General features: G+C 49.2%; 2 protein-coding genes across 2 annotated transcripts; both read right to left on the minus strand.

The window, feature by feature from the left end:
- Positions 1-3,912: 3,912 nt before the first annotated feature.
- Cda (cytidine deaminase) lies at positions 3,913-29,588 on the minus strand. The gene is made up of 4 exons (XM_052175713.1): positions 29,361-29,588; positions 15,334-15,445; positions 9,008-9,065; positions 3,913-4,770 (listed from the first exon to the last, which is right to left on the minus strand). The coding sequence occupies exons 1-4, from the start codon at positions 29,512-29,514 to the stop codon at positions 4,654-4,656; spliced, it is 441 nt and encodes a 146-aa protein (XP_052031673.1). The 5' UTR covers positions 29,515-29,588; the 3' UTR covers positions 3,913-4,653.
- A 26,983-nt stretch (positions 29,589-56,571) lies between these two features.
- On the minus strand, positions 56,572-58,950 carry Fam43b (family with sequence similarity 43 member B). The gene has a single exon (XM_052177853.1). It carries the CDS (start codon positions 58,504-58,506, stop codon positions 57,505-57,507), a length of 1,002 nt encoding a protein of 333 aa, XP_052033813.1. The 5' UTR covers positions 58,507-58,950; the 3' UTR covers positions 56,572-57,504.
- Between the last annotated feature and the right edge of the window lie 12,197 nt (positions 58,951-71,147).

Raw genomic sequence — 71,147 nt, forward strand, 5'->3', positions numbered from 1 at the left:
CTCTTGTGAAGAGACATCGTGGCAAAGCCAATGCTTATAAAGGACCAGTCTAATTGGGACTGGCTTACAGGTTCAGAGGTTTACTCTATTATTGACATAGCTGTATGCAAGTGGGCATGGTACTAGAGAAGCCAAGAGTTCTATATCTTGATCCACAGGCAGCAAGAAAAGGTCCTGTTACACTGGAAGTAACTTAAACATCGGAGACCTCAAAGCCCACCTGCACAGTGACACACTTCCTTAACAAGGCTGCATCTTCTAACAGTGCCATTCCCTATGGGATAAGTATCCAAACACATGAGTCTATGGGGCCAAACCTATTCAAGCCTACAGGGTGTAAGTCTACAGGGTGTTTATTGGTTAATGATTGATGTGGGAGGACCAGCCCTGGGCAGGTTGGTCTTGGGTTGTACAAGAAAGCAGGCTGAACAAACATTGGGGAACAAGCTGACCTCCATGGCCTCTGCTTCCTTTCCTGCCTCCAGGTTCCTGCTTGAGTACCTGCCCTGACTTCCTGACTTCCTTCAATGATGGATTGTGATGTTGTAATGTAAGATGAAATAACCCCCACCTTCCCTGAGCTGATTTTGGCCCTGGTGTTCTATCAGAGCAATGGACACCCTAACTAAGACACTGAGATTACAGGCATGCACCACCATAGGTAGTTTTAATATGGGGCTTTTAATATTGTATGAATTCATTTGGTCCCTTACACAGTTCCATTTATGGATGACGAGACCAAGTCTCAGAATAAAGAAATAATTTGCCTCAAACCACATGACCTGAAGGTTGACTAATTCCAAAGCACAAACTTTCTTTAAAACATTTTATTTTATTGGTGTTTGTGTGTGTCTATGTGTGTACAGCTGTGCTTGTGCTGCAGCGCACAGTGGAGGTCAAAGAACAACGTACACAGAATTGTATCTCTCCATATGGATGCTGGGGACCAAACTCAGGTTATCAGGCTTCTTGGCAAGTACTGTTATCCACTGAACCAGCTTGCCCGTTCCAAAGTACAGATTCACATTGTTTTTTTAAAGACAGGGTTTCTGTGTGGATCCCTAGCTGTGGTGGAACTTGCTCTGTAGTCCAGGCTGGCCTTGAACTCAGAGATCTGTGTGCCTCTGCCTACCAAGTGCTGGGATCAAAGGTGTGCACCACCATCACCTAGTTAATTATTCCCCCAACCCAAAGAATAGAAAATACAGACTTTTATTTTGTTTTTTGTTTTTTTGTTTGCTTGTTTGTTTTTCGAGACAGGGTTTCTCTGTGTAGCCCTGGCTGACCTGGAACTTACTCTGTAGACCAGGCTGGCCTCGAACTCAGAAGTCCACCTGCCTCTGCCTCCCAAGTGCTGGGATTAAAGGTGTGCGCCACCACCCCACCACCCAGTGAAAGTACAGACTTTTAAACATTATGCTAAATAATATTTTGTGGTTCCTTGTTTCACAGAGTTGGAACACCACTGAGTCGCAGCCACTCAGGGAGTGAGATGCGGAGGTGCTAGGCTAGGTTCCTTTCTTGCTGCTGGGGTGTGGGTCTTGTGGGACGCCCACCAACATACTGCTCAGGGAGGCAAAACACAGCTATTGGTCCCAGCCTATGCTTCTCTGGGTGAGAAATGGTGCATGCTGGGATGAAGGCTGTGGTTCTCAAACTTTTGTGCACCCAGATGCCGCTGGGAACCTTAAAGGGTTGAGAACTGGGCTCACATCCTCTTGTGTACCCAGATTTCACTGAGGAACATGAGGAGTTTGAAAGAGGGGGTGGTGAGATGACCCCAGGATGGGGGGAATCCAGCTTAGTTCAAGGTGAGTGCCAGGAGTACAGACAGAGACAACACTGCAGCCCTACATAGACACACAGACACACACACACACACACACACAGACATAGACACACAGACACACACAGACACACACACAGACACAGACACACAGACACACACACAGACATAGACACACAGACACACACACAGACACAGACACACAGACACAGACACACACAGACATACACACACACAGACACAGACACACACAGACACACACACACAGACACACACAGACACAGACACACACACAGACACAGACACACACAGACACACATACAGACACACACAGACACAGACACACACACACAGACATACACACACAGACACAGACACACACACACAGACATACACACACACACAGACACACACAGACACACACACACACACACAGCAGCCCTTGATGAAGAGGATAATACTTGCTTGTCCAAACTGTCTGTTCATAGTGGGGAGGCTTCTTGGCTAAACCCTCAGGGCACAGCTGGATACCTCATTAGCATGGAGAAACTCTGGGTTTCTGTGCTAAGTGATCAGTCGCCATGGTCCTCTTAGTGGGTGTTGTGATCATATGCTCCAGGATGGGAACCTGGTCAGGCGTAGATTTAAATGGCTACTGTTCTCAATTATGAGAATCGCTGGGGTTCCTGAATCTGCTGCGCCTTACCAGGCCTTCTGTCTGGTGGCACAGTTCCACTTGCCCCAGAATATAGAGCTTTTGTTGATTTAATAATTAAGAGTTAAAAACACAAAGATGTGGGGCTGGAGAGATGGCTCAGCAATTAAGAGCACTGACTCCTCTTCCAGAGGTCCTAAGTTCAATTCCCAGCAACCACACGGTGGCTCACGCCATCTGTAATGAGATCTGACGCCCCCTTCTGGTGTGTCTGAAGGCAGCTACAGTGTACTTACATACAATAATAAATAAATCTTTTTTAAAAAAACCCATAAAGATGCAAAACAAAAACGAACAACAACTCCCCCCCCCCCATCATTTGGATTCCCAGTAAGCAGTGTTTTAGCTGACGTTGACATTTTTGCTTAATTTCCTTCAAATTCCTCTTTTCAAACTTCTCCCCTCCCTTGGGACCATATCAACACAGGGCACAGGCCAGTTCCAGTCTCAATGTTTTTAACCACAGGCAGGATGGAAGTCTTCCTCTTACAGCTACTTTGGGATAGTTTCTCTTCCTCCCTCCATCCCTCCCTCCCTCCCTCCCTCCCTCCCTCCCTCCCTCCCTCCCTCCCTCCCTCCCTCTCTGTCTCCTTCCCTGTCTCCCTCCCTCCCTCTTCCTCTTCCCTACTGAACATTCCTCAAGAGCAGACTTTCTTCTGCCACCTGCTAGCTGTTTGACCTTGGTGATTTAAACTCTCTGTCTTTGACGTGTTTATCGATAAAGTGAAAGCAAAATCACTTACCGGTTGCCTAAGTGAGGCTGCAGCGAGCTTGCAGATGTCAAAACCCTCAGCATAGTGCACAGCTTCCAGGTCACTGTGGGGTCAAGGTACCTGGACCTTTCTGTGCTCCTTTAGTTGAGACAGGGTCTCCATATGTCACCTTGGCTGACTTGAAACTCCCAGCTGGCCTCGCACTCACAGAGATCTGCCTGCCTCTGCCTCCTGAGTGCTGGGATCAGAGGCGTGCGCCACCACGCCGGGTAGGATCTGGTTCTATGCTGAGCTCTGCCCGTGGCTGGAGAGCAAGCTTGTCTAAAAACAGAGGTGGCAGCCAGCTCCCAGGACCACCCAGCACCGAAAACCATCACCACAAGCGACAGCTAGCGGGTTCCTAAGGCAATCTTTTCTACCTCGCCCACACTTCCCGTTACACTGTGCAGTCAATCACAGCTATGGCAGAGGGTGGCGCCAGGACTCGGGTCTCTACTGAGCCCAAACCACTCTCTAGCAGTGATGTGTCAGTCAGCTTTCTGTCCTACTGTAACAAAGACCTGTGAGAGCCAACTCCAGAGGAGGAAGGATCTACTTGGGCTCTTGGTTTTGAAGGGTCTGGTCCGAGCCCCCCTTACCCCCCACCCCCCCACCTCCCACCCCCTGCTGACTTTGAGCCTCTGGCGGGCCAAGGGCACATGATTGTATGGGTGCGTGGTAAAGACCAGCTCACCTCATAGCCTGGAAGCCTCCATACCCTGCAGGGACACATTCCAGTGACCTAGCTTCCTCCCACTCTGTCCGTGCACCTTGTAAGCACAGCCCATGCCCCTCACTGTAGCAAATGGGCTTCTGTAATCAAACCCTGCCTACGGGCCTCCCGTCCAAGAACACATGGGCAAGGAGCCTCGGACTTCAGACGCCACTTAGAGAGGCACCCCGGGAAGCACCCACATCCTCCACCAGAAGACAGCAACTAATAGTGCCCCGTGAGACCCCAAGAGACCCGGTGAGACCCCCGCGAGACGAACCGCCCATGAGAGCTGCATCCACAAACCAAGAACAAAAATACGTTCTTCTGAATCAGGACGTCCCGTGGTGTTTATAATCTGTGAATCCACAGACAGAATCGTGGAAGGCTGGTAGGAAGGCAGACCAGGCCTGGAACACCAGGGCCTTCGGGAGAGGAAGAGGAGGAGTGCTCTGAGTCCCCAGGAGGCTGCGGGCTTTGGCCTAGGTGAGTGGCATCTTCCGTCACTCGAGGGGAGGCTGTGGTGTGTGAATCAAGGTCACCCTTGACCCTCCTCCATTTGGGACCCATGTGGCAAGTGTCCCCAAGGCTCAGCCAGGGACAGCATCATTATGAAGTCTCCCAAGAGCTTCCTTAGGTAGAGAGCCTGGCCTCTCGCACAATCAACGTGTATTCTCTTCTCCAGCTTTCAGTGAATCTTCTGCAGGTCTTCAGGTCCAAACGAGGACGGTAGCAGCTCCCGGACCGTCCTGACTACGAATGTGCCGTCCGGCTTGGTCATGTACACGGCCCAGTCGGTGCCAAACTAGAAAAGAGAGCAAAGTTGTGTGAGGAAGGCTCCGGGAGTGAGGGAGACGGAAGGCACGGATTCGAATCTGGCTCTACTGGTGTCTTCGTGCCTCAGTTTTCCTTACCTGTCAAATGGGAGTAACAATAATTGTACCTGGCTCACAGAGCCTGAGGGAGGACTCAGTGGAAAAGTACTGGCCAACAGCACAGGGCATGGTCTGTTGTCAGTGGGCCACGAGCATTCCCTTGGAGGATGCCCCCAGGAGCTTTGTAAAAGTTACCTTGTCTTTGTTTTCATGTATGTGTGTGTGTGCATGTGTGGAAGCACATGTGAGTAAACATGCATGTGGGAGCCCAAGGGTTGGGTCTCGAGTCACCTTCCGAGAGGTAGCGTCTCCATCAAACCCAGAGCTTGGCCATATGGCTGGTCCAGCCAGTTCAGTTTGCTCTGGGGATCCCCTGTCTCTGTCTTCCAAAGCCGGAATTACAGGCATCTGCCTAGACCACTTGGCATATGTAGTTTCTAAGGATCCAAACTCTGGTCCTCAAGGATTAAATATGCAAGAGTTTAACCACTGAACCATCTCCCTAGCACCTATTGAAATATCCGTGCCCTGGGCTCAGTGGTTAGGAGCACTCAGTACTCTTACAGAGGAGCCGAGTTTCGTTTTCAGCCTCTACACTGAGAAGCTCGTGATTTCCTGTAACTCCAGCGCCAAGAAGATCGATGCTCTGGCCTTGGGTGGGCAACAATGCACATCTTGGTACAGACATAATTAAAAAATTAAATCATTTTAAAATGTCTATGCCCCAGAGCTAAGGTTCCGTCTGCAACGGCAAATGATAACCAATACCTGCTGCCCCCTATAGGTCCCCATGTGTACCTACAAGAATGAATCCTGTCTACGTTGGCATTATAGCATTATCTCCCCCTGGAGGCGGTGGCTGTCATTACACCCCTTTCACTACTGAAGAAACAAGAGACCTCAGCTGTGGTGGCTTGAAAGAGATGGAATTCTTGGCCCCCGGTTGGTAAGCCCATTGGGGGAGGCCTGGAGAGTGTGGGCTGGCTGGGGGAGGGGCTGCTGGAAGCAGGCTCCGAGGTTTCAAAATCCATGGTTTCCAGGCACTCGCTGTTTTCTGCTCACTGTTCCAGATGTGAGCTTCCAGATGTGAGCTTCCAGATGTGAGCTTCCGGCCTCCAGCCCGGCCAGCACATCTCCCATCTGCTGTCCCTGCATTGTGGGCCCCAACCCTCTGGAACCACAAGCCCTAGGTCAACTTCGACTACTTTGGTCGTGGTGTCTCATCCCAGCCGTAGTAAGGCAACTGATCCATCGGCACAGATGAGCATGTCTCCACCAGAGCTTTCTCCCACACCCCATCTGGGTCCTCTGGGGATCGCTGTCTTCATCCACGATGTGTTTTAGTGATAGGAGCCCTCTCCTATTCACCAGCGAGGCAGGTAGGCGGGGAGTTTAGTTGGTGATGGAGATGAAGTCAACACACCCGGCTTCTTCTTCCCGGCAGGCACGTTGAGATTCACAGACCCTGACACCTAGTGGGTGCCCAGTTCACAGAGGTCGTGGCATCGTGACTGATGTGTGGGCTGCCAGCCGAGGCTGGCCCACGGCCTCCTGTTCTTCCATGTGTCTGTCGAAATCACTGAGCACCAGGCACTATCAATCTTTGGGATTTTTCAGAATTAAGGTTTCAAGGAGGACATTTTTATGCCTGCCAAGCTGTGCCTGAGGCTGAGGGGGGTGGTGAGCTTGGTGGAGGCGGGTTTAGATGCCAGGTCGCTGGTTCCCAGGCCTCATAGCTCACTGTTCACATTTATTATTTTTTTTTATGCTTCCTTCTCCCCTATAGCCTTTCTATTTGCTCTCTCTCCTTTGCCAGTGTCTAAACTTTTTGTAAAAGATAGCAGAAAGCAAGTGGATCAAGTTGGGGCCCTGGGAGCCAGAGCCTTGGCAGTAATGGTGGCTTCCTTAGGCTCCCTCACTACGCTGGCAATTGTGTGCCCCACCCCCACCCACGCCCCAACCCCAGTGCTGAGGTAAAATTCACTGTGTGAATTAAATGCCTCTGGGATGGCTTTTCCATCTTGTCTTGGGAGCTGGGGTCTGTGAACTGCAGGGCTGGGAAGCAGAAAACAAACAAGCCAAGCTACCCTGTCTAGAAACAGCGGTTCCAAAGCAAGAAAGCTCACAGATCAGGCAGTGTGAAGCTGCCTTGAGGCAAAACACTGCCCCCCACCCCCACTCCCTGACTTTCCCCGCACATGTGGCCCAGGGTTTGCATACAGGGCACCCAGGCAACGAGGGAGTCAGGAGTCAGCCTGGGCTGCGCAGTCTCCTTTGACACTTGTGGAGATAGGGATGATAGCGGCTGCTTCTCTCCTGGGCTGGTGTCGGGCTGGGGGAGCTGTCAGGTTCCGCGTATTCTCAGAGATAGCTACAGCTCGAGGGCCATACTCTGCTCTCCGGGGAGTGTGGCTTTCATTTCGGGAGACTACAGAGGGCACGAACGTCATTGGCATCCCCGTCCTGACATCCCCGAATGCCCATGTTAACATCAAAAGCTCCTACTGGGCTAGGCATGGTGGCAGGTAGGTAGATCTCTAAGTTCAAAGCCAGCCTGGTCTACAGAGTGAGTTCCAGGATAGTCAGGGCTACGCAGAGAAACCCTGTCTGGAAAAAACAAACACCCACTCTTGCAAAACAAAAACAAAACTAAAAAAGAAAACACCCTCCACTGGGCCAGAATGAGAACCCTCGGCCAGGGCTGGTACTTAGCTTAGTTTAGAGCCGAGCACACGCTGGGTCCTGGATTCCATCCTCAGCTCAGCAAAACCGACCAGCCAGCCCACCACCAAACACACCCACCCTTTCATTTTCACAGTTGACAAAATCAAAGCCTCGCATTGGCACACATTAGAAAGTTTGCCAGGGCCAGCAAGATGGCGCAGCAGGGGAGCGTGCTTGCTTACAAGGCTGATCCTCTGAAGTTAGATCCCTGAAGCCAACACGGTAGAAGGAGATAATGGACTCTCAAAAACTGTACTCTGACCTCCACACTTGCGCTGTGGTACCTGCTTACACGCACATGTGCGTGCACACTCACAACTAAAAATAATAAGTAACAACACTTGCTTTATTTTTCTTCACTTCCCCTTTATATTCTCTCTCTCTTTCTCTCTCCCTTTCCCTCTCTCTCTCTCTCTCTTTTTTCAGTTTTGTTATTTATGATTGTTTTGAGGTAGGATCTCCCTGTACAGTCCCAGCTGTTCTAGAACCTGCTATGGAGCCCAGGCTGGCCTCAAACTTGCAGGAAACCTCCCACCAACTCCGGAGTTCTGTGATTACAGGGGTATATGCCAGTGGGCCTGGCTTTTCTCGACTTTCTGAAAACAATAGTAAAATATGCATTACAAAAGACTAGTCATTTTCGTCATTTTCAAGGGCATAACTCAGTTCCTTTTATTCTGGAATAAACATGCTCCCTGTTCTCAGGCAGTATGGCCATGTGACCCAGCCCCAGCCTCTGCCTGTGGTCCTATATCTCTGCACCTCTAACCCGCTGCCCTTTGTCCTTCTGCCATTCACACAGCAAACATCTAGGCCAGCGTGAGGCTCGCTGGTCCTTCTATCTAGAACACTCTGTCTTGTTGCCTTTCGTGATTTATATTTCTACTAGAATGTCACCTCCAAAGAGAGCCACCTAGAGCAGAAGCTGGCGAAGGGCCAAACAGGACGTATTTCGGGTTTCCCAGGTCGTGTGGTCTTCCGGTAACTGCTCAGTTCTGCTATCACGAGGCAGGAGTGGTTAATGCCCACCCAGCAGGGACTGGGAGTAGCTGTGGCACTATCAAACTTATCGACAATCAAGAGACAAGCTGGGATTGGCCTGTGGGCTGGGGTTTATTGTTCTCAAGCCCTCTGCTGCCCCTCTGTCTCCTGAATTCTTTTCCTGTATTTTCCTGTATTCTCTCACAGCTGCTTGAAGCTCAGTGAGGGCAAGCCTGGCCTCGCTCGCTCGTCCCCAGAGCTGGCTCAGTGCCTGGCATCAACAACAGAATACTTGTGTATGTCAGAAGAGGGACTTGTTTCCAGTGACTCACTGAACCCAGGAAGGTCCTGGGAGTCAGCCAGCAGAGTATGGAGCCCAGACAGTAACGGTCCACAGCGGCAGTCTGGTGTGGCCCCTCAGAGACCTCAGGGATGCTTTCCAGGAAGGAGCCAGGCTCTTACCTCTCTCATGACTTGTCGGCAGGCTCCGCAGGGAGAGATGAACTCCTCTTGCAAGTCACTGGGGAGACAAAGATTCAACTGAGAGAAGTCTGCCACAAGGCTCTAGGCCGATGGCCGAAAACCACAAACTGAGTCCCAGTCCTGCGGCAAATCAGGTCACATTCCATCAGACAGTTCCTGATTCCCAGAATCATTGTGTCCCGGAGGCTGGGAAGGCGACTTGGCTTGGCGGCAGGCCACACTTCCGAAATCAAAGCCACGGTGGTAACGCTACCTCATCAGTGAGCTCATAAATGTTTAAGGGGCACTTAGCTTGTCTGTCACCCACGCTCCAGGAGACAGGGAGGAAGGAGAGCTTGTCTCTGGCCTTCATAGGATGGCTGGGCCCAGGAGGCATGACACAAAACTAGATGATTTATTATTTAAGTAAAATGCCCTAAGAATGTACAATAAAAGAATAATAAACCAGCTACAGGAGTGAGGCATTGTCTCACGCAGAAGGTGGCACCAGCTGGTCCCCACAAGAAGAATGGAGTCATGCATTCCCATTTAATGAAAAACTACTGGAGCAGGCATTTAACAAGTAGGTCATAGGTTTGGTGAGATAAATAACAGAATGGCTATCGTGAAGTTCGGCATGTTTTGTGTTTTAGACAAATAAATATGGGGGGCTGGAGGGAAGGAGAGATGGCTTTGTGGTTAAGAGCACTTTCTGCTCTTCCAGGAGAACTGAGTACCCCATACAGTGGCTTACAGACATCTGTGACTCTGGCTCTAGAAGAGCTGAAACCTTCTGCCCTCCTTGGACACACAGACACACACAGACACACACACACACACACACAAACACAGACACAGACACACAGACACACAGACACACACACAGACACACAGACACACACACAGACACAGACACACACACACACAGACACACAGACACACACACACACAGACACACAGACACACACACACAGACACAGACACACACACAGACAGACACACACACAGACACACACACAGAGACATAGACACACACACAGACACAGACACACACACAGACATAGACACACATACACACATGCATCACATATATAAAAGTGTTGGTAAAAAGGAAGAAAGGAAAGGGAATGGAAGAAAAAGGAAGACAGGTCCGGAAGGCTCTGGGACGGCAGAAAACCACGTATGTGTGTTAAAGAGAAGGGTGGCTTCTGGCCTCTGAGAGGAACAGAGCAAGCAGGACACACACTTCCAGCCAGGTCGCCTTCAAGAATTCAGGCGCCTTCGTGCACGTGTCTGGCTCACACAGAGGACAAAGGATGACGTCCAGAGAATGAAGATATGGCTGTAGGGGCCTCAGTTGCCACACCCCCTACCCTTCTGGACCCACACCTTGGGGACGGCTCTAAAAGAGCAAGGGATTTTGTCCAACTTCCTGCTTTGCTTACTGAGTAACTCTGAGTCATCTTAAGTCGCCCAGGAGTGTCCCTTTGTCTGTCACACGAGGTTCACACTGTCATCTACTTGGCAGGAGTTCAACAAACAAACACAGCACATCCCAAGGATGTATAAACTTTATTTTTTTGAGACAAGGTCTCACGTAGCCCAGGCTGGCCTCCAACTTGCCACGTAGCTGAGAATAACCTTGACCTCATGAGCCTCCTGAGTTCCTGTCTTGCAGGCCTGCACCGCCATGCCTGGTCTTGTGCAGTGCTGGGGATGGAGGCCAGAGCTTTATGTACGGTCGCGCTTGGGAGTCATTCTTTCAGCTGAGGTAAATCCCAGCCCCAGGGTTTACAAGCCTCAGAGTGCTGTACTGTTATTGCCTGGGCTGATTTTTACACACCTTCCATGGGTGACCTCTGACATATTTTAATACTTTATTGCACACTGTTTTATCATATGCCGTGTGCTCTATGCCGATTATAATTAATATTGCTATGCGTTAACAGCAGCTGTGATGCCGTATACTGTGTGCTTAGTTAGCATGCTGACCTCCCTGCAAAACATTCTGCAGAGGCTGGCTCATTTCAGATGACTGATGTTAACTGAGTACTTACTATATGCCTGGCACTAGGAACTGCCACGGGTGCTAGTGGTACCACAGAGAACAAGACACACAATTCACCATGGCCACATCATTATAGACTAAAGAGAGGAAGGGGCCAACTAACCAGCCAGTAATAGACCAAGTGGAAGCCGTTCATGATAGGACAGAGCGGACAGGGGTTGTTTCTGAGATTCCATGATAACTGACTTATATCTGAAGGTCCAATCAAAGGATGTTTCTGTTTTGCTTTCTCCCCGCCTTCAAGACAGACTTTCTCTGTGTAGCTGTGGTTTGCCTGGAACTCACTATGTAGACCAGGATGAAAGCATGTCCCATTGCTCCTGGCAAAGCAAAAAATGGTTTTGCTCCACAAAAAAAGTGGGGTTTTCCCTGAGAAGGCTTCCTGCTTCAGAAGAAACCCCATGGGAACGGGGGTCCCTCTCTGCAGTTTGTGGGTGACTGGTGTTACAAGCTTATCCTGTCTTATGTTTCCTTTCTTTCTACCTGTGTTGATCCAGGGCCTGCTCTAAGCCAGGCAGGCCCGGAAAAGGAGCATCAGAGACCTCCCAGAGTGCTGCTGTCTTCAGGGTTCTCACCAGCTGAGAGAGGAAATGCTGTAACAGAAGCAGGCTGTGGGCAGGACTCCCAAGTGTCACCCAGGGAACTTAGTCTCCCTTCCACAGCTGGGGAGAACCTATGTGATCTGTCCCTGTCATTTCTCTTCTTGGATATGGTGGCCTGAAGTCAGGAGTCATCAGGGGACCAATCCTGCATCCTACTTGGAAGCTGGATTCAGCCTCAGTTTCAACCATCCAAAGTTCTAAACTGTGCCAAATAGCTCACTTTACTCTGCAGTACCAAATGTTCAACCGAGACTCTGCAGAGGAGCCAGCCAATCAGCTCATTCAGTTCCCCCAACACCCCAGAAGACATGAAGGCTAGAAGTCCAGTGGGACCCCCAAGATCTCACCTGGCTCTGCCAACGCCCACAGCACCCCATCCTTTGTGATCCCAGAGAGGGGACTGGACTGCTCAGCCCTGACTTGTACCAATAAAAGCACTGGTTGGCATTGCTCCTGTAAATCCAAGCTCTCTGTGTAATAAGTCACCAGTGTGATAATGACCGCATTGCTAGCTGGGGATACGGTTATGGGCTAAAAATCCAGAATAGGCCAGTTGGGTGCTAGAAATTGCAGGTGTTTGTGTAAGGACGTTTGACAATTGCAACAAGACCCAATTGGTCGTGTTTAAAGGCAGGTGATGGGCAAGAGGAAGAGCCTTTCATTGGGTGAATGCTAATGGAGCTGGCAGGCTACGGCACCGATCTGCTGGCTCTGATCTCTCTTCCTGCAGAACATCATTACTTTCTTGGATTGGGTTTGAAATTGAGTTATTTCTCCCCATTTCTTCGTAAGTGCAATGTACATCCTGCTCAGTGCTCGTTTGCACAAAATGTTCCCAGCTCAGCCCAATTTATTCTCTGAAAACCTAAGGGAACCAGGACAGCCCTTGGTTCCAGAGAAAGCCTCGAGCCGCAGCCTCGATTTCCAAGGGCACACCTGGCTCAGGTCACTCCAACATGACCCTCAGGTACTCGGGACCCCTGGGGGCCACACTGGGGCAAAACACAGGGTCATGGAAAAGCCGCAAGCTCCCTCTCTGTTGCACAGATTATATCAGGCTTTCTGTAAGCCTTTGCCTCTCTACCAGGCTGCAACTCCATTCACAGGAAGAAATGATTTTCTAGGGTTTGTGGCCCTCACTGCCAAAGACTAATGCTTGGTTAGCCGGCTCTGCTGGCTGGGTTTGCTGTGTCCTGTGTCAATTTCTTTAATCAGTAATTTGCCAAGATTACTTCTCTCCTAGCCAATACAAATGGGGTATTCCAAATGCAACTCACCACAAAGCACAAAATTGTAGGGGTCTAAACTAATAAATAGGTCATTCACACAGGCGGTTGGTCTGGAAGCCACACAGTCTAGGTCCAGCACCAACAAGGTCCCACCACATTCCGGTTGGAGGAAGCCCACGGGAGTTAGAGCAGCCATATCTGAGGTACTAGAGAGTCTTGACTGGAGATCTAGTTCAGTCAGATCCTAGTTGGAGTTGATTTAGCTTGAGCCATAGTCGGTGCTTACATACCTGTCACCAAGTCACCGTGCCAGCTTGTTTTTTGAAGCCTGGTTTTGGCCCCTTTATCTGGATTTTGGCTTCTGAAACTAGCAAAGCCCAATAGTTGCTTCTGGGCCCACTTAAGACGAGCTGGCCACAGTGTCTGCCTCCTGGCACAGGCGAGCACAGTGGACTGTGCCCTGGACTGTGATTCGGGAACCAGAGTTTCCTTCCAGCTTTGTTTCCAACTAACTTCCAGGAAGTTCCTTAACGTCTCAGGCCTCAAGGGTTTTTTGTTTGTTTGTTTGGTTTTGTTTGTCTATAAAAGTGGGGTGTGGCAAGGGAGTCGGTACCCTGTGACTCTCGGGTCCTCTGGCAGTGAGTTTCTGTGTGACATCTTTCTTTCGTACCTCCAGGGGTTTGTGTTGTACTTGGTGTTATTGAGACAGAAACATACCTGCTGTGCCAGAGTCACCCTGGGCTTACCTGCCCTGCAGGCTAACCCTGAGGGTGGAGTCTGAGGCAGACCAGAAAGACAGGGAAAACTAGAGGGCCGTGAAAAGGGAAGGGAGGTGCTCATTCCGGAGACTGGAGAAGCCTTCAGCGGCTGAGAATGAAGAAGAACGCCAATAATTAGCCCAGTGTGGTGCAGACCTTTAATCCTAAGGGAGGCAGAGGCAGGTGGACAGCTATGAGTATGAGGCCAGCTGTGAGTATGAGATCTACATAGTGAGTTTCATAGCTGTGTAGACTGCCATGGATACAGAGTGGGACCTTGTCTCAAAAAACAAAACAAAAAACAACAGAAAGGAAGGAAGAAAGGAGAGAGGGGGGAGGGGGAGGGGAAAGGGAGGGGAGAGGGAGAGAGAAACCAGCTGAACGACAAGCTCTCAAAGCTTCCAAATCCTTCACACAGTCACCACTGGGATAACAAAGTGTCTATTTCCTTTGAGAAGCCCACACCCAAGCTTTTGGGTGTGTCCCACCCTTCTCCTGGGTGGCTCTGACTTTCTGTTAACCTCCGTGCTTAAAGTCTACACTTAAAACCCCTTTTAAGGGACTGGGAGACGTGGCTCACTTGTTCCTCTAGCTAGAGGTCCTGGGTTTGATTCCCAGCACCCACATGTTGGGTCACAGTCGTCTGTAACTCCAGTCCCAGGAGAGCCAATGTCCGCTTCTGACCTCAGGCACCGTGCATGCCTCTGGTGCACAGACGTACTTCAGGCATCTTCCTCAGTCATTCTCTGATATGTGTGTGTGTGTGTGCGTGTGTGTGTGTGTGTGTGTGTGTGTGTGTGTGTGTATTCAGTGGTTTTATTTTATGTGTATGAGTATTTTGCCTACATGTATGTCTGTGTGTCATGTGCAGCATGTCTGATACCTGCAGAGACCAAAAGAGAGTTGGATCCTGTGGAACTGGACTTACAGATGATGATAAGCTCCTGTGTCAGGGCTGGGACTCTGACCTCAGGTTCTCAGGAAGAGCAGCCAATGCTCTTAACTGCAGAGCCATCTCTCCAGCCCCACCCTATGGTCTTGAACGGTATTCTCTCCCGGAACCTGGAGTCTGCTCTTTGGACTAGACTGACTGGGCAGCCAGCTCCGGGGATCTGCCTCTCAACACTGTCACAGTGCTGGACTGTTAGGGACAAACCACCATGCTGGTCTTTTACCTAGTTTGTTCGGGGGTCAGAACTCAAGTCCTCAAGTCCTCAGGTCCTCAAGTGCATGCGTCAAGTGCTCCACCCACTGAGAAACCCTGCTTCAGCTCCCCCCCCCCTTGCCCTTTTTGAAACAAGGCCTCACCATTCAGCCAGGGCAGACCTTGAATTTCTGATCCTCCCACCTCTATCTTCTGAGAGCTGGGATTATAGGAGTGTGAAACCACGCCCACTTTCATGCTATGCTGGGGATCAAACCCAGTGCCTCTGCATCCTGGGCAAGCACTCTACTGACTGAGCCACGCCCCCAGCCTCAGACTCTTAGTTCTTATTTACCTCCTTATCCCTGGCCCTGAGTCTGCCGGGAAGAGCATGTACAATAGTCATGTGTCTGGTGAATGAATGAATGAATGAATGAATGAGGTGTGTGTGTGAGAGAGAGAGAGAGAGAGAGAGGTTATCTGGAGGAACGATGACTCCTGCTGTAGCTAGCCCATCCCACTCACCTGGAGATGGCAATAGCCCTGAAATCCTTGTACCCTTCGGAGATGGCCTTCTGGATAGCAGTCCGCTCGGCACACACACCCAGTGGGTAGCAGGCGTTTTCTATGTTACACCCTGAGGAGAGAGAAGAGACCAGCTGGCACAGACGGCCGAACCATTTCCTGACAAGGAAGCTGTAAGCGGTTCCTTGTGCCGCTTTTACATATTTTGACTCGTTCGTGATGGAGTCCTTTGGGGAGAGGGATGATTTTCCTGTCTGTGGGGCATCTTCTTGATCAATGACTGATGTGGGAAAACCTAAGCTTCTTGTGGGCGGTGCCACTTCTGGGTCCTGAGGTCTTTAAGAAAGCGGGCTGAGTAAGCCATGAGGAGCAAGCCTCCAGGGCTTCCTCAGGTTCCTGCCTCCAGGATCCTGCCTTGGGTTCCTGCTCTGACTTCCTTCGATGGCGGACTCCGACGTGACACTGTGGGTGACACGGCCCTTTCCTCCCTACGGACTCCGACGTGACACTGTGGGTGACACGGCCCTTTCCTCCCCACGTCGCTTTTGGTTATTCTTTCTCACAGTGACAGGACCCTTAATGAGGACACGCCCACAGCCAAGGCCAGGGAGGGGCCCATTGTTATGAACAAAATGAGAAAAGACAGGGCAACATGTCCAGAAGCACTGGAGGACACTGGGGCTCACTGTGGAGTGGATTTTCCAAGATTGTTCGGGTTTTTGTTTCCCTAATGCCTCATCCAGGTTCTCAAGCCTGGAAGCAGATGACTTTGTGACTGGGCAGGGGAGCAGGGCGTCATCCCTAAGGTCAAGGTCAAGGTGAAAGATGCTAAGGCTTGATAAGTGAAAGGTGAGCCTCAGAGAGCCTGCTGTGGCAGAGTGCTCGCCTGGTGTGAAGATGCAGAGGGAGAAAACAGGAAGAAGCAGCCTCCGGCCTGCTGCTAAGAGGAAGCTGCAGGAGGGTCCCCAGGCTGGTCTGAATGCTTTCGTCTTTTATGTTTTAGTTATTTTTCTTTTACGTGTATGCATGTTTTGCTTACATGTATGTACGAACACCTGTGTGTGTGCCTGGTGCCAACAGAGGCCAGAAGAGAGGGCTGGATCCCTGGAAATGGAGTTACAGTTGGTGTAAGTCACCACGTGAGTGCTGGGAAATGAAGGGCTGGGAAATGAGTGCTGGAGGACACTGGGGCTCACTGTGGAGTGGGTCTTCTGTGAGAGCAGGCCCCCAAGACTCTTTTTTTTTTTTTAATGGTTTTTTGAGACAGGGTTTGTCTGTGTAGCCCTGGCTGTCCTGGAACTCACTCTGTAGACCAGGCTGGCCTCAAACTCAGAAATCCTCCTGCCTCTGCCTCCCAAGTGCTGGGATTACAGGCGTGCGCCACCACTGCATGGTGGAACAAGTCTCTCTTGTGTAAAGAAAATAGTTTTTTGTTTGTTTGTTTTTTTTCTATCAAAGGAAGCTAGCTCACCAAGGGCCAATATTTTACACACACACACACACACACACACACACGCACGCACGCACTAAAACTCTCATGAAAACCTTTCCTACCTGATAGAATGTTTGTTTACACAGGCCCTTGCCCTGGTGTGCTTGTTAGCCTGCTCTGAGCCAGGACACCCCCTTTTTATTAAAAAACAAACCAAACCGAAGCAAGCAAACCTTGTTGGATGACCCTCCTCCAGCTCTGTGCCCCTTTCTGCCAGTATAGGGGTTATTCTTTGTTTCTAACACAGTCTCCATCCTATCTCTCCCGACAGGTCCCTTGGATGGGTGGAGGGGATTTGAGGGGCTCCTGGGGATTGAACTCAGTACACTGAGTGCCAGGCAAGTGCTCTGTCACCGAGCTACCTCCCTCAGACCCTTTGTGGGGTTTGTGGTTGTCTTTTTGTTGTTGTTGTTTTGGTTTTGGTTTGTTATTACTTTTAAGAGAAGGTCTTGGCCCAGGTCAACACTAAACTCCTGCTGTAGACCAAGATAGTCCTTTTTGGTTTTGTTTTGTTTTGTTTTTTTCAAGACAGGGTTTCTCTGTGTAACCCTGGCTGTCCTGGAACTCACTCTGTAGACCAGGCTGGCCTCGAACTCAGAAATGTGCCTGCCTCTGCCTGCCAGGTGCTGGGATTAAAGACGTGTGCCACCACCGCCCGGCTGACCAAGATAGTCTTAAGTGCGCCATCCTCCTGCCTCAGCCTCCTGAGAAGCTGGGATAACAGGTCTGGCGAGCCAGGTTCCTGATCCTATCCTAAAATGATTTCCTTGAAACACCTCTCGGGCTTATAAGATGTCTCAGCCACTAAAAGCACTTGTCCTAACAGGCCTGAGGACTGTGCTCCTTGGAACTCATGGTGGAAGGGAGAACAGACTCTGAAAGCTGTTCTCTGACCACCACCTTCCCCACTCCCACTGTGGTAAGCTTACATGCTTACACACACACACACACACACACACACATACACGCACACACATACTAAAACAATTTTTTTTTTAGAAAGAAGAACTCCTTCTCTAGCCTGCATGCCTCCCCACCCTTCGTTGACCTTCTGCACCCCACCCCTCTCCCTGCCCTGTCCCTGACCCAGGCCTGACACTTTCCCAATACACATGAGTCACACCAAGCTTGAGCTCCAGGGTTGAGTGGCTGTCAAAGCACATTGCCACAGTTACAGGAGACCCCTCTCTCGGGACAGTGGGAGGGATCTGTGCTGGAAGCTCAGAAGCGCTTTGTTTAAATCACAGACAGGTCTGAACCCTGAGGTGAGTGGACAGACGGGCTCAGCACGACCCCACCCACCTCTCCAAGACAGCCCGACTTTCTATCCATCCCTTTTGTCCTGCAGGCTCTGAACGTTTTGTATGGGAACCCAGTCTTCTCGTTCTTAAATGCCCATAGCAAGTACTGAGCCTCAGATGACATCACTCTGAGCTGAGAAGTCCCTTGTCACCAGATCAAATTAAATTCTTATCTGACCTTCTTAGAAACCAGGAGGAAGAGACTGACATGGTAGTGGGCACCTGTAACCTCAGAACAAGACAGAGGGAGGCAGGAGGATCAGGAGTTCAAGGCCAGCCCTAGCTACACAGTGAATTGCACCTAGTTTGAACTTCATGAGATCCTATGTTTAAAAAAAAAGAACAAAATCAAACTCGGAGAAACTTAATCTTTGTTTAACTTTTCTGTTGTCGATTGCCTTGGGCTTAGCTGCTATGGTTTAGACACTGAATGTTCCCCAGAATTCTCACTGGTCCCCAGGGTGGCACTTTTAGGATGCTGTGTCCCTCTAAGATATCGTGTGTGTGTGTGTGTGTGTGTGTGTGTGTGTGTGTGTATGTGTGTGTGCGCGCGCGCAGGGATGGTGGTGGTGGTGGTCCTTAGACCTATCAGTAGAGGAGTATCCTCACTAGGGATTATGGGAAACCAACTGTTTCTCTTGCTGCTATGCACTGTGGGGAAGCTTTGGTGCTGTGTGTGTAGCCCTGGCCAGAGGCCCAGAAATTACACAACACAAAGACCGTTATTCTAAAGTCAAAAGCTTCGAGTATTTCATTATAGTGATGCAAAACGGAGGGGCAAGCATCTCATAAGTAACAGAAAAGGCCTGGCTTTGCCCTTGTCTCTGCTTCTGCCACCTCTGCTCTGTTCACTACATACCTTCTTTTCTTTCTTTCTTTCTTTCTTTCTTTCTTTCTTTCTTTCTTTCTTTCTTTCTTTCTTTCTTTCTTTCTTTCTTTCTTTCTCTTTCTTTCCTTCCTTCCTTCTTCCTCCTTTCTCTCTTCTTGGTTTTTTTGTTTTTGTTTTTGTTTTGTTTTGTTTTTTGACTTTGTTTTTTCGAGACAGGGTTTCTCTTTATAGCCCTGGCTATCCTGGAACTCATTATGTAGACCAGGCTGTCCTGGAACTCAGAAATCCTCCTGCCTCTGTCTCCCAGAGTGCTGGAATTACAGGCATGTGCCACCATCGCCCGGCGGTTTTTCTTTCTTTCTTTTTTTTTTTTTTTGTTGTTTTTTTTTTTTTTTTTTTTTTTGAGCCAGGGTCTGTTGTAGCCCAGGCTAGCCTCAAACTAGATACATAGCTGAGGGTGACCTAGAATCTCATCCCCCTGCCTCTACCTCTGTAGTGCTGCCATTTCCTCCCAGACTTAAACATTCCAGCACTCCTGGGAAGCTCCATAAGACAGCAAATAAACAACGCAGAATAGCTTCAGGAAGTTCCTGAAACTGACCAGACTCACTAGACACCTCCCTCCCCGAGAGTAAGGAGCAAAGAATGCTGGGACTCACTCTCAGACAAATGGAATTGCCTGGAAGAAAGGGGTTTAGACCAACTGAGGCAGCTGGAGAGGACACTCTGCCGCCTGCCGAGCTGCTTGCAGGCCGAGCAGTGTGCGCCAGGTTCCCAGTTTGTGAGCTGGGACGGACTTTGGTGACGCAGCTGTCTTTGAGTCATTTCTGCTCCTGTGAGTGACCCCTCCCCTATATTCCTGTAAGTGACCCCAATAAACATATTGGTTCACCAAGTTGGACTTTGGTGGTATCTGTACTTGGGTTTGTTATAGGCTTCCTATCTGGGGTGTGTAGATGTATTAGTGCTGGGGTTCAAACCCAGGGCTAGGTGGACGCTAGGCAAACAAACACTGTGTCAACCAAGCTACAACTCCAGCCTCCTAAACACTCAATTCATTATTTTTATAGGTTTTCTTAATTTTTTCAAAGTATGTATATGTATGTGGGTATGTGCATGTGTGTGCTGGTGCCCTCAGGAGTGTGTGTACACGGTTGGTGCCAGAAAAGGTGAGCGGCATTGGATCCCGGGACTTAGAGCTACAGGTGTTTGTGAGCTATCTGATATGGGCGCTGGGAATGGATTCCTCCCCAAGAGCGGTGCACACTTAACTGAGGCGCCATCTCTCCGGCTTAAAAACACACTATTAATACGTGAATCTGTTGCCAGACCCAAAATGAAGCCACTTAATATTTTACCCCGGTGTGTTGTCTTTCTGTCCTTCGGTACCAGATTCATGGCTCCCCCGACTGAACCGTGTCAGAAGTATTCCCTGGCATCTTTCCCACACCTCCATCTTCTGTCTCCTGACCTCTCTGTCCACTTGTGCAGCTATAACTTTCTTCCTGGTGCTTCTTGGCTGAAACACATCTGAAACTCAAGCGGAAAATTTTGTGAGGGCAAGCGTGGTTGTGTTGTATTTGTGTTGTGGGTGTGTTGTGCTTGTGTTGTGGGTATGTTGTGTTTGTTTTGTGGTTGTGTTGTGGTTGTGGTAAAGTGAGAACAGCAAGGTTCTTGGCTAGATACTCAGCCTTAATATGTACCTGCCTCCCTGCTTCCCTCGTGGAAGCCCTAACCAGTGTTGTCAAAAAGAGAGGTCTTGGCAAGTGACTAGATTTAGATGAGGTCATCTTCCTCCTGGGATGGGATAGAACGGAAGGTAGCCCCACATGGTGCCCTTAGAAGACACCAGAGAGTGCTCTCTCCCTCTGTGCCAGGACATCGAGAGGAGGTAGCCAAGACTGGACGCTGACTCTCTCCGAGTTTCCAGACTTGTTTGAAAAAGATTTACTGATATGGAACAAGTAGACCACCCCAGGTCAGAGCTAGATTTCAGAAATAACTGCATTCAGGGTCTCCAGAAAAATAATCTTAAATTCCAAATCATTATACATACATACACACACACATACATACATACATACATTTTATACACATATATACATACACAAAACATACATGTATAATATACATATACATAAACATATACATATACATCTGAGATGCGACTGTTGGTATCCCACAGCCTCAGGGACCGGGCATGCGCCCACCAGGCCACTCCAGAGCACCATGCCTTCCTTCCCCGAGTCAGAGAATCCTTTCATGAGCCAGGCAACCTGGGTACCACTATGACTCCCTCTTACAGGAGGGAGGAGCCCAGGGAGCTGGGGATGCACATGCTGGTCTGCTCCATCCAAAGCACTGTGCTAATTTTCTATGGCATTTGTTACAAGGGTGGGCCGCTACCTCCATGCCAGCAAGCAGAGAGGCTCCCAATGGGGAGACTTGCCCGGAGAAGAAATCGGAGCTGGAGGACGCCACATGTATTCTCCTTCCTAAGGGATCTGGGAGGGGAAAGGGACAGTGCCAACCCCTTGCCCCGCTCTTCTTTCCTTTCCCCTGCCCTCTCGCCAGCTTAGTTATGCCGCCCAGGTCAGGCTTAAACTTCTAGACCCAAATTTAAGTTCCCGCCTTGGTTTCTCAAGTAGCTGGGACCGCAGGCACATCCTGGCCCACTCAAGGGACAGTTTCTCCTGAAACCCATCTCCTAGAGCTTTCATTAGAGAGGCCTAGGCTGAAGTCCACGGGTTCTCCCTCTTGTGAGATAGACTCTCGTAGCTTGTGGTAACTCACAACCGTGCTCCAGCACCCGCCGCACCTGGTTGAAGGTGCCTTACTTTTTGAAGCAGGGTCCTTCAGTGAGCCCAGAGCTGCCTTGGCTAACCAGGCTGGTCAGTGACCTCCAGGGATCTGCCTGCCTCTGCGTCCCCCGCGCTGGGATTTCAGTCATGCACCACTGGGCCTGGCTTTTTCCCATGGGTGCTGGGAATTGAATTATGGTCTATCATTTTTCCTAAGCATTCATCTCCATTCAGCAAAGTAGCTTCTTCCTTAAATGGTGGGTGGAGACGGCGGGGCAGGGTCAGTGCTGCCCCAAGATCACACAATAAAGAAGGAAAATATTCTATCTCTTAGGTCAGCGGTTCTCAACCTGTGGCTTGCGACCCCCTTTGGGGGTCAAAATGACCCTTCCATGGGGATCACCTAGACCACTGGAAGACACAGATATTTACATTACGATTCATCACACTAGCAAAATGACAGTTATGAAGGAGCAGCAAAGGTAATTTCATGGTTGGGGCCACTACAGCACGAGGAGCTGTGTTAAAGGGTTGCAGCTTTAGGAAGGTAGAGAACCAGTGCCTTAGGTGGCGCCTGCAAAGACTTGGTAGGAACCACAAGCATTGTCTCAAGATCCTTCCTTATGCTGTGGTGATCTGCTCACTTCGAGCAGAGGACAGAGATGCTTCCTCAAGTGTGCCCAGGGCTCCGCGTGAGTGGTGGAGTATCTCCCCAGTAAGGATGGGTTCTATCCCCCGGCCTGAGTCTTTCTCAGTCCTCCCATCCTGTCTGGACCCCGGTGTCCATTCCGCCCCAGCCCTTCCTCTCTCTGTCCCTCTCGCTATTCTCACCAGGAACTGCAGAGGGCTGCCGGTCAGTGAATCATGGCAAAACAACTGTAGTTATTAATTACCAGTCCAGGTGATCCATCTGTGAGGAACTCAAGGCCTGCACTCACAGCAGGGTAGATAGAGAGTAACGAAGAGAGTGCTTGTGTTTTGTGTTTTTTCCTGAGGTTGCTCACAGCAAGGCTGTCAACAGCAGACTTACTTTTGAATGCATGGGATGCCTGTTGCTTGTGCAACAGAAGCTGCTGGGAGCCGGGGATTCTGTTGATTGGGAGGACATCAGAGAGCTGAGCACTCACATCTTGCTGTTAAATTACAAACTCAGTGTCTAAAGTGGACTGTGCCCTCTCTGCTCCCTGATCTCTCTACTCATCCCATGATGGTCCAGTTTCCTCCAGGTGCTTGGGGACACTCTTTCCCCCCACCCCCCAAGCTGACTGCATGGGTCCTGCTTTTATGCACCTGGCCCTACCTCCAATATCAAAAGGAGAGCCAAGACTTCCACTACTGTTGTCTGTTTGCTCATCTCTGAGCAAAATTCTGTCTTTTCAGAGACAGTTAGAGAAGCCCAACTCTGCTTAGGACAATGGCCAAACACTGTTAATGTCTAGGGAGATAGTTTGGTACATGAAGTATTAGTGCAAGCTTGAGGGACAGGGTTCAGATCCCCAGCACCAGTGTACATGCTGGGCGGGGGTGGGTGGGTGGAGGGTGGGGGAGGAGCTGGAGGCTGGGGTGGGGCTGCCAGGGGGAGGGGGCGGCCTATCTGTAATACAGCACTCACTCAGAAGGCAGACACAGGATCTCCACAGCAAGGTAGCTAGCTAGACTAGAATGTGGTGAGCTCTGGGTTCAGGGATGGCGGAGGACTCCTGTCTGCCTCAGGCCTCCACATGTACAGGGACGCAGCACGTATAAACATCCATACACACAACTCACACAAACATTGATTATTGTTGTTTTCAAGACAGGATTTCCCTGTGTAGCCCTGGCTGCCCCGGAATTCATTCTGTAGACCAGACTGGCCTCAAACTCAGAGAGAGAGAGAGAGAGAGAGAGAGAGACAGAGACAGAGACAGACAGAGAGAAAGACAGAGATCTGCCTGCCTCTGCTTCCTGAGTGCTGGAATTAAAGGCACGAGCCACTAGGCTACAGCTACACAATTTTTTTTTAAAAAAAAAAACCACTGAGATTGTTAGTTTTGTATTGAAACGTTAAGTCTCTTCTGGAAGCCTGGTTTTTTTAAGATTTATTTATTTATTTTATGTATATGATCTATATATACATATCTGATTTATGTGCCAGAAGAAGGCATCAGATCTTATTTATTACAGATGGTTGTGAGCCACCATGTGGTTGCTGGGAATTGAACTCAGGGCTTCTGGGAGAGCAGTCAAGTCATCTCTCCAGCCCTGGAAGCCTGTTTTGATGTTTTTTCTGAGAACGAATCCCCACCATTCAGCACACCTTCCCTTCTTTCCGGCAGTCAGGAGTCATCGATCCTTCAGAGAAACTTGCCCTGGAGCTGCAAGGCCTAGTCTAACCACACCCACTGAAGGCAGGACTCTTGCTCCAGCTCACCATCCAGTCTCCTTTACTCCAGGAAAGACATGCCTCCGTGAACTTTCAAACACATCCAGCCTGCCCCCAAGGACAGCCATGATGGTGGTCCAACACAAAACGGTAACCTTTTAAGCATTATGAGATATTGGGGGCTGAAGCAATGGCTCAGTAGCTATGAGCTAACCTTGCAGAGAACCGTCATTTGGTTCCCGGCACACACAGCAGGCAGCTCCCTCAGCCTGGAACGCCAGGTCGAGGGGATCAGATGCCTTCTGTCCTCTTTGAGCACTTGCAGTCTTGTGTTCATACCCACACACAAACATGTAGACACAAAGACAGACAGACAGACAGACAGACAGATACACACAATTAAAAGTAAATCTTTAACGCCTTTAATCCTAACACTTGGGAGGCAGAAGCAGGCAGATTTCTGAGTTCGAGGCCTGCCTGGTCTACAGAGTGAGTTCCAGGACAGCCAGGGCTACACAGAGAAACCCTGTCTCGAAACAAAAACCAAAAACCAAAAAAGTAAATCTTTAAAAAACAAGAGTTTGGGGTTTTTTTTTGTTTGTTTGTTTTGTTTTTGTAGGGTGGTGGTGGTACATGCGTGTAATGCCAGCATTTAAGAGGCAAAGGTAGGTAGGGAGAGAGACAGAGAGACAGACAGACAGAGACAGAGACACAGAGAGAGACAGAGCCAGAGACAGAGATACAGAGAGAGACAGAGACAGAGATTTGTATGTGTTTTGTTATATAGATGACAACATTCGTTTGTAATGTGAAAAGGTTTGACACACCTACAACTTGACCCCCATCCAGTAACCCCAGCCACTTACCTCTGGCTGCTCTGGGCTTTCAGAGGCTCCTGTCCAAGAAAGGGACACTCCCTTAGTGACTCAGGAAGGCTGGGGATTGACAGATGGGAGGGCTGAGACTGGACTTCATAAAACCTGACAGGGCTGTGCTTGGTGTGTTTCAGTTTGCATGCCCCACCCATGAAATAGCCACTTGCTCAGGCTCTATCAAAGAAAGTCTTGAAGTTTGGGTTTTATATATATATATATATATATATATATATATATTTGGTCTTTATGGCAGGTAGAGACTCTTGTCATTGTGGGTGAAGTATGTCAAGCAGGTAAGGAATGCAAAGATAAGACAACAAAAATGGTGTACACCCTGACAGTAGTATCAAAAAAAAAAATGTGGCTAAAGAGTTTCAGAGAGACTCTGGGTGTGGGAGGCAGAGGCAGGGTGATCTCCATGAGTTCAAGGCCAGCCTGGTCTACAGAGTGAGTTCCAGGACAGCCAAGGGCTACCCAGAGAAACCCTGTCTTGAGAACCAAAACCAAACAAGTTTCAGAGAGCAGAAGTGTGTAGAAAGGCAGGGATGGAGCGCCACTGCCTGCCTCGGGCATCAGAGTTCTAGGTAGCTGACGGTGTGGACACCCAAGGCCTGGGAGGCGTCATGGCGGCTGATTACAGTGACTGCTGTCACAGGCCAAGGCAGTCACTAGCTGCTGAGTACTAACCAGACCACTGGCAATCAAAGCCCAGAGCCACAAGCCTCCAATGTGAGCACCCGAAACTCTCCATCTCTAATGTCTAAGTTGGTGAACCACAAGTATCTAGATCTCAGGTCTTGGAGCACTAAGCCTGTGGGTCAGCCTGTCTATACCACAAGCTTTGGGCACAAGCAGGCCCAGCACTACCAAGATAAAAAGACTACTTGAGATTTCCATCCCAAGCAGACAAAAGGACCCCTCAGCTCAGTGGTAACAGTTCTGCACACCCACTATGAAGCAAGGATCTGCCCAAAGAGCTTGGGTTTGGGATGACATCTAAAGTACGGATGCAATGATGGTAAGAATCAAGGGTGGAGGGGCTGGACGGATGGCTCAGCGGTTAGGAGCACTGACTGTTCTTCTGGAGGTCCTGAGTTCAAATCCCAGCAACCACATGGTGGCTCACAACCATCTGTAATGGGATCTGATGCCCTCTTCTGGTGTGTCTGGAAGACTGTTAGAATGTACTCACATTCATAAAATAATAAATCTTAAAAAAAAAAAAGTTATCCTGAGCAATTAAAAGTTTAAATGTGAAAAAAGTAGCCTTCAAAATTATTAAAAAAAAAAAATGAAGCACTGAACCTGTTCCCCCGTGAGTAGAGAAGACCAGGTACTTAGTACTAGGTACCAGGTACTCTAGGTACTTAGTTAGGTGCACAGTAGTGCATGCTTTTAATCGCAGCACTCAGGAGGCAGAGACAGGCAGAGATCTGAGTTTGAAGCCAGGCTGGTCTATTGTTCTGGGGCAGCCAGGGCAGCAAGGAGAAACTGTTTCAACAAACAAACAAACAAACCTGTCATGGCACCTGAGTTCCTGGGTCAGCCTGCCCTGAAAGTGGAGCTACCCTGGAGGTTTGATCGCAGCTGAAAGCTTCCTGGGATAACACACACACACACACACACACACACACACACACACACACACACACACACACACACACACGGAGAAGGAGCAGGAGGAGGAGGAAGAGCAGGAGGAGGAGCAGGAGGAGGAGGAGGAGCAGGAGGAGAAGGAAGAACAGGGAAGAACAGGAGGAGGAGCAGGAGGAGCAGGAGGAGGAGGAGCAGGAGGAAGAGGAGGAGCAGGAGGAGGAGCAGGAGGAGGAGCAGGAGGAGGAGGAGCAGGAGGAGGAAGAGCAGGAGGAGGAGGAAGAGGAGGAGGAGGAGCAGGAGGAGGAGCAGGAGGAGGAAGAGCAGGAGGAGGAGGAGGAAGAGCAGGAGGAGGAGGTGTAAAGGTGTGAGAAACAAGCTATAAGATGAAAGGAGGGACCAAGAACAAAGCGAGGAGGAAAGCAGCGGGAGGCGCATCTGTGTGGATCTCTCCTGATCGATCTCACAGCCAGCGCTGGAGCGAGGCAGATGAACTGTGTGTGTGTGTGTGTGTGTATGTGTGTGTGTCTGTCTGTGTGTGTGTGTCTGTCTGTGTGGATGTGTGTGTTTGTCTCTCTGTGTGCCTGTCTGTGTATCTGTTCCCTGTGCGTATCTGTCTGTCTGTGCATGCATGTATATGTCTCTCTCTCTCTCTCTCTCTCTCTCTGTGTGTGTGTGCCTGTCTGTGTGTATCTGCATGTGCGTATTTCTCTCTCTGTCTCTGTCTCTCTCTGTGTTTTTTCTTTCTCTCTCTATGTCTCTCTGTGTGTGCCTGTCTGTGTGTATCTGCATGTGTGTATTTCTCTCTCTGTCTCTGTCTCTCTCTCTGTGTGTTTTTTCTTTCTCTCTCTATGTCTCTCTCTGTGTGTGCCTGTCTGTGTGTATCTGTGTGTGTATTTCTCTCTCTGTCTCTGATTCTGTCTCTCTCTCGCTCTATGTGTGTTTTCCTTTCTCTCTGTGTGCCTGTCTACGTGTATCTGTGTGTATTTCTCTCTCTCTGTCTCTCTCTCTCTCTGTCTGTCTCTGTCTCTCTCTGTGTGTGTTTTTTCTTTCTCTCTCTGTGTGTCTGTCTGTGTGTATCTGTGTGTGTGCCTGTTTGTGTGTATCTGTGTGTGTGTACTTGTGTATGGAAGTCAGACTGGGTCAACTTCAGGTATCATTCCTCAGACACCATCCATCTTGTTCTTTGAGACAGAGTCTCTCACTGGCTTAGAGCTTGCCAACTAGACTAGGCTGTCAGGCCAGCGAGCCCCAAGGAGCCACGTCTCCATCTACCCAGCACTGGGATTACAAGTGAGTGCCGCCATGCCTGTTTCTGCTGGCTCTGGCGATCAGCACTTGACTGACTGACAGATTACCCTGGCTCTCTTTCCCTTTCTTCCTATTTCCACAGTCCTGGCCCAGGCCACCTACTCGATATACCACAAAGCCCATCTAGAGATAGCTCAAAATAGCTTCAGGAAGTTCCTGAAACTGACTGGATTAACTGGACCCCCTCCCTGCCAGAGTAAAAGTAAAAAAAGCTCAGAGTCTCTCTCAGGTGAAGGAAGCTGAGAGGGGTAAAGTGTCAGGCCCGCCAAGCTGCTTGAAAGTGAGATGTTGACAACACCCGGGGCCACCTGGGAAGGGCTCCCCAACCTGCTGAGCTGCCCTCAAGCTGTGCAGCTCCAGGTCCCCAGCTGTCTGCCACCCATGCTGGGGTGGGCCTTGGCGATACAACTGGGTTTTTTTTTTTTTTTTGAGTTCTTTCTGTTCCTGTAACTCCTCACCCATATTCCTGTAGGTAAGTCCAGTTGGTTCACCAAGTTGGACTTTGGAGGTACCTGTACTTCCGGTCTGTTGTGGGTTCCCTATCTGGGGTGAATAGACATGTGTTGCATCTCCCCGGGAAGGGTTTTGTCACACACCTGGGTGGTTCATGAAGCCCACAGAGGCTCTGTCAACAAGGCACACAAAAGGACACTGTAGCTGCCACCTGTCCACACCAAGTCCCAACTGAGAATGTTCTTAAATCTACCAAGCTTCTTTCTTCCCTCCATCATCCCTCCCTCTCTTCCTCCCTCCTCCCTCCTTCCCTCCTCCCCTTTCCCTCCCCTCTCCTCCTCTCTCTCCTCCTTCTCTCCTTCTGTCCTCCTTCCCTCCTCCCTCCCTATCTCTCCCTCCTTCCCTTATTCTCCTTCCTGTCCTCTTGCTCCCCTAAACCCAGGCCCTTGTGCACGAGCCCACTCTGCCCTACTTGAGTGTCTATAAACCTGAGCTCAGAGCAGATCCTTGTTAACTCAGTACAGACTGCTGGATTCCTAGACCATGCCGGGATCCTCTCCTCCAGAAACAAACAAACAACAAGTTCCGTTTGCCTGAGGCCATTCCTCACCAGCCATCCTCAGCCCCTCAGGGTGCAGGAAGGTGAACTTTGGGAGCTCTAGCCCTGGGTCCCATCACCAGAACCTCCTCAACTTCTTCATCTAAAAATGGGTCTAACTTAGGTCAGGAGGTCAGAGAAAGAGCTAACTGATGGGCAGGCGAATACTGGGCATACAGGATATTCAGAAAGTAATCGAGTCTTGGGCGGTCTTCTCCCTCTAACCTCACGAACAAATTCCCTTCCCCGCTCCAGACTTCTAAGAACAGAGCCACTGTGTAGACAAGCAGCTGAGAGAGCCCACAACCTGGGCAGGAGGCAGGAGAGGAGCAGTGGGCAGAGGATCTCCTCTCCACCTGTACCTGGGCCCCATCCAAGCTGCCCCAGAGGGGACTCCGGTACCAGCCCTTACCAGAGAAGATCCTCCCGTCCCCGGTGAGCAGGGCAGCCCCCACACGGAAGCGGCTGTAGGGGCAGTAGGCTGACTTCTTGGCTTCACGAGAGGACAGCAGCAGCCGCTGGACATGCTCGGGTTCCACGGCACAGGAGGGGCGGTCCTGGGCCATGTCGGTCCGAGGAGGGTGAGCTGGCCTCTGCAGAGGAGAGGAAACCGGTGCTGGCCGTCTGCCTGCTCTGGCCAGGAGAGGTGGCTCCTCCCCCGGGGTGTGTCCCTGCGCGGAGCCGGAGACCCGGAGGCTGGCTCCCAAGCTGGCGATGCTGGCCAGGACTTGGCAGTGGAATCTCCCAGGGCTGGAGCCCGGAGGATATAGAGTTTACTGAGCTGGGGAGTCCCACGGTGGACCGTATGTGGTACCCATAAGTGAGGTGACTTCACTCACTGTCAGTACAGATCAAGAGTGGGTCATGGGCCGGTGCCACCTCAATAGATGTCTGGAGACACAAGGAAGAGGATTCTGGGTGGCTCTGTGTGATACCTGAGGTCAAAGCTCAAAGGATCCAGAGCCCTCAGAAAATGTAATGGCTTGTTTTTTAAAACCGAGAAAAGGGATCAGGTTGAAAGTTCAGAGCTTGGGCAGCCGTACCAGCGTGCCAAGTCAGAAGGTATGCAAAGCCTGGGAAACGTCTCTCTTTACAGTGCTTTGGCTTCATTTCCTCCCTGTCCTAGCCCCGCCATTAAAGCCATCTCAGCTGGAGGGAAACAGGACCCTCCTTCTTCCTTCCTTCCTTCTTTTCTTTCTCTTCATGGACGTTGTTGAGTTGGTGGTACCGGAAATGGATTTACACACTAGCCGTTCTCTTTTTCTCACACACACATGTTAGCGGGTTCCTTGACAAACGTTGGCACTTTGCGCTGTCTATAGTCAGGATAGGAACAGAAGTTCAGGAGCTTTGGATTAGAGTGGGCTGCGCCTTGGATTCCAGGTATCTGTGTATTAGCTGTCCCACTGAGAGCTGTGCTACTTCCCCGAGCCTCAGTTTCTTTATCTATAAAATGGGTGCACAGTTGGCATTCCCTTCCTGTAGTTCCAGGATGAGATGATACGGTCCAGGGAACCTGTAGGGAGAGGATCATGGAAACACTTTAAACAAACCTGCTTACTGTCCTTAAGTGACTTGGCCAAGTCCGTATATAGAATGGGCCGGATTGCAACCAGTGTGGCCAGACAGGTCCAAGTGTCCCCGATGGCCAGCATGCAGGAGTGAATCAGCAGCTTCTCTGAGGGCCTGTGTGGTACTGAGGACTGGGAGAAAGAAGGCAGGAGAGACCCGAGAATGGGACAGCATCTCGCCATCCCCCCACGCCGCCCCACAAGCAGACACCTTTGCCCAAGAGTCTAGCAACCCTGCACCTAGGACTCTAGCCACACATAGATGAACCCCATGCCTGGTGGGTAAGATTTGTGTCCTTTCCTCCAGACATCTCCCTCCATTAGGTCCCCCCTTCTACTGTTCGCAGGCTCAAGAGGCTCTTACCCCTCCCCCCAGCCGGCCCCAAGCACCCATCCCTCCAGTTGATCATTCTCCTGGGTGTGAATTTCAAATGTGAGGACAGATCTGTGGATGTAACGGATGCAAGGCTTTCTCTAAAATGTTTAGGGGGCAGGTATAATTACCACTGGGAAGAAGATGGTGGTGCTCCCTGCACAGCGGGCCTGGCGGGCATAGAACTCAACGTGTGGTCTCCTCTGTTGGCCTCCCCCTGAGATGATAAAAGGACAGGAAAGGACCAGGCAAGAGGGCTCAGCTGGTAAAGTGGTGGCCAGCAAGCTCGACAGCCTGACTGAGAGCCCCAGAGGGCAGAGGTGGGAGGGAGAAATGACTCCGCAGAGTTGCCCCTGACCCTCAAGTGCATATATGGTACACATGCACCCAGAGTCCCACATCACAAATGTCTGCTCATGTGCACACACACACACACACACACACACACTGTAAAAGGATTCCTTTGGCCTTTTTGACCTAAGATGTTTTTGTCTAAGTTTGTAAACCTAAGCAGTACATTCCAGAAACAACCTTGTAATGTCATATGCTAAAGTTGTTACAATGACAATAGGTATACCTTTGAATCCTTTGAACAAGGTAAACATGTACTCTCAAAAGCCACAAAATATTACACACACACACACACACAGAGAGGGAGAGACAGAGAGAGAGAAAGAGAGAGAAAGAAAAAGAGAATACTATGATGTTTCTTGAACTGTTTGTCTTGCACTCCTCCTTTCCTTTTAAAACTATTTCATATTTATTATTTCTAATGTGTGTTTTGTGCAATGCATCTGTGTGTGAGCATGTGCACATGAGTGCAGGTACCAGTGGAGGCCAGAGGAGGGCGCTGGATCCCCTGGAGCTGACATTCCAGGAGGTTGTGAGACTTCTGATGTGGACGCTGGGAACTGAACTCAGATTCTCTGGAAGCGCAGCAAGGTCTCTTAACCTCTGAGGCATCTCTGTACTCACCTGAGCCATCTCTCTGGCGCCCATCATCCATTTCCTTCCTCACTTCTATCCCTCTCGTCCCTATTTCTGTCCATATTCCTTCCTCACTTCTGTGATTAAATCTAGAGTTTAAAAAAGTAATCTTAAAAACACCCTGTGTTGGTGGCACGCCTTTAATCCCAGCACTTGGGAGGCAGAGGCAGGCAGATCTCTGTGAGTTCTAGCCCAGCCTTGTCACAGAGAGAGTTCCAGAACAGCCAGGGCTGCACAGAAAAACCACTGTATCGAAAACCAAAGCCAACCAACCCACCAAACTTTTACAAACAAAGTTAAACTACTTGCAAACTGACTCATCCTGGCATAAATTATGTCTGGCATAAATCAAGCTCTGGCTGCTTCTGAGGAGAATTCTGAGGAGAAAGCCTCAGAGTCCGTAGCTAGCAATACTGAACTGCTGACGACCCCGGCCCTTGCCAGGCTCAGCTCTGGCCTCCTGGAGTCCACAGCACTGGACCCCGGTGACTGCCAGGCTAGTGATAGCCCTTGACTCCTTCGAAGCTCTGAACCTGAGCTTGGCCATAGATGGAGGTACCCATGGCAACTCAGAAGTGCAGAGACTGGGAGCCAGCGATGACTCAATGGCTCTTCGCAGAAGGGGGTGGGATGTCTGTTGAATGGAGCATGAGCGAACTTGGAAATCTGCTATAGATCAATAATATTATCAGAACTTTCAAACACTCTACCTTATATAAAATCAAGGAAAGTCAGCTGCCTTGCTGGAAGAATAGGAATATCTAAGGAGAGGTCTTTTTTCTTTCCTTCCTTCCCCCCCCCTCTCTCTCTCTTTCTTTATGTATGTGTGTTATGTGTGTATGGTGTCTATAGTGTGTGTATGTGTATATGTGTGTGTGTGTGGTGTGTATGTATGTGTGTGTAGTGTGATGTGTGTATGTATGTATGTATGCATGTGGTGTTTATATGTGTGGTGTGAGGTATATGTGTAGTGTGTATATATGTGTGTATGTGTGTGTATGTATGTGTATGTATGTGTGGGTGGTGTGTGGGTATTTGTGTGTGTGTAATGTGTGTGTGTATGTGTGTGTGGCATGTGGATATATTTGTGTGTATATTATGTGTGTGGTGTGTGTATATGTGGTATGTGTATGTGAGTGCGTATGTATGTATATGTATGTGGTATGTGTATATGTATGTATATGGTGTGTGTGTATGTATGTGTGTGTGTGGTGTGTGGGTGTATGTATGTGTGTGGTGTGTGTGTATGTGGTATGTGTATGTGAGTGTGTATGTATGTATATGTGTGTGGTATATGTATATGGTATGTGTATGTGTGTGGTGTGTGGGTGTATGTATGTGTATGGTGTGTGGGTATATGTATGTGTGTGGTGTGTGGCTGTATATGTGTGTATGTATGTGTGTGTTTGGTGTGTGTATATGCATGTATGTGTATATGTATGTATGTATGTATGTGTGGTGTGGTATGTGTAAATGTATATATATGTAGGTGTGTATGGTGTGTGTGTATGTATGTGGTGTGAGTAGTGTGGTGTGTGTGTATGTGTGTGTGTGTGCTCATGCACTCATCCTAGAGGACATCGGATGTCTTCCTCCATCATGTTCCCACCTCGCTCATTTGACCAGGGTTTCTCACTGAACCTGGAACTCACTGGTTTTGGAATAGGCTGGTAGCCAGGTCTCACCTTCCCCGAGATGAGCTCGAATCTCACTTTTTGACATTTATTAATTGACTGGTTGGTTGTGTGTATGTGAAGAGATTGTGTGCTACAGTGTGTGTGAAGCTTGTGGGAGTTGGGTCTCTCCTTCCACCTGGGGTTAGAACTTGGGTCATTAGGCTTGGCAGCAAGCACCTTCACCTACTGAGACATCACAGTGGGCCAAGGGTGGTGAACTTAGGAAGTTCCTTCCTAGTGTAAGATATGAAGTAGTAAGCTGGGCGTGGTGGCGCACGCCTGTAATCCCAGAACCTGGGAGGCAGAGGCAGGTGGATTTCTGAGTTTGAGGCCAGCCTGGTCTACAGAGTGAGCTCCAGGACAGCCAGAGCTATACAGAGAAACCCTGTCTCAAAAACAAACAACAAACAAACAAACAAAAAGATATGAAGTAGTAGTCAGTGTGTTGTTCTTGGAGACTTTATATTGCTACCCTGATATGATGTTGTGTCTGGTCTTTTATGGTCCCTCTGGGAAGACACATACCATAAATCAGTGAGGAAAGGACACATAGCAGATGTTGTGGAAGACTGTGAAGGGAAGGGAAGACATTATCATATGTTCAGTGGGTCATGGGCCATGGAGGAAGGCCTGAGGGTTTATTTGTCTTTGTCTATGTGACATCTGCTGACTGTCATAGAACCTTGTTTGCTTTAGCTATCAACTTACTACAACCTAGCGTCACTGAGAAGGGAATCTCAGTGGAGGGATTACCTAGATCACACTGGCCTGTGAGCATGTCTGTGGGGGAGTGCCTTGATTGCTGATGGATATATAGGAAGAACCCTCTCACCGTGGGCGGCGGCGCCATTCCATTCCCTAGGCCTGCCATTCTGAGCTGTATAAGAAAGCTGGGTAAGCATAAGCCAACAGGCAAGCCGGCAAGCACCACAGCTTTATAGCTTCTGCTTGAGTTTCTGCCGTGACTTCCCTCAGTGTTGAACCGTGACATGGAAGTGTAAGCCGGATCGGCCCTTTCTCCCCAAGTTGTCTTTGGTCGGTGTTTGTTTTATCACAGCAACAAAAGGAAAAGCAGAACATTGTCTTTGTTTGCCACTGGAGCTCCAGGCTCTCAGCTACCCCAGAACTTCAGAGAATCTGACACAGTGGGCAGTGGACAGGGTCAGGGAGGAGGCCTGTGGTTCAGACAATCAGATAATTCTTTTCTTTTGGGTGCAGAGGCAAGTGAGTTCTGTGTTCTTCTGGCTTCAGTTAGAATAACAGTGGTGTCTCCATTGATGAGGTAGGATCCACGGGGTCAGAGAGACAGCCTGCTGCCCGCATCTTTTGCTTTGCTTCTTTCAGGGGAGAACCCCTGGTGGACTGCCAATCATTGTCAGCACTATTGGCATCAGGAGCCAAATAGAAGCTCCTCTTTCTGCTGAGTCAGTGGGAATGTGTTCCCCATCGTGCTGTTAATCCAGGATGGAACCACTGCTGATAGGCAGCTTCCTCTGGTCCAGAGAGCTTGTTTGCAAAGTGAGGCCACCATAAAGATGCAAGGCTAAGAGAGAGAGAGGGAGAAACTGGCTTCCTAGCGTAGCCAGGCCTGAAGGCATGCTTGCCCTTTAGTAAAGCCAATCCACTCCCTTCTAGCTTAGGCCTGTGTGAGTTTTCTGCTCTGTCAACCTCACAATCCTGATTGATAGACTAGTTGCTAGGATTATTGTTTTTTTTTTTTTTTTGAAAGATTCCTGCATCCCTCCAACTCCGCCCCCCCCCCCCCCCCACCAAGACAAGGTTTCTCTGTATAGCCCTGGCTGTCCTGCACTCACTCTGTAGACCAGGCTGGCCTTGAACTCAGAAATCCTCCTGCCTCTGCCTCCCAGAGTGCTGGGATTACAGGTGTGTGCCACCACCGCCCGGCTTACCCCCCAACTTTTTATGTGTCTGTGTCTCTGTGGGTGTGAGGGTACAGACAGAAACCAGAAGAAGATGGTCAGATTCTCTGGAATTGGAGGTATGGGTGGTTGTGAGCCGCTGGATATGGGTTCTAGGAAGCAAAACTCAGAAAGAGCAGGAAGCGTTCTAGCCACTGAACCATCCTTCCAGCCCCAGGACGGTCAGAACCAAGCAAGCTGAGCTACATGTGCCTCTGAGGACAGTGCCTAGTGGCAGGAGGGTTCTCACAAGTGTTGTTTCACGTTTTAATGATGACTGTGTGACAGGCCCTGCTCTGGGTACCACCTAATGACGAGAGGTGTATTCCAGTGAAGGAGACAGAAAATCAACGGGTGCGAGAGACTGTGACACACAATTAGGACCTGGGGCCTGTGGCAATGCTGAAGAACTAATAGTCTAGAGGAAGGGAGGGGCTGGGTAGGCTGGGAAAGCTTTCTAGATGACAGAGTCCAGGAGGAGTCTTAAATGATGGGGGCAAGGGTGTTTGTGGCAGACAAGGTGGGTGTAGTGGAAGATGCCATCAGAGTCTCCTGGCAACCTTTAGCCACGCCATGATGGCGCCCAGCAGTCCTGGACATCACCTGGGCTCTTACCTTCAGCATCCTCTTGGCGCAGGAGGAAAAGCAGCCTACACCTAGAGTAGGCCAGACTGTCAGGGCCCTGACATGTCCTGGAGGAGACGGATCTCTAATACATATTTAAAGACCCCTAGACTCAAGAAGAAGACAGACATTTGAATAGAACATCAGGGAAAGCCTGAAACAGGCATTCCACAGAGCGAGCCAGAGTGAAGGCTCATGCCTGTGTTCCCAGTGCTTGGGAAGCTGAGGCAGGAGGATTACTGAGAGTTTGGAGCTGGCCTGGGTTATAGAGACACTGTTTCAAACGATAAAATAGGAGCCTTTCAACAGCTTTAAGCCTTCAGACTTGGCCACACGAAAATCACACGTAGAGCACATTGTAGACAAATACAATTGAAGGCTAAAAAACTAAAACAAGCCGGGTGGTGGTGGCGTATGCCTGTAATCCCAGCACTCTAACAGGCAGAAGCAGGCGGATTTCTGAGTTCGAGGCCAGCCTGGTCTACAGAGTAAGTTTCTGGACAGCTGGGGCTATACAGAGAAACCCTGTCTTGAAAAAACCAAATCCAAAAAACAAAAAACAAAAAAAACTAAAACAAACAAACAGCAGATTTTCAACAGTGCATACAGTAATTTCTGGGAAATCAGTAAGAGACGTTAGGAAAGAGCATAGGGCATGTACACGGGAAGCGCTTGGTCAACTTCCTTAGTCAGTTTCCACAGAAATGAACGGGATGTGGCTGACCTGTCCATCAGAGCAGCACAGAGAAAGAAACTGGGTAAGTGTTCCGCCCCTGGGAGACGGGCGCTCAGGAGGCAGAGGCAAGCAGACCTCCGTGAGTTCAAGACCACCCTGGGGGTATACCGTATGACTCTATCTAAATATAACAATAAAACGAGAGCCAGCTGGACACGGCAGACTCCGGCCGCCATACTGGGGGCCCATCTGTTGGGAACTCGTGGAATGAGGGCGTGTTGACCTCCAGACCTGCTGACTCCGATCCTATCGCGTGGATCCGGAAGACCCACGTGCAGGAAGATGCACTTTGGAAAGGTTTAGATCTGAGAATTGATTTTTATTAACTCTAGTCTGTTATCCATTCACCCTGATACCAGTTACAGAATGCATTCTCCTTTCCCCAGAGATCTGTAATACAGCTGGGTATAGCCCAGGGATTGGAAGGTGATGGTCTGGATGAGAAAGGCCCCCCACCCCCAGGCTTAGCATTTAAACACTTGGTCCCCAGCTGGTGTCACTGTTTGGGGAGGTTCAAGAGGTGTAACCTTGCGGGAGAACGTGTGTGTGATCAGAGGTGGGCTTTGACAGCTTCACTGCCAGCTCTCTCTCTCTCTCTCTCTCTCTCTCTCTCTCTCTCTCTCTCTCTCTCTCTCTCTCTCTGTCTCCTTATTTTTCCCAGCCACCATGCCTGCTGCTTGCTCCTGGGCCTCCCCGCTGTGATGGAGTCTAGTTCTTCTGGGCCCAGAAGCTAAAATAACCTTTCCATTCTGTAATTTTCCTTGGTCAAGGTATTTTATCATAGCAGCAGAAAGAGTAATTATTATACACTATATATGTATGAATAGCTCTGGATTCTATTTGTCCTGCTGACGACTCTGTCTATCCTTGCATACACCAGGCCCGTTGCCTTCCCTCTCCCTACTCCATCTCTGTTCTCATTTTCTTAAAGAAAAATGTTTATTTAAAATTTCTTATTTACACATTTATTTTATTTCCATTTTCATTCATGTGTGTGTGTGTGTGTGTGTCTACATAACTTCAGGGAGGGGGTCGTTTATAGAACTCTTAGGAGTTTCTGTTTTCCCTGGTTCAGTTAACCAGTTGAAGGCACTTTTTTGTCCCCTAGACTTTTTCTCATTCATCAAAAAGTTCACAACTGTTGGATAAAAACATGTTTTCTTGTTTTTTGTCAGACCTTGAAATGTATCGTTTTGCTGGTGACTTAACATGGGTTGATTTTTATACCATATGGAAAAAAGTAAGTGTATTCTAGATATGTTAAGCATGAAGTTCTGAATGATATTCAGAACTTTTTAATCTGATGCTTCAAAAATATTTATGTTCTGCCTGACATGGTGGTACATGCCTTGAACCCTGGCACTTGGAGGCAGAGTCAGGCAGGTATCTGTGAGTTCAAGACTGGCCTGGTCTACATGGTGACTTTAAGGCCAGCTCAGGCTACACAGTGAGACCTTATTTAGTACTCGTACAACACACAGACACATACACACACGCACGCGCACACACACACACACACACACACACACACACAAGAGAGTCATATCTGTGCCTAACTATTCTGTCAGGTTCTGGGAAAGGCTTGTTAAACTCTGACTACAGCTATTAATTCATATATATTTTAATGTTGCTTTATATCTTTGATCACATGGAACTGGAGGTAGAGATGGCCGTGAGCTCTGTGTGGGTGCAGGGAATCGAACCTTGCTCCTCTGTGAGAGCAGCTGATGATTACAGGCTCTCATTACATAACCCGGGCTGGCCAAGAAATCAGAAATCAGAGATCTGCCTGCCTCTGCATCCCCGGGGCTGGGTGGGTTGTTTTTAGTTTTAGGCAGCAATAATGCCATTTGTAGCAGAATGTGCTTTAAAAGGACCAAAAGATTAAAAATATGAACAAGTTGTCTTATCTTGGGGCCCATGGAATCTACGAATTTGGAAAGAAAAATTCACTAGCTGCTAATAAACATTTAGCCTTACCATTTTATAAATGGGAACAACTACTGGGGGTAATTATTATCTCCAGTGACTTTAACCCCAATATAAATTCTGTTTCTATATCACTTTATTGCAGTGATTACATTATTGACTGATAAATATTTTTTACTTTGACTGCTCCTTCAAAGTCACAGTAATTAATAAGCCTATTTCTGGATCACGCTATTTGATGCATTAATTAAAATGTCTGTATACTCGATGGGGTATGGTCATACAAGTCTTTCAGTCGAGCATTTCAGAGGCAGAGGTAAGTGAATCTCTGTAAGTTCAGGGCCAGCCTGATCTTCACAGTGACTTTCAGGCCAGCCAAGATATATAATGAGTCTCTATTTAAAACATATTATGCACATTGATAACACAAATATTTTAATTATTCTAATAATTACTTCAATACATTTCAGCATTTTAAAAATCTTTCCCTAGGTTTCACAAGACAACCAAAGGGGTAGGGCATTATAAAGGTTGATGGGTCCTAAATAAAGACAACTTTACACTATCAATAGTGACATGGGGGAGGCAGGATTAACAATTTTAATATTTTAAATTTTTGTTACATCTATTTATTGATTTGGAGGAGATGAACACATACCATGGCGTGCCTGTGAAGGTAAAAGAACAAATTGTGAGAATTCATTTTCTCCTTCCACCACATGGGTCCTGAGAATCAAACTCAAATCAATCGATTAGCAAGCCCCTGTTCTCATCGGGCCGTCCCTCTGGCCTGACATCTTTCTTCTTTTCTTTCTTTCTTTCTCTCTCTCTTTCTTTTTTTGGATAAGAAATAGAGAAATACATTTTTTTTTGTTTTTTGTTTTTGTTTTTTTTTTCGAGACAGGGTTTCTCTGTGTAGCCCTGGCTGTCCTGGAACTCACTCTGTAGACCAGGCTGGCCTTGGACTCAGAAATCCGCCTGCCTCTGCCTGCCAGAGTGCTGGGATCACAGGCGTGCACCACCACTGCCCAGAGAAATTTTTTAAAAGAAAATTTTAATAAGATATAATGATCACTAATCACACAACCACATTCTGGTACAAATGGCATTATTACTGTCTAAAACTAACACCAACCCACCCAGCCCTGGGGAGGTGGAGGCAGGTAGATCTCTGCTTTCTGAATTCTAGGCCAGCCCAGGTTATGTAATAAGAGGCTGTAATCATCAGCTGCTCTCACAGAGGAGCAAGGTTCGATTCCCTGCACCCACACGGAGCTCAAGATCATCTCTACCTCCAGTTCCATGTGATCAAACTTTTCTGGCTTGTATGGGCAGCAGGCATGGACAAAGTACACAGTCACATGCAGGCAAATGCTCATACACATAAAAGAATTTATCATGTTATATTATATTGTACATGCTAGACAAATGTTCTACCATCCATGTGTTGTCATGTCTGAGCCAGGGTCTCACTAAATTAACCAGGCTACCCTTGAACTCAGTCTGTAGTACAGGCAGATCTCAAACTCACAATCCTCCTGCCTCAGCCTCCTGAGTATCTAGGATTCCAGGCTTGGCAGCCTGCTGTTTACTACAGTATTAACTTTGCTGCAGTGTTTTGAGAGCTTGCCTTGAAGCTATTACAACCAAAAGGAATGAAGCTGAAGTAAATCCTGGGATGGAACTCCAGTAAACCCTGGAGTGGATGCTGTATTCGGGATACTATAAACTCTGGAGTGGAGCTGCTGGAAACCTCAGAGTGGAACTGCTGGAAACCTCAGGGACTGTCTGAAATCCCACAGGTGGATGCGGTAAACCCTGGAGTGAAGAGCAGCCCTCTAAGGGCTTCTTGATTGAAGTAAAGAGTCATTCCCTTCATATACTGGCTGGTTTTGTGTCAACTTGACACAGGCTGGAGTTATCACAGAGAAAGGAGATTCAGTTGGGGAAGTGCCTACATGAGATCCAGCTGTGGGGCAATTTCTCAATAAGTGATTAAGGGGTGGGAGGGCCCCTTGTGGGTGGTGCCATCCCTGGGCTGGTATTCTTGGGTTCCATAAGAAAGCAAGCTGAGCAAGCCAGGGGAAGCAAGCCAGTTAGTAACATCCCTCCATGGCCTCTGCATCAGCTCCTGTATCCCGACCTGCTTGAGTTCCAGTCCTGACTTCCTTTAGTGATGAACTGCAATGTGACGTATAAGGGGAATAAACCCTTTCCTCCCCAACTTGCTTCTTGGTCATGATGTTTGTGCAGGAATAGAAACCCCGACTGAGACACTTCAATCAAGCACATAGATTTGAGAGGAACAGACATGGAGCCACAAGGGAGGAAAGAGACATTAGCTTAGCAAGCCAGAGGAGCTGAACCCATTTTGTGGTGGTTTGAATTTGCTTGGCCCAGGGCCTGGCACTATTATGAGCTGTGGCCTTGTTGGAGGAAGTGTGTCACTCAAGGGGGTGGGCTTTGAGACCCTCCTCCTTAGCCACGTGGGAGTCAGTCTTCTGTCTGTCTTTGGAACAAGATGTAGAGCCCTCGGCTCCTCCTGCACCATGGCTGCCTGGACACTGCCATGCCCCCACCTTGATGATACTGGACTGAACCTCTGAACCTGTAAGCCATCCCCAGTTAAATGCTGTCCTTAGAAGAGTTGCCTTGGTTATGGTGTCTGTTCACAGCAGTAAAACCCTGGTGACCTATGGGATGGCAGATGTTGCTGCTAGATTACCCTTGTATCCAGTTATTGCTACAATTTGTATTTCTCCTCTGACATATGATTTATTCTAAGTGTTAGTACAGGTTTGACTTACCTTTCAGAAAACTCCAAATATTGGTTTGAATAGTGTTTCATTATTATTAATTATCAGTAGTATTAGGTTTTATCCAAGACAAAGTTTCTCTGTGTAGCCCTGGCTGCTGTCTTGGAACTCACTCTGTAGACCAGGCTGGCCTCAAACTCAGAAACCCGCCTGCTTCTGCTTCCTGAATGCTGGAATTAAAGGTGTGTGCCACCGCAGATCAGCTATTTTTATCATTTATTTATCTATTTGTTTGTTTGTTCATTTATGATAAAGTCTTCTATGTAACCCAGGCTTGCCTCAAAGCTACAGCAATCCTCCTGCCTCTGCCTCCATTCTCCAAGGATTAAAGGTATGCACCACTATGCCCAGCTTGGTTCATATCAAACATAACTTTCTCTTTCAGTCTAGTCCCGACATTGTCTTCAGGGACTCAGTTCCCACATTCTAGTGCCTTCCATTTTCAAATTCATCTCAGAATTGGTGAGACGGCTCTGTGGGTAAAGGCACTTGGCATCAAGTCTGCTGTCCAAGATCCTACATGGCAAAGGGAGAGCAGCCTTCCTCAACAGACTGTCCTTCAACTTCCCAAATGTTCACCATGGCACACGGTCCCTAAATTCACCTCAAGCTCCAAGATGGCTACCACAGTGTTAAGTCTTCACAGACCCTTCCAGAGGAGCAGGAAGGAAACGTGTGGGGGGTAGGGGGACTGAAGGAAGGATGACCCCTCGTTCATGTTTCGTTGTCCAGAATCTAATAAGCAAGGACGCCGGGAAAGGTTGTCTTTGGGCTGAGTATGCAGATGGTCTGAATAATATGGGTGCTCTCTTTCTGAGGTGACCTGCAGTTAGTTGTCTAACCTTAGTCTTCCCACCACAGCTAAGCAAGCGCCCATCTGCCAAGAGCAATGACTCAGCCTTCAACATGGTAGCAGGTCCTGAGAGGTCCAGACTGCCATCTGGTGGCCTGCTGACCACACTGGAAGCCGTCGTTATGGAAGTTACCCAGATTAGTCCCTGTGGGAGCAGACATTTATTCTGGCTCTGCCAGGGATCTTGGGGAAATTAACAGATATCCAACATCGTGGTAGTCCAAACAGCATCACTTCTGATGGACGCTCCCTCCCCCCATATTTTAGCAAAGACGCAAAGGTGAGCGTGTGATGTGACTGTCATGCCCGGTGCATATTCTCACCAGAGTCCCCTGTTTTATGTGTTAGTGACACGAGCTACTGGGGCTTTGTTAGTGCCAGCTAGAAGACAAACATAAATGTATCCGGAATGGGGAATTTGGAGTATGTTGCACCCAGAATCCAGTGCAGCGAGATACTGCTTTTCCATAATTCATAGCCTGGGGGACACAAAGCTCTGTTCTCTGTGAAGCTGGCTTTAATTGTCAGCTTCCCACAACCTAGAATCCCTGGAGAAGTGCATCTCCGAGGCACATAGTCTGGCTCAGGTTGGTCTGCACGTGAGGAATTCCTTCTTAATTGGGAGAGTGGAGGTAGGGAGGCCCAGACATCAGTGGACTGCATATTCTGTGTTTGGGGCTTGGACTGGGGAGGCCTGGAGGGAGAGCTGAGCAGGGAGCCTTCACACATTTATTTCTCTCCACTCCTGCCTGCCATGGGACCAGATGCTTCAGTTCCTGCTGCTGAGATTTTCCCACAGTGATGGACTGTAACCCGGAAGAGTGAACTGAATAGGCCGTCTCTGCTAAGTTGCTCTTTGGCTGGTGTTTTATCACAGGGACAGAAACAGAAATGAGCCACTCCCCTTCTCGAGACCATGGTCTCTGCTTCTTTAGAGGTTTTAGTAGACAAAAAAAAAGGGCATTTCCATCAGAGTACCCCCAAAGAGCCACTCGTCTGGAAGTTGAGATTCAGATCTGGCAATTTCGTATTTCTTATGCTTGGTTGAACAGCAGGAGGGAGATAGCTCTGGGGTGAGTTCTAGGTTGGCATAGTAACCAACTCTTCCACATGAAAACACAGAAGAATCTGCCTCTGGACCCTCTGAAGCTCCCCGAGCGCTGTCACCTTCCTTGGCTACTTGTAAAAGTTAATAGGGGGTGACACCACCTCAGCAGGGCTGGCTCATGCCTGCCTCAGCTCCCTCCTGAGTCAAGTGTGCACGGCCGATCCATGAGGGCAAACCTTAGATTGTTCAAGTGGCGTGCTCAAGGCCAAGGCTACGGAGGGGGAGTCCGGGGAAGCATGTCTGCTTCAAGGCGTGCACTGTCAATGCTTCCAGACTTGTCACACTCAGATTTCTTCCTGGTGCTAACCTTGATTTCACTCCCCACGCCCCCCCTCTCTCTGATGAGGAGGTTTTTGGGTGGTAAACTATACAAGTTAGTCCATAAGTATAGATTATCAAAGTCATGACTAACCTGCTAACCTGGAGACAGGAATATCTCCCAGAATCCTCCATGTAGAAGCCAGATGTAGCAATCTATGGGATGCTGAATGATTCTTTGGGAGCAAATGATAAAGGTTTCATTATACTTTTTCAATCTAAGGACTCTGTACGTAAACCCGGCTGTCCTGGAACTCACTATGTAAGCCAAGGTGGCTTCTAACTCACATATCTGCCTGCCTCTGCTTCCCAAGAGCTAGGATTAAAGGCGCGTGCCATGGTTTAGCGCAGTTCTTATTTGATTGACATAGGTCTGGGGACACCACTTTATGATGTCTTCATGGAAGTCTAGGAAGAGAAAGTGGGGTGGAACTCGAGGTTCTAGAGCCTCGAGGGCTGGAGAAGGCACTTCCCGGTACTCGGGCAGCTAGGACTTCTGTCTCAATGTGGCTTGTGTTCAGAAGAGCAGATGATTGAGAAAGGGACTTGAGTGTCAGGGAGAGGTCCACCTTGGCAGACATGATCCGGTTCCTCTGTGGCAGCTACAGAGAGATGGCCCCTGGTGCCAGATTGCTCCTGGCTTCTCAGTGATGTGAGGGGTCATGATGCTGATGGCCAGGCAGCTGTCCTGAGCAGGGAGGTTCTGGAGTTGGTGGCAATGGTGGCCGCTCTCCTGGCTGGATCTGCAGAGGAATCTAGAGATGTTGGTAACTCAGCCTCAGCCAGCTTCTTAGCTTTTGTCTCTTAGCTTTCCCCATGCATCTACAGCCAACCTTGCTACAGTGTTGCACCAGAGCCTCTGTATCTGCTAGGTGGACTGTGATCTGCGGCAGGGCCCTGTTTGTTAGCTTCACTGTCATCTTGTCTTTTTCTACTTTTTTTTTTAATGAAATGAACATCTTTTCTTTAAATTACTTGAAAATTGATCATTTTCTGGGCCAGTGACATGGCTTGGCAGGCATACACATTTGTCTCAAAAAATTTTGATATGCTGACCTTCGATCCCTAAGAACCTGTGTGGAGTTGGAACGAGTGAACCAACTCCATAAAGCTCGTAGGCCAGCCTGTCCAGGCAGCCTCCTCTCCAGGTCCAGGGTTTGGGTAGTAAGATTGGCCTGCTCTACCACTGACCGAAACCCCCCCCCCTCCCGGCACCAGGAATTCATGTAGACCAAGAATTGTACATAGACACAAATTATATATAATATATAACATATATAACCACATATAGCATATGTGGTTATAGCATATAATGAATATTATGTATAGCATAATAGCATAGCATATATGAATATTATGTTATATATTATATTATACTATAGTATATATATGACATTATACATATATATTCATATATAATACACATAGACTATATACACATATATTACATATGACTAAAAACATACAAACACAAACAATGCAAGTTATTTCTTTACCCATAATTATCATTTTTCACATTTGTGATAGTTTCTCTAGCTATTTCCATTCCCCCCCACTCTCTGTTTCTCTATTATTGAGATGTGCTCTCATGTAGGACAGGATGGACTTGAGCCTCTTATGTAGCTGAAGCTGGCCTGGAAATATTTTGTAAAGATTTTATTTATTTATTTATTTATTTTTATTTATTATTTTGAGTTAGGCAGTCCTGAACTCACTATGTAGTCAAGGCTGGCTTCAAACCCACAGAGAACTGCCTGCCTCTGCCTCCTGGATATGGACCATTGTGCATGACTTGTTTTTTATCTTATGCATACGAAGAATGTTTTGCTTGCACGTCTGTGCATCATTTGTGAGTAGTGCCCTTGGAGGCCAGAAGAGGGCATCAGAGGCCCTGGAACTGCAGTAATGGATGGTTGCAGGGGACCATGTTGCTGCTTGGAATTGACCCTGGGTCCTCTGGAAGAGCAGTCCTCTTAACCGCTAAAGCAACTCTCTAGGTCAAGAAGTGAGTAAGTGAGTTCTGATGATCTACATCTTATTTCGAAGACACCTTTTCAAATAGTGACGCTCTGAGCATACTAAGCCAGAAAGGTTGAATACACTCTGTAGCTATTTAAAGAATGGGTTAGACTTGCATCCGGGAAGCTGCAAGGCCAAGCATGAGGTAAGTGCAGGCAGAGCTCTTTGCAGGATAATGTGTCAAAGAACGACTGTTTTGTGAAAATAAACAGCAGAACCTGTATCGTGTGCATAAGCGGGGGAGGGAGGGGGAGGCAGGGGCAGGCTGTAACATCAACTGTAGGCGTGTGCGTGCTGCGGTATGGCAGAATGAGATGTCAGCCGTGGCTGGGGGGAGGGCACTCACTTTTTCTTATGTATTTGCTATTTCTCTTTTTTGCAAATAAGAACATGTTGCTTTCATGATCTTGGGAGAGGAATTTAATGAAATTTAATAGATCTCTAAGGAGTCTAACATCTGGAGCTGCATCCTTTCAGACAGATATGTAATCTCTCCCAGGGCCTTGGCTGCTCCCTGGGTGGTGCTCACCCCATGGCTGACCTGTTTAAGGCAGATTTTCCAGGACTCACCACCATCTTCGCCTAAGTGGGAAGAACTGGGTGGTCAGCCAATTGTGGGCCTTGGCTGATGTGATAGGTAAGATCTCTGGGTCTTCTGTGCTCTGGAGACTGAGTAAGGCTCAGAGAACAGATGCAAGGCTGTTCTTTTTGATCACCTAGCTGACAAAGGCTGCTGGATCCTGTTGGGTTCCTGGAGGCGGGAGATGGCAGGCAGGATTATGACTGAAGGCCGACCACCCCACCTGCTGAGTCCTTTCCTGCCCTCAACTTCAGAGGCAGCTCGGGCCATTCCTCACATTGCAGACAGATGCAGAAATACATCCTACTTCACAAGCCTGTTGTGATCAAAAGAGATGGGGCAGGGGAGGGAGGCTAGGGGTGGGAGGGAGCAGGGTGGTTTACAGTGGGATCTCCTTTTCTTGGTTTTCCATCACTCCAGGAAATCCCTACTAAATCAATTTCCACCCCCTCCCCAAGTCTGACTCCACCCCTCCCCAGGTCTGACTCCACCCTTCCCAGGTCTGGCTCCACCTCCTCCCAGGTCTGACTCCACCCCTCCCCAGGTCTGACGTTTCCTAGGCAGTTCTGTGCAGCAGATAGAAAAGCCTTCAGCCTTCAAGGCCGGTGGTACCAGAAAAGCCTTGGTGGTACTGGCTGGCCTCACTCCAGCTTTCTTTTGATTTATTTATGGCTTAAGTTTTTGAGACAGAATCTCTGTAGCCAAGTCTGGCCTCAAAGTCACTACGTAGCATGAAGGTGGATATCTGTGAAATCCTGATCTAACTGCCTCCAGATGAGTGTTGGGACTACCGGCCTGGGCCACCATGCTTAGCCCAGCAATCTTGTCTTAGAGCTGTTTTAAAATCCTCTGGTAGGCCATCTCATAGGGTGGCCTGTCTGAATATCCTCTAAAGTAAGACTGCCGAGGCCACTGCCCCCAAAAGGAGCCACTGAGTAGTCTGTGATATGGAAGGGGACAAATTCCAAGGCTTGGGTATTAACATTGGCCCGCTCTGCTACTGTGGGAGATACCCCGGCACCAGGAATTCATATAGTCTGAGAATGACTCTCCCAGCCAGGCTAACACCAGAGTGCTCACTGTGCAGCCGTAGCAGAATGGAAGACGATGACTGTCCAGGGATGTGACTGCAGGGTCATTTCCACGCCGCCTGGAATTCAGATGGAGGGTAGAGGTGGTGATGGACTGCTCGTAGGCGATGTGGGTGAGGTGACATCAGACTGGGAGTTGTGAACACCTATGGGAGTCACTACTGGTTGTCACCTTGGCACACGTAGGAGACATACCTCTGAGCATGTCCCTGAGGGAGTTTCTAGACTGCATCATATTGTGGGGGGAGAGACTGTGGGCGATAGATACCATGCCATGGGCTGGGGCCAGGGCTGGATAAAGCAGAGTGGCCAGCTGAGTGGTGGCATTAATCTCTCTCCCTGACTTCTGATGCAGTGTGACCAGTCACCGGATCCCTCTCTAACTATGAACCAGGATAAACCCTTCTTTCCTGAAGTGGTTGTCGTCATGGTAACAAGACAGTAAGCAATACAGCATTAAAGGCAGCCTGTCTACAGAGAGGAGACTTCGATGTTAGATGACCGGTAGCTGGGATGGAAGAGCAGGTAGCCCCCCTCTTCCCCCAAAGAAAAGGGGTCTGGAACTTTTATATCCTATGACTGGCTGGGTATCCTGTAGTCATGTGTCGTACAGGCTCTGAAACCTTTTAACAATCTCCCTTTTCCAAAATTGCCATTTGATGATAACCGCAGTGGTGGGTGGGGCTGGATTCTCTTAGACATAGGAGACAGAAAGCCTAACCCATACTTATCTGGGAAGGGTTGGGGGAATGTAACTTATTGTCTTAAGGAACAGAGAACTCAGGACTTGAAGAGAGTTGACAAGACCCAGGTTTGCCAGGGGACTTTGCGTTGCTTCCTCAGTCTCCCAGCTTCTTAGCAAAGGCAACACCCTTCCACCCTCTCAACAACTCTGGCAGGAAGTGAGCATCTCTTTCCCCAACAGTTTCAACAAAAGTCCAGGGGCTAAGTCTCCTGCCTACCAAATGTGACACCATACCGTTAGGGCGTCAATGTGAAGTGACCACCATAGGTTCATGTGTTTGAACATTTGGTCTCCAGCCGAGTGGCTGTGTTTCAGGAGGTTATGGAATCTTTAGGAATCAGAGCCTCACTGGAGGAGTTGGGTCAGGGGATGGGGGCGGACCTTAAGTTTATAGCCTGATACTATTTCTTGTCCAGTTTCTGCTTCCTGTTCCTGAGACGTAAAGAAACGAGAATTTACAGTCCATGCTCCCACTCCCACAGAGCCCACAGCAATGGACTCTATCCTTTCAAATTGTTTAACAAATAAACCCATATGCCACAAAGTTGATTCTTGTCAGGAATTTGGTCGCAGCAATTTGAAAAGTGACTATAGCACACTTGCCCTTTTCTGAACCAACATTAATAGTTAGGTAGGTGGATGTGTTGACTGGTCAGGACTGGGTGTTGTATCCACCTCTAGAACCCATGGAGAATCAGCACTCTGGAGCCACAGGGGTTGAGGGTGCATGAAGAGTGTTCTCCTTAGTCAAGGTCAGCCACAGGCTATGTTAAACAAGGCTCGATGGGTATATGACACGCACCTTTAATCCTTGCACTTGGGAGGCAGGTGGTCCTCTGAGTTTGAGGCTAGCCTGATCTATATAGCAAGTTCCAGGCCAGCTAGGGCTACTTAGCGACACAGTGGGATCCTGTCTCGCCCACGTCTGTGATGTTACAGGATAAAAGCTCATTCTGTTGGTGGTGGGCACAGGGCTGGTTGACTCTCTGCCATGCTCAATGTATGGCTTCCAAGGATACCCTGGGGGCAAGCCTGGAAAAAGGTAAGCATCATGTACATGATCCAGGTCTGAGAGTCACACACACTGGTCTAGTGACCTAATGCAACCATGTGACCACAACCAAGCTTGTGAGAAGAGGAAGTAACTTCTATTACACACGGGAAAAGGATGGAGCTGGACAGGTCAAATAAAGAGTTTACTGTCTTAGTCACCGGTCTATTGCTGTGAAGAGACACCATGACCACAGCAACTCTTATAAAGAAAAGCATTTATTTGGGGCTGGCTTACAGTTTCAGAGGTTTAGTCCATTTTTGTCATGTCGAGAAACATGGTGCATGCAGGCAGACATGGTACTGGAGAAGGAGCTGAGAGTTCTATATCTTGATCTGCAGGCAGCAAAAGGAGACTGTGTTCCACACTGGGCACAGCTTGAGCATATAAGACCTCAAGACCCGCCTCCACGGTGACATATTTTTCCCCACAAGGCCACACCCACTCCAACAAGGCCACGCCTCCCAATAGTGTCACTCCCTATGAACCAAGCATTCAAATACATGACTCTGTGGGAGCCATTCCTATTCAAATTGCCACATCTACTATCACTTCCTGTTAAAGCCAGGACACTTGGTCTTCTTTCCCAAGGGTTCCCATCATATAACAGTGTTGGCCTCATCTTCCTAGCTAGTGTTCCTTTGATGAAGGTTATGAACCTTACCTTTCCCTGACACTTCCTTTTGACTCCTAAGAGTTTGTGTATTAGGTAATTTTCTTATCAACGTGACAGAGGCAGTCAAAGGGAGAGAGGATTTATTTTAGCTCATGATTTTGCAGGATTCATTCCATCATGGTGGAGAGTGCTGTGGTGGAATGTTAGTTCACATCATGGTGGTTTAGGCAACAGAGAGTAGAGGTTAATACAGGAAGGAGTCAGGGTGATGGACACACAATTCTAATGACCTCTTTCCTCCAGTTAGGTCCCCTCTCGACTTCTACCAGCTCCCAATAGCATAGTTAATGCATTCACTGATCAGGTCAATCTAATGGATCTAACTGTCCCTGTAAACACCACAGAAAACACACACAGAGGTGCACTTGCCTAACACCCTATGCGTTTTTTCTTTTCTCTTGTTTTTTTTTGTTTTTTTTTTTTGTTTGTTTGTTTTGCTCTGCTTTGCTTTGTTTTTGAGACAGGGTTACTCTTCATAGCCCTGGCTGTTCTGAACTCATTTTGTAGACCAGGCTAACATCAAACTCAGAGTTCCCCCTGCCTGTGTTTTCCAAATGCTGAGATTAAAGGTGTGAGCCACCACGGCCCAGCTACCCTATGTTTTTCCTAATCTAGTTATATTGGCAATGAAAATTAACCAATTACTCAGTGTGGAGATCATAGCCTGTATTACTTTTTTCCCCCACTTGCTATAATAAAATACCATGACCAAGACAACTTATAAAAGGAAGTGTTTCATTTGGAACTCATGGTTTCAGAGAGTTAGAGTTCATGACCATCATGGTGGGGAGCACGGCAAGGGGAAGGCAGGGTGCAGGCAGGGTGCTTGAGAAGTAATGAGAGCTCACATCATGAACCACCAAGCCCAAGGCAGAGAACACACTGGGAATGGCACGAGTCTTTTGAAACCTCTAAGCCCTGCCCCCTGTGACACACCTCCTCTAACAAGGCCACGCCTCCTAGTCCTTCCCAAAGAATTCCATCACTTGGAGGCCAAGTATTCAAGCATGAGCCTGTGGGAGCTGTTCTCGTTCAAGCTACCGGAAGAAGGAAGGGTTGATCTGGCTTACGATTCCATTGGGACAGAGGAGTCTCTAATGTCAAAGAATCTTGGCACCAAGCAGCAAACATGGTGACCTCATTCATATCTCATATCTTGAACCTCTGGCACGAAGCAGAGAGAGCGCAGTGGGGACAGAACAGGGTTTTGAAAATTCAAAGATTCCCCCTCTGCACACCCATAAACCCTTACCCCCCTAAACCCACCATTGGTACCACCAACTGGGGCTTGAGTATTCTAACATCTAAACCTAGGTGGGACATTCTCATCCAAGTCACCACGTGGCCAGGGCTCCTGCAAGCCCATTCAGTCATTTGTTCTCAATAAGCCAATTAAAAAAGACAGGTTGATAGTCAAAAGGAAAATCAGGGAAAAAGATTTATCCAGCATGCCTACCATTAGGAACAATGACAAAGAGGCCTTAGTTAGGGTTTCTATTGGCTGTGGTAAACACTCTGACTGAAAAGCCCCTTGGGGAGGAAAGGGACAATTTCATCTTACAACTAACTCAGGTCACACTCCATCACAGACAGAATGCAGGGTAGCCACAGCCTGAAGCCCACTGTGTGCTGGGCCCCTCCCACATCAACCATTTCTGCTTGCAGGGTGGTGGCAGCTGTGGTGGCGGTGCATGCCTTTAATCCCAGCACTCATGAGGCCAAGGCAGGCAGAGCTCTGTGAGTTCAAGGCCAGCCTGGTTTGCTGATCAAGTTTTTTTTTTAATTTATTTAATGTACATGAGTACACTGTAGCTGTCTTCAGACACACAAGAAGAGGGCATTAGACCCCATTACAGAAGGTTGTGAGCCACCATGTGGTTGCTGTGAATTGAAAACTCAGAACATCTGGGAGAGCAGTCAATGCTCCTAACCACTGAGCCATCTTTCCAGCCCCCAGACCAAGTTTTAGGACAAGGATCCATAGTGCAACCCTGTCTTGGAAAAACAACAATGACACAATTAAAAACCCAAGACTCACAACAAACCAGAACAAGATGCAATGACCCTCTCCCAACAAATCCACCTTCATGACCCTGAAAGGAGGGTATAGTTTCAACCGAAGGCAAAAGTCTTGCAGGGCTAAGTGATCTGACACGTGAGACCTGGCTTTAGTCTTATAGTGTCAGGTGGGCTGACAGGATTTTCGGAGGGAAGAACGCCGGTTTATAATCCATTGTTTCAAAGACCTTCCAGCCAAATTGAGGGACATTAGCGTCTGTAAAAATATTTTTGTTTCTGTCAGGCCAGTTGCACCATCACATCCAGACTGGGAAGTTTGTGTTCGTTCATTCATTCATTCATTCATTCACCTCTGAGTTGTTTGCAGTATGTGGCTGGGTGCTAAGATGAACAAGTTGGGGGAGGGCTCTGGACATGCCTCTGTGGTAAAGCACTTGTACAAGTGTGAGGACCAGAGTTCAGATCCCTAGATCCCATGAAAATGCCATTTGGGTGTGACAGACCACACATAATATACAGCCTTGGAGGGTAGAGACAGGGTGTCTTAGTCAGGGCTACTATTGCTGTGAAGAGATTCCATGACTGTGGCAACTCTTATAAAAGAAAACATTTCATTGGGGCTGGCTTACAATTCAGAGGTTCAGTCCACTATCATCATAGCAATAAGCATGACAGCATCCAGGCAGACATGGTGCTGGAGAAGGAGCAGAGAGTTCTACTTCTTGACCCAAAGGCAGCAGGAAAAGACTTGAGCTTGAGATCTCAAAGACTGTCCCCAGTGACACACTTCCTCTACACCTACACTAGGAAGGCCACACCTACTCCAACAAGGCCACACCTCCTAATAGTGACACTCCCTATAAGCCTATGGGGGTTATTTCCTTTCGAACCACCACACCAGGGATTCCCAAGGCAAGGTGGATAGGAATACTGGCTAGCTGTACCAGAAAACTATGGGTTCTACTGAGAGACCCTGCCTCAAAGAATAAGGTGTGAGAAAGAAATAGAAGAGAGTTTCTGTCATCAGTATCACACACACACACACACACACACACATAGGTGCACTAACATCACACATACAGACACATGAAATAGATCTAAGATATTGGATCTGACATCTTGGTGCTCTGATCAGAGACCAGGTATCTGGTCTCATTTGAGTTTTGCCTTAGGAGAGTTCCAGGTAAAATGGTAACAGTAATAGCTACCTCGAACTGACAGGAACTCCAGTACACAAATTACATTATCCTCCTACCATCGAAGAAGCCAGCTCACCTAGAAATGGCAAATCGAAAGCCTTTCGGAACCCGCCTGAAGTCATCCAGTTATCAAAGTCCACCAGGCAAGCACTCAGCTTGTCTCAACTGTGCTGAGCTGAAGTCTCCTCCCTGTGTACTAAACTAGAGGCTGCAGATGTCCAGGTGGCCATTCCTTTGCCCATCAAAGTACCAATCCCAGCCAGTGAATCTGGAAGGCAAGTAGCCATCACCAGGGGCTGCTCTGCTCTGGGAACGTTATCTCTGTATGGGGAGAACCCAGCCCAAAGAGAAGACCCTGACCTGAGGCTTTGGAGAGCTGAGCAGACTGGTGAGAAGCAGCTTCCTTTAGGCTGTGGGTCCCTCCCCGCCCCCCTCCAGGCATCGTCTGACTGAACGGGGCAACTGAGGATATCTGTCCATATCTCCTGACAGAAGCTTGGCAGAGGGACTGTGCCTCCGCCCACTTGGTTTCCTAGCCTACGGTGGCTCTTCCATCTGACTCACTCATTCATGTGTTCATTCAGCAGACAGTCGCTGAGAACCAACTCTCTGCCCCACGGTGGGCAAGGGTGTGCGGACATGAAGGTGGGTGAGTATGATGGACATGAAGAGACATCCGGTCGCGGTAGTTCAAGGACCATGAGGGAAGCAGAGACCAAGCCCTGGGTTGAGTGAGGGCAGAGATCCCCACCTGGAGTGGCAGGAACAGAGGGACGTGGGTTAAGGAAATTTGCCAACAGGTGGAGCTGGGCCTTGAAGGATGGGTAGGATTGAAAACGGAGGCCAAAGAGAAAACCATCTGCCCTGACCCCTGCAGAGTGAGAAGCAGTGCAAAGGCTTAGAGGTTGGAGTGTGCTATGACACCTGGAAAACCAGGGAACACTGTGGGGGGCACACATCCGGGAGCCAAGATGGCTGGCTGATAGGCCCACTGACCCGTGTACTGAGCTGTGAATGCAGCATATCACACTGATATGCCTGATCACTCCAGAGGTCAGCCCCTCTGGAGTGATCAGGAGAGATGGATTTAGGCCCCACAATTCCCAGGAGAGTTTTGTTGTGGCCTCACTAGGGGCAATACTTCCCACGCTTTACTGCTGTGCCTAAACTGCTCCCATAATGCATCTCTGGCTGGCTCAACCAACAGGCCCAAGCCTCAGGCTAGAACATTCAGAGGAAATCTTACCACTTAAAAAGAGAAAAATCTGCCAGGCATGGTGGCACAAGCAAGAATCTCTGCATTTGGGAGGCAGAGCATGAGGATCTCTGGAAGTTCAAGGCTAGCCTGGTCTCCAGGACAGCCAAGGCTAACAGTAAGATTTTGTCTCAAAATAAATCAGTTTTTAAAAATTGTAGACTCACATCATTGACATCATACAAAATATGGGCTCAGTGGTCAAATACTGCCTTAGTATTTCCTTAGTATGTTTGAGCCCCCCACCTTCTTATAGTCAGAACAGGATGGGTAAGCCCCTCCCCCATTACACCTGCCTCTTTGTTCCCCGTGACATCTAGAACAGAGGTAAGACTGAAAAATAAATGTGGTTTAAAAACCCAGTAGTCCAGCTGTGTGTGGTGGCTTGGACACTGTTTTTGAGACAGGGTCTCACTGTGTATAGCCTTGGCTGCCCTGGATCTTGCTGTGTAGACCAGGCTGTCCTTGAACTCCACCCAGGTCTGCTGACTCTGACTCCTTGGATGCTGGGATTGAAGCTGTGTACCACTATATAATGCAAGCACTTAGAAGGCTGAGAAATGAGGAATGTGTGGTCAGTCCCAGGTCACCTTAGGCTACTTAGTGAGTTCTATGTTGGCTCAACCCACTCCCAGTTCCAGGCTGTGAGTAAGGAATCTACGGAGATCTGAGGACACCAGGCTACCCGACTGCGGAGATGTGGGTGTGGTTTTCAGGACACATCCTCTCCCTGGAGGACAGGGGTGCCAGGGTTCGGAAGCAACCCTAGACTCCTGACTCTAGCCAGGTAGCAGCTGGAGCCTTGCTAACTAGTCTGTAGTGTTTTTACATCATTCTATACTAGTGGAGGGAAGACATTGGTCCAGCCCTTCTTCTACCAAACACTTTGGAAATGGGGTTGTGGCAAGGAGTTTGCTCCTACTCCCAGGCCTTTTTTTGAGGGAAGGGGATTCTATGCTGGTGTGCATACATGTGTACTTTGTGTTGGGTAGTTGCCAGAGGAGGAAAAAATAAAAGACTGGAATCAAGGCTGTAAATTAACATCCACTGCCTGCCCCTTCCATTTTAAGCACTTCAGGGGAGACTACCCCAGCTTGAGAGAGGCTTCCAGCAGCCACAGCGCCTAGCCCAGGTAGCCACAGTAGGGCCCATTTAGGCCTTAAACAGAGTATCTGCTGTACCATTTGTATTTAGAAGGGCATGCTGGTAACCTTATTACTTTGTGAGACTGTCTTAAGGAACCCTAGAGGCTTCCCCTGGAGCCCATAGTCCTCTCCAGGTGTGACATGTCACCTCTTGTCTGATGTGGGAAAACACCAGCAGAAGCCTTGACAAGCTGACAAGGGACGCTACGGACAGGACATCGCTGCCTGAGCAGTCAGTCATTGGTGTGCAGAGCCAGCCGACCTCTGACCCTGTGAGGGTTCCGCCACAGGGTAGTGGCTGCTGTCCCCTGTTCAGGGAAAGAATGTCACTTTGATCATCGGTGCTGAGGAGCTCTGAGACCAGTGCTCAGTTCAGCCTGGGGCTAAAGAAGTAAGAGTGCAAAACTCACTACCCCAGGGACTGGATTTTTTTCTCCAGTCTTTCAAAAGAAATCTGGGCTGCTCACTGTCCTCTCCCACTCACTGCTGTCGTCTCCTCCCTGAACCAGGTGGGGCCACGGTCTATAGCACAGGCTATGACACACACTTGGTTAAAGAGAAGCCCCTAACTCAGCACACACACTTCCCCATCCCCCACACAAATGCCCCAGAGAAAGTTGCATCCAAGTGCCTGGTGTACAGACATCGTGGGAGGCAGAGACAGACAGACTGATGGGATAGACAGGGGCTGTTCCTTTAGGACTTGGCTGGTGCCGTTTTCAGACAAAGCATATGTTGCTGCCTCCTCCCCTGACATTCCGGGAACAGCTTCCAGACAGCAAGCCGCAAGCTGGAGGAATCATGGGAGGTGGCTACCGACACTTAAAAGGGGGTATTTTCTGGGCCCTTCTCCTGTCCTTGGGCTCTGCGATGACAATCTCACCCCCGCCCCTAGCAGGACTGGAAAACACAACACAGGAGGGGTGACAGGCCTGAAAAAGCAGATCCACTTTATTTACAAAGATCAGTAGATGACATAGATCTTTGGGTTTTGATGGCCTTGTGGAGACACCTGGGCAGGGCTCACTCCCCTCTCCGTGTTAGGACCTCTTCCTCCCTCAGCCTGCCTGTGAGTGCAGCTGTGCTTGGGGCCTGCTTACTCTGAAAGCCTTGGCTTGTCTGGGACATGTGTCCTTACCTCCTTTGGAGGCTCCATCTTGGTCCAGGATGCAGGGTACCTAGAGTAGACCAGTTCTCTGTCTGCAGAGAGGGGATGAGCAGAACCCTGATGGAAAGCCAAGGCAGAGGCTTGGCTAGCTGCCTAGTGCTGGCCTCTTACCTGTCTCATTCTGTCCTTTGCATGTAGACAGGACCATCTCAGTCCCCTTTAGATAAGGTGTAGCAATTGTCCCTGTGTGTATGGTCCCAGATGGCAGCCCTCCGTGGGGCTGACCTCAGTTGTCCCCAGCCGCTACACTCCTTATCTGAAACCTCTCCAGGGTGAGATCTTATCATTGGGAATAAGAGACCAAGGGCAGGGCCATTACTCCTAACCTAGACCCAGTTGTGGGTTCAACCCCCTCCCCTCCAGGGGTTCCCTTTCTCCTGAGAGGCCTTTATTTTGGGGCGAAGAGAGCAGGTTGGTTGGTCTGTGGGCAGAGACTTTGCATAAAGCATGGGGGTAATTCCACAGTGGCAGGCCAGGGAAACTCCCAGTGTGGGGACGTATGGACTCGCCTCCACCCCCCCAATAATCAAGGGCATATCCTACTTCACCCTGAGCTAGGATGAGGAGCAAGGCGACCATTACAGTGACCGCGAGGGCGGCAGGCCAGGGACCAGGGGGCGGAAGCGGGCAGGGTGGGGTTGGAGTCCAGGTCAATCTGCTGGGCCGGGTGTACGGCCCCGAGTCCTAGCCCTGCGCTCTCAGCGCGCTTGGCCCGCTCGCTCCCTGGAGCCGACTTTCCAGCGGCGCGGCTGAGCTGGTGGCGGAGGTACCGGGGCACCCCGCAGGCTGCACGTCCTCAGCTCCCGGGCCAGGCTGAGCACCTCGGACCGTTCGCGCTGCAGGGCTCCACCCTCGCTATCCCGGGCATCCTCCTCTTCCTCCTCCTCCGCATCCTCCTCCTCGTCCTCCTCCTGGATGCTGCTGAGCCGCGGAGCCCCGCGACCGCGCTCGCTCGGCGGAGGCCGGTAAGCGCACTTGGCGTTGAGCAGGCGGCGCAGTGGAGCCCGGGGTACCGAGGCGGCGGCGCCCCCCGCACGGAGATGCTGCTGGCGCACGTGGCGAGCATCGCTCTGGCGCTGCAGCCGCTTGAAGTCGCTGAAGGCCGCCAGCGCTGTCTGGTGGAGCAGGCGGGCCAGGGAGCGCGCCTTGTGCGCCCGCGCCAGCAGCACGGCGTGGCAGCGCAGCACCACGGCCTTGTGGCGCGCCTGGTGACGGTAGACCCAGGTGAAGACTCGCGGGTGGCGCCCATCCGCCGCGCAGTAGGTGATGCGCGGCAGCAGGTAGGCATGCGCCGGCCTGCGGCCCCCCGAACCCCCGGAGCCGCGCTCGCTCGGCTGCATGCGGATGCCGTGCGGACCCAGGGTCAGTTTCATCTTCGTGCCCCCTCCCGGCCCGCAGCGCGCCCAGATCCTGCCCACCGCGTCGTCGGTGCAGCCGTCGCCCTTGGCGTGCAGGGTGACGGCGTTGCCCAGGTACCACACGGTGTAGGTGGGGTCCTCCTTGTTAAGCTCGACTTTCTGACGCCGGCTGCGGAACACGCGGCCCAGACGCTCCAGCGGCCAGTCCGGTAGCAGGTCCGGGCAGGAGCGCAGGAAGCTGGAGAGCAGCGACGTGTAGGCTAGCCCGGGGCTCAGGCTCTTCGCCTTGCGCTTGGCCTCATCCTCCACTAGCACGAATTTGTTCCGTCTCCAGGGCAGCATCGCGGCGGCCCAAAGGGCTGGGAGCGCGGGGAAGCTCACTTGGGTCCTGGGGAGGCCAAAGGTTCTCAGAAGCCCACCGCCCAGGACTTGCGACAAGCCGGGCGGCGGCCGAAGACAGTCGTTGCGTGAGATGCCCAGTGCCCGGCGGGGCTGGCTTCACAGATGCCCGGTGCCCAGCCGGGCAGGCCACTGAGATGTCCGCGGGGCTGCTTGATCGGCTCGGAACAGCTTCCCCCAGGAATGACTCCAGCCGTCTGGGAAGCAAGGAGGAACAGGGTCTGTAGCGTCTATAGCAATAAATGTCCTCCAGGCCAGACTCCAGGCGATTGCCACTGTCCCTGCCGCCGTGTTGGCGGCAGGGACGTCTCTAGAGCAGGGGCTGGTGACTGCTGGATAAGGTGGACCTAGAGCACGGCTGCGGTGGGGACTCCTTCAGGCGTCGCGGCTCCACCTCCCTTGGCTGCCTACATCACCGGGCGGGACCGCTAGCTCTCTTGTCCCCTCCCTCCCCTCCCACCCCCCTCCGCGCAGACTCGCTCTTCCCAAGACCCAGCACAGGCGCCTTGGAACTGTTTTAAGCTTTATCATTGGAAGGATGAAGAATAGAGAGGCAGCGAAGGAATGGGAATCCCCGAAAATATTGCGGAGGGATTTACGAATGCAAATTTCTCCAGCTTCATTGGTGGGTTCCTAGTTCCCAGGGAGAGCCCCTTCTCTTTCTAGGACTCCCGTCTGCTGCCCCTCACCCACAGAGTGTTCCTACCCCCCATCTCTGAGAGCGGAGATTTGGGGTGGGTTTCTGCTGGGGCCTGGTGCCCTTTGCCTCTTCTCTGCATAGCATAAGGCCAGCTGAGGTGGCCAGGCAGAGCAATGGAAAAGTACTGCCTTTTAGTGAAGCTTTCTCCCAGGTTCCTCCAAGGTCAAGGGCTAGGCCGCTTCCCCTGAGCTGAGAGACTGACTGACTGGTCGCATCACAACACAAGCAGCGGCTGGTGGTCAGGACAGAATTGAGGAGAGGATTCTTGATGGTGGGGAGGGGCTTCCAGAACTGGCCTGAGTCTGTGGGAACCGCAGCAGGGAAGCTCGCCCTCTAGTCACAGCGCAGCCTCTGTCTCTTTGAAGATTAGATAGATAATGTCCTATCTGCAGAGACCGCCTTCGGAGTTCCCAAGGGTTTGGCTTTCACTGTCTCATCAAATCCTTCAAACAAGATAGTTCAGGGTCATGTGGTTGGAAGAGATTGGGTCACTCAGACCCTAGTGACTCCAAAGCTGGCCGTCTCCCCCTCCCTCTTCCCCCCAACCTTTGGCCATTCTGCATAGAGTCCAGGCCCTTGTCTCCATCCCCTTGGGGGAGGGGCTGGGGCTGGGGCTGGGGGACTTTAGAATACGGGAAAAACAAAACAAACTTTAAAAAAAATTAATCAAAAACAAACAAAAAACAACTGGCCCTATGTCAGGACACTCCCAGAATTCCTGGACTGCTCTTATGTGGGCCCTAGACCCCACGGCCTTAAGACTTTCTACTACCAACACAAGTTCTTTTGTTGGGTCCTGGGGACAGACCGGTTATAGGGTGGTGCTCCTATGACCTCCAGGTCAGAAAGGAGCTCAGGTCTGATCCTGGCTGAGTTAAAAGCCAAGTCAAACTGTGGTAAAATGTACATGGGCATGGTGTGAAGACTGTATGCTCATCTGGGGCTAGTAAACAGGAGTGGTGAGTGGCTGGCTTCAGAATTCCTAGGAGAATGAGCATTATATATATATATATATATATATATATATATATATATATATATATATATATATATAATGAGAGCAGGTAGTGGTAGTTAATGCCTATAATTCCAGCATGGGAGAGACAGAGGCAGGAGGATCTCTGTGAGTTCAAGGAGGCCAGGACAGCCAGGGCTTTGTAGAGACACAGTCTCAAGAGACCAAAAGGGGTGGGGGTGGGGAAGAAGGCCGTTGGAACAGTTCAACCTGCAAAGGCTCTGGCCACGTAGCCTTGTAACCCAAGTCTGATCCAGAGCACATTAAAGGTGGAAGGCACAGCCAACTGCACAGAGTTCCCTTCTGATCTCTAGTGAGCCTTATGGCTTGTGTACCTCCCTCCAACAACAATAACAACATTTACAAAACAAAACAAAACAACAACAACAACAAACAACGTTCAACAGAAGGAAGAGTACCAGAGGCTCTCCAGATGATAAAGGACAGGAAACAGCTTAGCAGTGTAGTCTTAGTTTGAGGGTTCCCTCAAGTTGTCTGGTCCGCCCCCCCCACACACACTCATTTCACCGTGAATATGGCCATGTCTTTATTACCTGTTGTTGATTAAAAATCAAACCCAGATCGTGATGAGAATTCACAGAAGGACAGGGATGTCTTCCACCTGTGCTGTGGCCTCATCCCCCCTCCCCCCCCGCCCACACACTGAGGCTTGGGGGATAATGAAAGGCTGGCTGTTCCAGGAGCCAGATTGGCCTTTAGGCTGATAGAGATGCTAACTCAACCAAATCCCTGTCTAGAAAGAATTTGCATAGTTTTGATCTGAAAAGCCACTCCTAAACTTCTGCTGGTCCACAGGGTCTTATGAAGGAGCCCTATGTGCTCTTAACCATTAAGCTGTCTTTCCATCCCCCAAGTAACATTTGGCGTCGTTAATTATTCTACTAATTCTTGCTAACCCCTTGCATATGGATAGCAACTCATCGGGCTCCCCTGGCCTGGATTCTCCCCCAGAGTCCCTGTCTCCCTCCCCAGGCTCCTCCTTAGACCCCCTTACAATGCCCCGTGATCTCGAGTGGCCTGCAGTTCTTCCCCTAAATCCGTTCATTTAGAAGAGTCAGCTGCCTCAGACGCATCCTCATGGTAAGTCATATACAAGGAAAAGCCATTAATGATAGCAGAGCTCGGAGCTTTCCAGAAACTTTTGTTGTTGGGAATAGCGCCAGTCACCACTGCTTCATAGACTGGCATGCTCTGTCCCACTTGGTTTAAATTCCTCTCGTATATGTGACTTTTATATTTCTTTTAAAAGTCAAATTGTAATGATGATGATGATGATAATGATGATGATGATAAATCACTCACCCTACTCTTCCTTCATCTCAATTCCAAAGACAGTCGTTTTCATACATTTCACCTGTCATTTTGTTACACGTGTTTATATTTCTTGCACACACACACACACACACACACACACACACACACACAGAAGTCAAGTGTCCTGCTCTGGCACTCCCCCTTAGTTCTTTGAGGAAGGGTCTCTCACTGAGCCTGGAGCTGGGTAGGCAGCAAAGCCACAGGGTTATAGATCACCACTAAGGCTAGAGAGATGGCTCAGCGGGTAAGAGCACTGGCTGCTCTTCCAGAGGTCCTGGGTTCAAATCCCAGCAGCCACATGGTGGATCACAACCATGTGTAATGGGATCTGATTCCTTTTTTCTGGTGTGTCTGAAGCTATCATGTACTCACATACATAAAAACAAATAAATCTTTTAAAAATTATTTAGATTACCACTCAGCTATTCTGCCCAGCTTTTTTTTTTAAAAATGGATTCTTAGATCTCAACTCAGATCCCCATGCTTGTTCGCAAACATCGTTATTCATAGGCCATCAGCCAAGCCCCAAGCTTCCTTCCTTCCTTCCTTCCTTCCTTCCTTCCTTCCTTCCTTCCTTCCTTCGTTTGTTTATGGGCCTGTGTATTGGAGGCCTTCCACAGAGATCTCTGGCCCGGCCGGCCGGCCTGGTGCGAGGATTCCAGCAAAGGGGAGTGAGTGCGAGCAGGAAGGGGAGTTCCGCCACTGCAGCTGCTGCAGTTGGCTCCACCTTTGTCTCCACTGTGCCTCAGTTGCTCCACATCGTCCTGCACTGAGTCAGAGTTGGGTCGGGCTGGACCGATGAGAGGTTGACTAGCCAGGGAGCTCAGGGTGGCGGGGTGGGGGTGGGGGTGGGGGGTGGAGGGGGGGTGGGGGATGGGGGGTGGGGGGTAGGGGGTTGGGGGGAGCTTCAGGTGGCGTTTTGGGAGAGCAGGCCTCTTCCCAAGTGTTCCGGTTCTTATGACAGAAGCTCTCAGACAATGACATAGTTCTCACACATGTCCGGATAGGATTCTTATAGACACTTTTGGGGTGGGTCAGGGTCTGATTGCAGGTACTTCACATTGGCTTGGTCTGAGAGTTTGGGGAAACCTTGTTTGCATGTGGGAGGGCTTGGTGCTGCTCCTGTGACTGATGGCTACAAACCTCTCTTCAGGAGGGTTGTGGGAGGCTGTAGCTACATAACAGGAGCCAGGGGTTGAAGGAGCATGGCCAAAATGCCCTCCCAGGCAAAATTCACCTGCTGGGTGTCCAGGGCTTTAAGCTTGGGCTCAGCCAGGGACCAGGCTGCCTATGCACAGCTCACCGCCCCACATTTCATTTATTTATGTATTTATTTGTTTGTTTGTTTGTTTGTTTGTTTTGGACAAGGTCTTTGCTGGCAAATTTAATGTCAACTTGACACAAGGGAACCTCAGTTGACAAAATGCCCTCTGCATCATCAGGCTGTTGGCAAGCTTGTAGCATTTTCTTAATTAGTAGCTGACATGATAGGGTCTGGCCCATTGTGGGGAGTGCCATCCTGGGCTGGTGGCCCTGGGTTCTTTAAGAACGCAGACTGAGCAATCCAGTAAGTAGGCTCCCTCCGTGGCCTCTGACTCCAGGTTCCTGCCCTGTTTGATTTCCTGTCCTGACTTCCTTCAGTGATGGAGCATTGATGTGGAAGGGTAAGCCAAATAAACATTTTCCTTCCCGACTTGCTTTTGGTAATAGTGCTTCATCATAGCAATAACAATACAAAGACAAGGTCTCTATGTGTCTCTGGCTGACCTGGAGATCTCTATACAGACCAGGGTGGTTTTGAACTCACTGAGATCCACTTGCCTCCTGAAAGATGGGATTAAAGACATGTAATATCATGCCCAGGAGCTTCTAAATAACATTTCTAATTTTGACTCTACTGCTTTAAAATCATTTCCCATCTCCCTATTTTAACACATGATTTGATAGAATTATTGTCATCTGCTGCGTGTTGCTTTTGCTAGCCCACTTTATCTCTGGGAATGGGCCGTGATACCCGCTCCTGCCCAGAGTCCTCAGATGAAAATACAGACACACATGTTGTTCAAATTTAACTTGCTTTATTGGTTCAACTGTGGGCATTATTAGCCTCCCGAGGCTGTGATATCACAGAAGAGCTGAGAATGAAGTGGGAGCCCCCCACCCCCACCCCCACCCCCGCCCCGGGGGCCAGTCCGAAGGGGAAAGGGGGTGGGCGGGGAGGCGTGCTGGGGTGGTTCCCGCAGGGGCCCTAGTCCTTGGTCTCTTCTGACAGCTGCGGCTGGAATGGCTGGGAGGACTTCCTGAGGACAGACTTGGCTCTTTAGGGGAAGGCCTATTTCATTGCTCCAACACGGCAAGTCCAGACAAGAGGCAGTCCATTGTTTTAGAGATTTATTGTAGAAAAGTAGAGTGAGAGAGAGAAGAGGCCGGCGTGGCCACATGGAGGCCATGGCTGCGTGGAGAGGGGGGGGCGGGAATGGGGCAGGAAAAAGGACAAGAGAAGTGAAAAGGGAGAGTAGGAGTGAGTGAAACAGACAGAGAGTGAGAGAGAGAGTGAGAGAGAGAGAGAGAACACATAAGAGAGAGGGGAGGGGGCAAACAGCCTCTTTTATAGTGGGTCAGCCTACCTGGCTGTTGCCAGGTAACCACGGGGAAGGGCACCTGGTTGTTGCCAGGTGACTGTGGGGGGGTGGAGTCTAGCCAGAATACTAGGGTCCTGCGTTGTTGCCCTACATGACTGATGGCCACAGAATTATGGTTGAGGGCCTTGTGGAGTCAGAAGCCTAGGGTCTAGGAGCATGGCTCACAGTTTCATCCCTTGTAGAATTCTCTATTGGGTCTCCAGAGTAAGCCTCGCTCAACCAGGCCAGACTGCCTTTGCCTTTCATGGTCGTGTGTGTGTGTGTGTGTGTGTGTGTGTGTGTGCGCGCGCGTGTGCGTGTGCGTGTGCGTGTGTGTGTGTGTGTGTGTGTGTGTGTGTGTGTGTGGCCAGAGGTTAAGTTGGTGTCTTCCATTATCCATTTTCACCTGACTTTTGAGACAGGGTCTTTCATGAGCACAGAGAACAATAATTGGCTGGTCTGGCTGGCCAGTGTGCTCCGGAGACCTGCCTGTCTCTTCCCTTCTAAATCTAGAGCTATGGACCACACCCAGCTTTTACCTGCATGCTGGGGAATTGAACTCATGCTTGTCCAACAGACACTTTATGGGCTGAGCCATATCCCCAGCCCCTTCTCAGCAAGATTTTCTCTTTGCAATGCACAAGTCTTTTGCTTCCTTGGTTGTCTCCCTAAGCTATTTGGGGGTGGGGGAAGGCTATGTAAATGAAATTATTTTAATTTCCATTTCAGATTGCACATTATTGGTGTAGAGAAACCCAACTGATTTTTGCATGTTGATTTTCCAACCTTGATGAATTTATTAGTTCTCAATTTTTTTTCTTTGTAGACTTCTAATTATAGCTGTCTTTTTATTTTTAATCTTCTGTTTCTTGTGTTGATCTTCCTGGGTTTCTTTTCTGTATTCTTGTATATTTAAAGGTAAATCAAACTTCTACATTTATTCCCTAAGATGCCTAGTGACCACTGTAGTTCAGTCCTATCCAAGAGATGGAAGAACTGACTAGAAACCAGAAGCAGAGAGGACATGTATTGAGTTCTTCAAAGCTGGTCAGTGTCTCTAGAGTGCTACCTCAAGGAAGGGGTGGATGAGCCTGAAGGTGTTGATGGGGTCATAAGGCCCTGTTCTCCTCTAGGCTGTGTCTGGGGTCTGCAGGCTGGAGGTCCTTTGGGTCAGTCCTGAATGGTCCAGCTCAGGGTTGGACTAGAGTCTCCAAGTCAGAGACACCTGGAGGTTGGGGGTGGGTGTTAGAGCTCCCCCTGCTGGCTGTTGGTGGATCCTCTTTTTACTACCCCCAGTCATGTTGGTGGATTGGGATTTCTGGGAGTTCCAAGGCTTCCTCTTCGGATCTTTACTTGTTCTGCTGAGCTATGAGGATGGTTCCAATCCTTCCTTTGCCCTAAATGTCTTGATTCCCACCCTGTGGCCACTATATCTTTCCTCCTCTGCAATGTCTGCCTCTTCTCTGCCTTTATTGCTGTGGTGTGAGGCTTGGCAGGAAGGGGGAGCATCTCAGTTAGCTTTCCTTAGTGGTTTTCTAATGCTTCCTAATTGTTCTCAAGGTTCATGTAGTGGCTGTGTGTGGTGGCGTACTGTCTGTAGTCCATCTTACACAGGAGTTAGAGGCCAACCTGGGGCACATAGCAAGATCTCAAAGGGGAAAAAAAGATTAGTTTTTTTTTTTTAAATACTTGGGAATCATGCTTACCTGGTTTCATTATTATTTGTCCTGGGACTGTAAATGTTCCCTGAAACTCAGGCATGGTGGCTGACACCTGCAATCCCAGGCACTGGAAAAGCAGAGGCAGGAGGATCACTCTAAGTTCAAGACCAACCTGGCCTATTATAGGAAGTTCCAGGCTAAGCCAAGACAGACCTTTTCATAGAGTAAAACAACCCACAACACAACTGGGCTGGGGAATGTGGCTCAGTGGGCAGAGCGCTTGTCTAGCGTGCACAAAACCCTGGCTTCCTCCTCGGCACACATAGTCAGGGTGTGGTGACTCATAACTTATAATCTGAGCCCTCGGAAGATAGAGGCAGGAAGACCGAGAGTTTAAGAGGAGAGGCTGGAGAGATAGCTCAGTGGTTAAGAGCACTGACTTCCGAAGGTCCTAAGTTCAATTCCCAGCAACCACATGGTGACTCACAACCACCTGTAATAGGATCTGATGCCCTCTTCTGGTGTGTCTGAAGACAGCTACAGTGTACTTACTTATTTATAGTAATATATAAATCTTTGGGCCAGAGCGAGCAAGGTTAATTGGAGAGAGCAGAGCTGACCGGAGAGAGCAGAGGTCCTAAATTCAATTCCCAGCAACCACATGAAGGCTCACAACCATCTGCACAGCTACAGTGTACTCATATACATAAAATAAAACAAATAAATCTTTTTTAAAAAGAATTTAAGAGCATCAGATATAGAGCAAATTCATGGCCAGCTGTTTCGGGAAATATTAAAATCCAGCCAGCCAACTCTCCTTGGTGTCAGACCAGGCTTGCACGCTCCTTCCGGCCTGTCAACTCTCCAGCCCTCACACGGCCATCTCTCCAGAGGGGTGGGGCACCCCTCGAGTACCTCTTGCTTCCACACTACACCCCACACACCCCACGATCTGCCACCTCAACACCTAATTATCCGGTAGAATCATGACTTATGTGTCAACAATATCACAATTTACAAGATGCCAGTACAATAATTTCAGAGCCAATTGATGATGATAGAAGCTTTATCCCAATATTTCTAACCTTGTGAAATCGCAGCTACTCGTGGCTGTTTAAAATCACGCGGGATCAAGATCTTCTTCATGTCCTTCTGCCTCCATTTTGGCTTCCCTCTACCCTGAGACACTCCACTGCAAGTCTTAGCTCCGCCTCCCTGTTCCCCATCCAATCACAGGCCTTCCTGTACTGGTGGAATTGGACATCCTGCAACAGCCAGCCTGGGCTCTTGAGAATGTTCAAAACAAACAAACAGACAAACAAACAAACAAATGCACAGTCTTCCATGAATTCAAATGTATTTCTTTATGCAGTCAGTCACGTTTCTTCTGCCAAACGAGAAAGCTAGAGCAAATACCTCAGCTCCCACTCCAGTGTGGAATTCTGCCTTCAGAGGAATCTTTTTTGTTTGTTTGTTTGTTTGTTTGTTTGGATTTGGTTTTTCGAGACAGGGTTTCTCTGTGTAGCCCTGGCTGTCCTGGAACTCACTCTATAGACCAGGCGGGCCTCGAACTCAGAAATCCGCCTGCCTCTGCCTCCCAGAGTGCTGGGATTGCAGGCGTGAGCCACCACCGCCCGGCCATAGGAATCTTTTCAATGACTCGTTTATTTTTATGTTATGTGTATTAGTGTTTTGCCTGCATATATGTCTGTATAAGCGTGTCAGATCCCCTGGGACTGGCACTCCAGACAACTGTGAGCTGCCATGTGGGTGTGGGACTTGAACCCGGCTCCTCTGGAAGAGCAGCCAGTGCACCTAACCACTGGACCATCTCTCCAGCTCCCATAGGATAATTTTTTTTTTTTTAATCGAGTGAGTGCTGAATTCAAAACTAAACTGCTGGTATGAGTATGGACACTTGAGAAGACACCTGCTGTGTCTGGCCTCCAAGATGGCTCCCAGGGTGCCTCGCTCCCCAGTGTCCATGTTTGTGTGGAGCCCCTCCCCTCATGGACAGGGTAGGCTAAGTAATGGGTGAAATGCAGTATAAAGTAATGCTGGTTTCTGCAGCCAGATTGAGGGTCATTATGGTCTGCCTGTTTTCTTCTCTGGGGTCACTGTGGCAGGAACCAGTTGTCAAGTCCTGAGGACTCCGCAGGAGCCTATGAGAAGACAGAGAGGCTAGGGATGGAGGCATCCCACTCTCAGCCAGCCCCTGTTCACCCCTGCAAGCCAGCTGGCTTGGTAATGGGCCCTCTTGGCACCATCGAGTCACCAGGTGACTACAGCCTCCAGAGAACTCGAGTCAGAACCCTGCAGTGAATCTGCTCCTGATTGGCTGACCTGCAGAAACTGTGAGATCATAAATGCTACTGTCTTAAGCTTTTGAGATTTTCTGTCTCCCAACAGGAGCACTTAACTAGTACTACCTCTAACCTGTAACCTGCAAAACTCTGAATGGTACCCATTCTCCCCGTTTCTCCCTGAACCTCTCCCACCAACACCCCAGCCGTGCTGTGATAACTTCTTCTGAATCTTTTAAGAGTGAACACTTTCTTGCCTCTGGGCCTTTGCACAGACTCTTGCAGTCTAGGATTTTTTTCAAGCCCATGTGTCTAGGCAATGGTTCCCCGATCCCTCTAGACTCGCTATGGTATTACTCCTCCAGGTTGCCGCCACAGTGTGGATCAGGATTACACTTAACTAATCCCCTATGTAATGATTCAGTTACACGCCCCCTCTAGAATTAAGCCCCTTTGTACTTTGAGGGCAAGAATTCCTGTCTTAGGTACTGCTTACTCTATAGTGTCCCAGACACTGGCTGGCACACTGTAGACTCCCCTTCCTCCAGTCTCATTCTATAGCCCAGACTATAGCTGAATCTTAATATGTAGCCAACGCTGCCCTTGAATGTACACATTCCCCTGCCTCAGTTTCCTGAGTGCTGGGATTACAGTCATCCGCCACAATGCTTTGTTCAGAGTAGGCTCTCGAGAGTGTCCTGGATAGTGTGACACACAATATGGCCTTTAAAATGCTCTGGACATTACCGGGTACATAGTAGGGTCCCAAAAGTACCATGGACAGTGCCAGGCACATCTTAGGTCCTCAATCGTACCATGGACAGTGCCCGGCACATAGTAGGTCCCCAAAAGGTTGCTGAGGGCTGGATGTGAGCCATCTTCTGCTGTGCAACTCAGGTCCCATCTTCTCCACAGCAAGGGAAGCAACTGAGAACAGAGTCCTGGCTGGTGGCAGGTCAATACGTTGTTCTTAAAGGACAGTACATACGCTTTTATTGGGGGAAAACAAAACAAACCACCTCACTTCCGACAGTGACTCATTTGGTGACCTTGAGTGCCTTGCCTTTCCTGTCTGAAAAAGGCAGATAGCAATTGGTACAACGCTTCTGCTGAAGGCTGGGAACGGTTTTATTTAGAGATTTTTGGCACGTGTTCAATGCTTTTAAAGTACACTTTTCTTAATATCCAGGTGGTTTTAAATGATTAGAGCCTCAGAATCAGGGTGACCTGTGGTTTACAAAGCGGATATATAGAAGTTGTAGGGGAGTTGTTGTGCCTTTTGGTGCGGGGTAGACATACATGCGCATGTATAGTCTTTCTGCTGGTTTGTTTGTTTATTTATTTATTTTGAGATAGGGTCACCCTGTATAATCACAGTCCTCCTGCCTCAGTTGCCAAGTGTTGGGATTACAGGTACATTCCTCTATACCCGGCATGAATGTGTGTGTGTGTGTGTGTGTGTGTATACCTGTTTGTATGTGCACACGTGCTCATGTGCATGCATATGGTACATGTTTATTGTGCACATATATGTGTGGGCATGGATGGGCATGCTAATTTAGAAACTAGATATTGAGAATGGATGTCTTTGTTGCTCTCCATCTTTCTTTTTGAGACAGAATCTCTCACTGAACCTGCAGTTCTTCTATTGGATAGCGTCAGTTGGCTAGTGAGTGGCCCAGAGTTGGCCTGCCCACCTGAGAGCACCCAGCACATGCTTATAGGCATGCACCACTGCATGTCACGTGTCATTGCTCTCGGAGAGGCATTGGCATACGGCTCAGCTGGGATTCAAACTCGGGTCCACACTGCCTGCACAATAAGTACTTTGCCCACAGAGCCATCTCCCCAGCCACAGACATTCTTCTAAAGAATCTAGGTTTGCACAGATGTTCTATGTTCACAGACATCCTAAACTCTGCCATAGACCTATTTCAGGCTATAATTGTTTGACTTTCTTAGAAGCTGTATTCATTTCTAACAATAAGCCTTCCTTTTCTTGGTTTGTTTTAAGGAAGAGCTAAGAGTACATCTCAGGAAGGCCTGGATTCTCCTTCCTATACTAGACTTGATTACATAGCAACCTTCTTGCTTTAGCTTTCTAAGTGCTGGGATTCTACGCATTAGCTGGGCCCACCTATAAATCCATGCTTCTTCAAAAATCTGTATCAGATTGTGGCAAACCTTTCATTTGTTACAGTCAGTCCTCACAATTCCTGTTGCAAGGCACCAAGTATTATGTCTTCATGTTACATGGTTTTAGAACTTTTCTCTCGCCATGACAATAATCATAAACAAGGCAATTTATATAAGCAAGCCTTTATATTGGCATAATGGCTCATGCCTTTAATCTCAGCACTTGGGAGACGGAGGCAAGCAGATCTTTGTGGGTTGGAGGCCAGCCTGGTCTACAAAGTGAATTCCAGGATAGCCAGGGCTACACAGAGAAACACTGTTTTAAAAAAAAAAAAACACAAAGAGGAAGAAGGAGGAGAAGGAAGAGGAGGAGAAGAAGATGAAGAAGAGGAAGGTGAGGAGGAAGAGGAGGAATAAGAGGAAGAAGAGGAGCAGGAAGCAGAAGAAGAAGAGGAAGGAGGAAAAGGGGGAAGATGAGGAAGAAGAGGCAGAGGAAGAAGAAGAAGAAGAAGAAGAAGAAGAAGAAGAAGAAGAAGAAGAAGAAGAAGAAGAAGAAGAAGAAGAAGAAGAAGAAGAAGAAGAAGAAGAAGAAGAGAAACATTCATTAGTTGGGGCTGACAGTTTCAGAGGACAAGTCCATGACCATCTCCTCAGGGAGTGTAACAGCAGGCAGACAGGCAGGCATGGTACTGGAGCAGCATCTGAGGACTTACATCCTTATCAGGAGGGAGGAGAGAGAGAGAGAGAGAGAGAGAGAGAGAGAGAGAGAGAGAGAGAGAGAGAGAGAGAGAGAGAGATTGATTGAGAGAGAGA

This window comes from Apodemus sylvaticus, chromosome 3, assembly GCF_947179515.1.
Source record: "Apodemus sylvaticus chromosome 3, mApoSyl1.1, whole genome shotgun sequence".
Classification (NCBI taxonomy): domain Eukaryota; kingdom Metazoa; phylum Chordata; class Mammalia; order Rodentia; family Muridae; genus Apodemus; species Apodemus sylvaticus.

Coding starts and splice junctions, on each gene's coding strand:
- Cda (XM_052175713.1), bottom strand. CDS start 29,514: ATGGCCCAGGACCGCCCCTCCTGTGCCGTGGAACCCGAGCATGTCCAG. Junction 9,066..15,333: donor AGGGCTATTGCCATCTCCAG/GTGAGTGGGATG, acceptor TTGTCTCCCCAG/TGACTTGCAAGAGGAGTTCA. Junction 4,771..9,007: donor GCCGACAAGTCATGAGAGAG/GTAAGAGCCTGG, acceptor TCTCTTTTCTAG/TTTGGCACCGACTGGGCCGT.
- Fam43b (XM_052177853.1), bottom strand. CDS start 58,506: ATGCTGCCCTGGAGACGGAACAAATTCGTGCTAGTGGAGGATGAGGCC.